At 39.7% G+C, this 72,089-nt stretch overlaps 1 protein-coding gene and 1 non-coding gene across 2 annotated transcripts; both read right to left on the bottom strand.

The window, feature by feature from the left end:
• Window positions 1–12,363: 12,363 nt before the first annotated feature.
• Window positions 12,364–49,986, bottom strand: SMC3 (structural maintenance of chromosomes 3). Its single transcript, XM_050804267.1, has 29 exons — window positions 49,837–49,986; window positions 48,644–48,719; window positions 43,966–44,004; window positions 42,294–42,361; window positions 39,905–39,976; window positions 39,489–39,568; window positions 38,707–38,785; window positions 36,413–36,530; window positions 35,344–35,519; window positions 34,804–34,884; window positions 33,893–34,057; window positions 33,485–33,606; window positions 33,052–33,265; window positions 27,969–28,072; window positions 27,684–27,783; window positions 27,101–27,261; window positions 26,487–26,628; window positions 24,297–24,447; window positions 20,995–21,147; window positions 19,290–19,441; window positions 17,470–17,628; window positions 16,406–16,513; window positions 15,826–15,934; window positions 15,059–15,306; window positions 14,762–14,974; window positions 14,278–14,469; window positions 13,944–14,121; window positions 13,655–13,761; window positions 12,364–12,767 (listed from the first exon to the last, which is right to left on the bottom strand). The coding sequence occupies exons 1-29, from the start codon at window positions 49,849–49,851 to the stop codon at window positions 12,696–12,698; spliced, it is 3,654 nt and encodes a 1,217-aa protein (XP_050660224.1). The 5' UTR covers window positions 49,852–49,986; the 3' UTR covers window positions 12,364–12,695.
• Window positions 40,932–41,033, bottom strand: LOC126963507 (small nucleolar RNA U13). Its single transcript, XR_007729136.1, has one exon. It is a non-coding gene; the product is annotated as a small nucleolar RNA U13 (small nucleolar RNA).
• Window positions 49,987–72,089: the final 22,103 nt, after the last annotated feature.

Here is a 72,089-nt window from a genome sequence, read left to right as displayed (position 1 = left end):
ACTTAGTTGGTGACTCTTTCCTAATCTATTTTTATTTTCAGAGATGGGGTCTCAGGGCCTCACTCTGTTGCCCAGACTGGAGTGCAGTGTTGCAATCACGGCTCGCTGCAGCCTCCAACTCCTGAGCTCAAGGGATCCTCCTGCCTTAGACTCCCAAGTAGCTGGGACTAAAGGTGTGTACCAGCATTGCTGGATAAATTTTTTTTTTTTAACTTTTTGTCAAGACTTTTTTCACTTTGGCCAGGCTGGTCTTGAACTCCTGGACTCCCATGACCTTCCTGCCTCAGCCTTCTGAGTAGCTGAGATTACAAGCATAAGCCACCATGCTTGACCCTGTTACTAATATAAGTTTCAGTTTTCTCATCAGAAAAATTGGTTAATCAAAGCATCAAACTTACAGCTTTTTCTATTTTAGGTCCTCACCAAATGATTGAATAAAACCAAAGAGTCACTCCCCGAATCTATCATTCAACCCTATGGTGCAGGTCCCTAACCCCACTCCCTGTACACTTTCCCTTCCTTCCCACCATCCCACACACACGGACCTTGACCTGAGCTGCTCCTTATCAGGCCTGCCTTCCTCATGGCCACCCTCTGAGGCCTGAAGTGGGTGGTCAGAGGAGCTTCCTATGTTTTGGAAATGTATCTAATACTTGGAAAGACGTGACAAGCTCACTGGATGTTCTTTCAAAGCCACACTACAGCATGGTCCAACAGACCCTCTAAGGGTCATCTGACTCTCCAGGGGAAAGTAGCTTTAATTGACCCGCTATTTTCTACTGATTAGACCCAGGCTCTGTAAATGAGATGTTAACTTGCAGGGAAATAGGGGGCTGGTAAACTGGAAGTGACTCTTGTCTGCTAGAAAAGATAAGCCTAGGGCCGGGCGCAGTGGTTCATGCCTATAATCCCAGCATTTGGGAGGCTGAGGTGGGTGGATCACGAGGTCAAGAGTTCGAAATCAGCCTGACCAATATGGTGAAACCCCCTCTCTACTAAAAATACAAAAATTAGCCGGGTATGGTGGCGGGCACCTGTAGTCCCAGCTACTCGGAAGGCTGAGGTAGGAGAAATGCTTGAACCTGGGAGGCGGAGGTTGCAGTGAGCCAAGATCGCACCACTGACTCCAGCCTGGGCGACACAATGAGACTCCATCTCAAAATAATAAAATAAAATAAAGATAAGCCCAAAGGTTAATGTCCTAGAGAACTTTTGTCATCCTGCTCGTTCCCTCATTAATAAGTCCCTGACAAATTCTCACTATAGCCTGTAAGAGAATCATGATTTCAACTTTGCAAAAATTATGCTTCAACACTGATCTCAGGTTTCCAGAGGAGGTCAGAACTGGGGTGAGAGAACCTCTGAGGGTGAAAATTTGGAGGAAGAAGGTTGAAGTATCTGTGAAGGATGACAAGCCATAGGGTAGAGAAGGCTGAGCTTCAGGCAGGAAGTGCCCCTATGTCCTGAGTAAATGGTGCTGAGGATGCTGTGGGAATATGTGGGGTGGGAGTGTTTGGGGGAGGCAGGAGAAGAGGAGCAGGCAGAACTGGAAGAGGTGATTGCTAAAAAACAGTGGTCAAGCAAAGTGGCCACCAAACCAGGAACTCATTGGTCTCTCTTCCTAAACCTGGGAGAGAAGGTGGATGAGGAAATCTGGTCTCTATGGGAGAGTGTTTCAAAGAAAAGAAACCTCAAAAAACATTCTCATGGAGTAAAAGGAAGGTTCCAGAAGGCTTGGTGATACGAGTTTTTTGGAGGAGGTGGGGGTGAATATGGAAGATGGCAGGATGCAAGGAGCGGCTCCTGAGGTCCAGGAATGAAGGCAGCAGGGTGGGAAGCCTTCTGGAAGGAAGCTGAATCATAATGAGGCCTGTGACAGACTGACCAGGTCTGGGGCTTCCTACTGGAACAGGGCCTGGTGTGGACTCAGAGATCAGGGATGCTTCAGGTCTGAGTTCTGAATGCTGGGCAGGGACCATTGGGGTTTTTCTTGGTGGGCTAGGCTAGAGGAGACAACTATGGAGTTGGTCACACTTCATGCATGACCACAGCAGCTTTTAACAGAAGTTCCCCAGAAACCACTGGTACAAGGACAGTATCAGGTGGCAAGGAGCAGCCATAAGGCCCCCAGCAGCATATCTGCACCACCAGGGCTGTGATTACCCCCAAGTCCCACCCTCAGAGCTGCTGCCAGCATAGACTTATCAGCTGTGAACTTCAGGTTTCTCCTAATGAGGAGGCCGATGAATCAAAATGGCTAGTTTACAATTACTCTCCGCTCAAGAAAGGAATGAGCTTAATAGCCCCGAGTAAAATGGGGCAGTAGCACATTACCGTGGCTGGTCAGGATGGAGACATTGGCTCGCTCATCTCTGTAACCCCAGCTCTCCAGCTTGGGGGCCTCTCTCTCTAAAATTCTGCCAGTTTCAGGGACTCCCCTCTATATCCAGTTGCTGTGCCACTGTTTATTTACCATAGTAAAGATAAATTTCACTTTCCTCATTGGATAAAAACAAACAAAACAAAAAATCTCTGCTGCTTTCTTTGGTTTAGATGCCTCAAAAAGGACGTCTCCCAGGTTCACAAACCATCCTTTCCAAAGGTCAAAGTTTTAGCCGACCTAACTCCACCCTTTGAGGTCAATATATTTCCCTGGTTAGCAGGTCTCACCTGTGGCCCTCCTGGGCCCTGCCCGAGACCCAGTGTAGAATCTCCAGGGGGAGAGACTAGAAAAATCACTTTCAAGTGAATTTGATAATGAGGCAAAGACTGGGTAGGTTTAGATTAGAACCTCTCCAGTTTGCTAACAAGATAGTACGCTGGGTTCCACACACATTTCTAGACAAAGTTCTGGCAAAGCTATTCCAGAATCTTACTTCACCGCTAGGTTCCCCTCGGGGTGGGGGCATGGGGGGCAGATGAACTAGGCCTCACAGCATGCAGCTTCTAACACCCATTCCTCATTTCTCTATGGGTAGAATCTAGTTAAAGAGAACCATGGCAAAGACAGAAGTAGTCTGTGGGGCAGTCTCTGAGGGGCGAAGTAGCCAGGGTATTGAAGGAGCTAGCCTACCACACATGGAACACTCACTCATTGCCAGAGAGGCTAGACGTCACTGTGGACCTCCGAGGTGGACGAGGCCTGCGGTGAAGCTGACTTCCACCACTTACAGCTGCATGGCCATGAAGGATAATAACCTCTTTAAGGCATAGTCCACTCCTTCAGAACATGAACAGAACAGTAATTCTTTCAGGGTTGCTGTGAGCTTTGTCTACCACGAAGAACAGAAATTACTCAGCATAGAACCTGACGCATAGTCAGTGCTCAGTGAGTGCCAGCTACTATGTATTCAACAAACACTGGGTAAAAATAACAAAAACAAAACAAAAACAGATAGGCCTGGCCCCAGCACAGAACTTACAGGGTACAGGATCTTAAAGGGACATTTACCTCTAAAATAATAGAAGACAATGGGTATTTGTTTTTAAAGTGACAGGAAAATAACTGTGGGTCAGAAATGAATTTTTTTCTGACCCCTAGAAGCAGGGAAAAAAAAAAGAGCATGAGAGTCCTGACCTTGCCCCTTCTTTAGACTTAAGTTTGTTGGAGCTAAAACAGAGTATAGCGGCACAGAAAAGGGGTGTGTCTTACACATTGCAGAGCATTTAGCCTTGGGACAAATTGTTACCCCCGCACCTGCCGTAATGTGTCTGACAGCTTGGCTACCTGGAACTGTTTCGAGTTGTCAGCTTCCATATCCCTCCTGATATGGTTGGCTCTGTGTTTCCATCAAAATCTCATCTTGTAGTTCCCATAATCTCCACAGCTTGTGGGAGGCACCAGGTGGAGATAATTGATTCATGGGGGAGGTTTTTCCCCATCCTGCTCTCGTGATAGTGAGTTAGTGCTCGCGAGATCTGATGGTTTTATAAGGGGTTCCCCCCCGCTTCGCTGGGTGCTCAGGCTCTCTTCTGCTACCCTGTGAGGACGTGTTTTCCCACCGTGATTGTGAGTTTCCTGAGGGCTTCCCCAGCCATGTGGAACTGTGAGTCAATTAAACCTCTTTTCTTTATAAATTTCCGAGTCTCAGATATTCCCTTCATGGCAGTGTGAGAACAGACTAATACACCTCCCTATATCAAGTGTCCCAAATTTCTCCTTAAAAATCCTCTTATGGCCGGGTGCAGTGGCTCACACCTGTAATCCCAGCATTTTGGGAGGCTGAGGGGGGCAGATCATTTGAGGTTAGGAGTTCGAGACCAGTTTGACCTACATAGTGAAATTATATCTCTACTAAAATACAAAAATTAGCCGGGCATGGTGGTGGGCGCCTGTAATCCCAGCCACTCGGGAGGCTGAGGCAGGAGAATTCCTTGAACCCAGGAGGTAGAGGTTGCAGTGAGCTGAGATCGTGCCATTGCACTCCAACCTGGGCTACAGAGCAAGACTCCCTCTCAAACAAAAAAACCCTCTTATACCTGCAAACTACGAAGTGAAACATAATTAATTGGATGTGAGAACCAAAAGAGAAATGAAATGCTTGGGGGCAGAACCACAATCCTGCTTTTCAGAGCCGGGAGGTGAAGCAGGGCTGGGCCAGGTTCCTGCGAGAAAGCAGAGTGCTAAGCGGCAGGGTCACGAACAGGCACAGGGTAGTGCTAGTGCTCGGCGTGCAACCTTGCCCAGTCCTCCCACTACCAATCCTCCACTAGCCTTTTCCTTTTCAAAACTGGGAGTAGAGACTAGGGTTGGGCCAGGTGAGAGGAGTTGCAAGTTAACTACTAGAGAATAGCAGAATCAAAGGCACTCAGCCGGCAACCTACTCTGCTGAGATGCACGTGGGGCATACAGCGCGAGAAAAGGGGCTCCTGGTTCTGAATTTGCGGCTCCTCCTCAGGTACCATCTGAAAGAGCCTCCGTCACCCAGGATCTTGTTAAAACAAAGCCTTCTGCTTTTGTGGCATGGCGTCCCAAGGGTGTGAGGATGGAGACAGCAGGAAACAATACACCACAGATTTATAGACAGCTTTGAAACCAACAAAGGTGCTTTTTGCCCTTCCTTGTGGCTGGTCTATCTACATGTGTTGACACTGGTTTCATTTTAAATTTAAAATGGCAGCTAGAGAGGTTGGTGGAATAGGATAAGCCAGGACTCTACTCTCAGTTTCACTGCTTTCCGACAGAAATTGTTAGACAAGTTACTTTGCCCTCGTGAAACTTAGTTCCTCTTCTGCAAACTGGGGTTAACAGCACCCACTTCAAAGTCGCTGCCCTTAAGAGAGATGATAAAAGGGCCCATCTGGTACCTAGTAGGTAATTATTATGCACAAAGTGCATACATTGATATACAAAAAGAAACTCTCTGAAAGACTGTAATCCTTCTGCCCCAAGGAATCAAGAAATTACTTGAAATCAACGAACCCCTCTTCATCTACTCAGCCAAGGGCAGAAGTTAGATGGACAGACCCCCTGCCTAGAAGCATGTCCATAAGAAAAAGAAAAACCAAAAGGCAAGGGTCACTGGGAAGACCTCTTTGGCACCAGCTTCAGTGGTTTCTCTTTTTTGAAGTTTCTCAGAATCTCACAAATGAGATGAGCTCTGTCCATCACAAGGCCATGCTCAACGGTCTTGCCAGCATTCCCATCAGTGTCAAGGCAGAATGTTGCATCTCAGAAGATGAGATTTAGCCTGCTGTGTGACCCCTGTGCTGAGGTAGAGGGGCAGGGCTGTGTGTGGGCTCCCACACGCCTGCTCACCATGGGGATGAACTCTTTAAACAGTAGAGAAACGGGACTTCTGGAACAATCCTAAGGCACATAACAGCCACATAATCCCAAGACTACAGGGATTCTAATAAGATTTCTAATAAGAAAAGTCAGCAAGTATTCCCTTCACTCTGTGAAAGAACATAAGAGCCCCCAATTTAGACTGTCTTGTTGGGGAGATGACTTAAAAATGGTAAACCGAAAAGCAACATAATAGGTGAAGCCATTTCAATTAAGGGATGCCAGGTTAGAGACAGCGAATGAGGAAAATTACAATAGAACAACCTCTTCTGGGTTTATATGAGGATTCAGAAAGTATAGAGGAAGAAAACTGCTTTGAGGAGAAACAAGTAGGGCTACTGCAAGAAAGGGCTACTGTGTGATGGTTGATACTAAGTGTCAACTCGATTGAATTGAATAATGCAAAGAATTGTTGCTGGGTGTGTTTGTGAGGGTGCTGCCAAAGGAGATGAACATTTGAGTCAGTGGGCTGGGAGAGGCAGACCCACCTTCAATCTGGGTGGGCACCATCTAATCAGCTGCCAGTGCAGCTAGACTAAAACAGGCAGATGGAAAGAGCAGACTTGCTGAGTCTTCCAGCCTTCATCTTTCCCGTGCTGGATGCTTCCTGTCCTCTAACATCGGACTCCAAGCTCTTCAGGTTTTGGACTCTTGGACTTAGACCAGCGGTTTGCCAGGGGCTCTCAGGCCTTCAGCCACAGACTGAAGGCTGCACTGTTGGCTTCCCTGCTTTTGAGGTTTTGAGACTCTGACTGGTTTCCTTGCTCCTCAGCTTGCAGACAGCCTATTGTGAGACTTCACCTTGTAATCATGTGAGTCAATACTCCTTAGTAAACTACCCTTCATATATACATCTATCCTATTCCGTCCCTCTAGAGAACCCTAATACAGACTGCCATTTTGTTAACAAGATCCCATTAAATAGCTGCTGCATACCTTTCTAAGCAACAATCCAACCTGTTGCAAGCACTAGGTACCTTGGCTAAAAGCATCCAGTTACTGAGCTGCAGTTAACACATAGTTCAAAAACTCTTGCAACAGAGAAATCTGAAGAATATCACACCTTGACCATCTCATTGCTCCTGGAACTCTACTGTAAGAAACTAGTTTGTAAAACTAGACTGAAAAAATGGAGGGGTTGGCATGTGTCAAGGGCCCCCTCTAGTGACTCTGGAAAAAAAAAAGTGAAGTAATTTGGGATTGAGGATACTGGGAGAAAAAATAGCAGCCCAGACAGTGCTGAAGAAAGCCTCAGCCTTATCTGCCTTTGCAGCCCTCATTTCTAATTCTGAGGTGGTACGATAGATTCCTGAGTTTGAAGACCTCTCCTAGCAAAGACCTCTGCCTCAGAAGTGTTAGGGACTTCCAGTACATTACACCTTAACTGCCTCTGTTAGTCCCAAATGATTTGGCCTTAAACCCATGTCCTTTGATTTTCTGTGGTGGTGGGTTTTTTTCACCCATATGTACTTCCATGTTTCCAGCCTTTATCGCCGTCATTGTTAATTGCTGAATAATTTTAGGTGTATATTTATAAAGCCAAAGCAGGACTTGTGATCACTGCACACTTTGATGTTTGATAATCAACTTTCCAGGCACTGATCTGAACACACAGTATCCATGAGATAACATTCAAATCTTAATGTCTCTTTCCAATAATAGACTTATACCAACCAATGTGAGGACTTCAGAGAGGAAATATATCCATGTGCTTCTTGCAAACCTAATCGCTAGGCTGCCTCATGTCCCTGTGCAATTACTGGCTGCCACAAGGGCTCTTACACCCAGGAGACTCTCTGTCTCTAGGAAGGGGAGAGTGAGTGCCACATGGTGGCAGATTTATGGAGCAACGCTGGCATCTTTCATGCAGAAGACTGGTAGCCAGGAGTAATCCAGTCCCCCTAGGATACTGACACAAGTGATTGGAGTATACCTAAATAGGTGCGGTCTAAAGAAAACAGGAGTGGGGAGGCAAAGGGCAAAGAAAACCAGAGATGGTGAATTGTGCCCTTAAAATCTATTTCTCTGTGTCATGTGGAGGATCAGTCAACACTGTGCTCTCTCTCTCCCATTTACATAGTTAACTTGGGAGAAAGAAAGAGCTAATGTATTAAAGAGTCTGTCCTACTTCTGAAGCAGGAAAGCCAGGACTTGGTTCTGGCTCTGTGGGTTATTAAGCTGTGTGTGCTCACTTATTCATTTGGGTCACTTACCTAATCTGGACTTCAAATTTCCTCATCTATAAAATTAAAGTATTAAACTAAAAAATGTTGTATCTCTGGATCTAAATATATCCTGTGAAGTACTAACTTAGACAAAGTGTAGGTATGAAAGCCATTTTTTTATTTTTTTGAGACGGAGTCTCGCTCAGTCGCCCAGGCTGAAGTGCAGTGACACAATCTCAGCTCACTGCAAGCTCCGCCTCCTGGGTTCATGCCATTCTCCTGCCTCAGCCTCCTGAGTAGCTGGGACTACAGGTGCATGCCACCAGGTCTGGCTAATTTTTTGTATTTTTAGTAGAGATGGGTTTCACCGTGTTAGCCAGAATGCTCTCGATCTCCTGACCTCATGATCCACCCACCTCGGCCTCTTGAAGTGTTGGGATTACAGGCATGAGCCACCATGCCTGGCCGAAAGCCATTTCTAAGAAGACATGTTTTGTGAAATCTGATCTCTTGCCAAAATAATATTCCTTCTAGAAATGTTAACCCACTTCATCAAGAATTACTTACTGTGACCAAAATAAAAGCTGTTAATACTTCTAGGCAATTGAAATATTCTGTTCTTTTCTCGGATGAAAAGAATAATTGTTTCTTCCAAAAGATAAAACTAAGGAAACAAGGATATCACTGTTGCTCAATAGTCACAAAAAAGGAGAAGATAATTTCCACCTAATTACATATAACTTCAAAACAAGGGCCAGGTGCAGTGGCTCACACCTGTAATTCTAACACTTTGGGAAGCCAATGATCACTTGAGGCCAGGAGTTCAACACCAGCCTGGGTAAAGTGAGACCCCTATCTACTTAAAAGCACATACCTGTAATTCTAGCTACCTACTTGGGAGGGTGTGGTGGGAGGAACCCTTGAGCCCAGGAGTTGGAGATGACATCGAGCTATGATTGAGCCATTGCACTCCAGCCTGAACAAGAGTGAGGCCCTGTCTTCTCTTTAAAAAAAGAAAAAAAAAAAAAAAAAAAAGGAAAATACCAAGTAGGGAAGGAAAGATCCTCCTAAGTAGCAGGCTAACACTTTGCTGTTACCATTTAAACTGCGTTAATGTGCAACTGGTTCCATTTACACTTCCCTCCATTTAAGATAGCGGACTAAGCATAAATACACAAACCTGGATTATTAGCATTCCAGGATAAGGAGATATGCCTGAGTAAAAAGATACAGAATGAATAGTATTTCGTAAATGTAACACTTTTTCCTCCTCCCAGGCTCAAGTGACCCCTTCCACCTCAGCCTCCCAAGTAGCTGGGACTACAGGTGTGGCCACCACACCCAGGTAATTTTTAAATTTTTTGTAGAAATGGGATCCCACTATGTTGCCCAGGCTGGTCTCAAACTCCTGACTCAAATGATCCTCCTGCTCCAGCTTCTAAAAATGTTGGTATTACAGGTATGAGCCACTATACCTAGCAGAATTTTTATGAAAAGTTCTTAAATCTTTAAGACAGAACATAATCTCTGTACCTCTGTAGCAAGCACCCAACAACTGGAAGTTGTATCCTGTGTAAGACCATTTACTGGGTGATAGTGAAATCTGAATACTGTTCACTTTACTTAAACACTAGTATTCTCCCTTTGTGGGAAGCTGAATCAAAGTGCTAGTCCTTTTATTTAGAGTTTGTTTTGTTTTTGGATGGAGTCTCGCTGTCTCCTAGGCTGGAGTGCTGTAGCGCAATCTTAGCTCACTGCAACCTCCACTGCCCAGGTTCAAGCAATTCTCCTGCCTCAGTCTCCCGAGTAGCTGGGACTATAGGCCCGTGTCACTTCGCCCAGCTGATTTTTGTATTTTTAGTAGAAATGGGGTTTCACCATGTTGGTCAGGCTGGTCTTGAGCTCTTGACCTCAAGTGATCTGCTCGCCTCGGCCTCCCAAAGTGCTGGGATTACAGGCGTGAGCCACCGCACCTGGCCTCGAGAGTTATTAAAAGAGAAATACTTTTTAAGAATTAACTAAATATTTCCAAAGACAAGTTTGCTATTGCTTACTTTTAAAAAAGGAATCCTCCCTTTCTATTTCTCCATTTTCTACTGACTATATTATTCACAGTAAAATTATTTCTATAAATTGCATCATTTTATAAAATTACTTTTTCACTAATTTTGAGTAGACAAATCCTTAACCTACATATTAACCATTTCATGTTTTACATCTTTTTCAAAAACAGCATAAAAAGTAAATAAAAATCCTTACAAATATTCACACTGACTTCTAGGACTCTACACTGGGAAAATAATCCTAAATTTTGGGAGTTTTATGTATAAAAGTTTTGATTTTTTAAATTCATTTTTGGTACTTTAGCCAAAAGAAAACAATCCAGTGGGATAGTTAAGTAAATTATGCTACTTCTACTTGACAGAATAGCATATGGCTATTAAAATTTTGTTTCCAAAGCATTAAAACAGCAATATTTTATACTGTATTACTAAATTAAAAATCTAAGATATAAAATTATGCACCTAGAATAAACATAAAAATAAACCACAAAACTTTTTATGAAGATTTGAAGGAAATGCCCCAAAATATTAATATTGGCAGGCCAAAGTGGAAGATCACCTGAGCCCAGGAGTTCAAGATTGCAGTGAGCTGTGATCCTGCCACTGCACTCCAGCCTGGGTGATGGGATGAGACCCCTCATCTCTTAAAATATATGTTCTTCAATTCCACTATGGTGAATGTAATGCATTTGTAACAGTATTAACAAAATCTGCAAGTGGAAGAATCAGTACTACTCTGAGGAAAGGACTCTCCAGCCAAAGAGAAGCACTTAGATTTTATGCATCATTGGCTAACTCCTTGGGTAAATGTCTGTCCTTCTAAGTTTCTGGGTTAAGTATGCTCAGGATTGTCACATTTTTCTATTCAGTTTCATTAGAATTAACAACTCATGACTAAGATATCGCAAAGAATATAGGCTTTTACAAAAATTTTTTGTTTCATTATTAGGTGCTTTATTATTATAAATTTACTGGCATTTCATCATACTAATATCTTTTGGGAAACAAGAATAATATTAAGTTTTAGAATGATGCTATGTCTGTAACATCCTTTGAATTGAATCTTGGAACTTACCTTACACCAAATTCTGTATTATAAGGGGTTGGTCATATCAGAGGAAATCTACAAATTATAAACTATACACCAAGCATTCATGATGAATATTCTTAGGTAGATGTTTAAGAAAAATTCTTGGGGAAATGTGTAAGAAAAATGGTAGAAATACTAGAAAGATATTCTAGTTACATAACCCTTTGAATGGAGTCGTAGATAGAACATATACCAAATTATCTATTATAGATCAGTTATATTACAGCAAAGCTATAAAGTATAAATAATACACCGAACATTTAAACTCTAAAGATTCAGTCAAAATGAAAACCCAAAGTAAACACACATTTTAAAATTCGATTTAAAGTCCCATTACTGTTTCTTTATTTTAAAAGTATCTCTCTAGGTATTTCTGGTTTCCAATGATGGAAGAGTAGCTCCTAACAAATTCTCCTACAGATAAAAAGTATAAACTGAGGCCAGGGGAAATCAACAAGAAAAAGAAATTAAAGGTAAATATTTCAAAAGGAAGAAATAAAACTGCCTCTTTCTTGCAAATGACATGACTGTCTATGTGGAAAATGTCAATCTACAAAAAGCTACAAGGACTATTAAGGTAGTCTTCCAGGGTCACAGGAGACCCACAGTGAGGGCTGCACTTCAAGACCTACTTTCAAAGAAAAGAGTACGGAAAGGGGAAAAAATGTAACCTCACAATGAAGAAAACTGGCAAATACAAGGTTGGGTAGGTGATCGAGGTAAATATCATCAGTGATAAAGCATGTTAATATGTACTATTATATGAGGTAATGAGAATACTTCACTTCTGTGGTATTAGCCCCAATCTAACCATGAGAAAAATATCAAACCCAATTTGAGGGACATTCTACAAAACATCTGAATATTCCTCAAAATTGTCAAGATATAATAAACAATGACAGAAACTCTCACAGACTAGAAGAGATGTAAGTAAATGTAATGTAGTATCCTCTGTGGGATCCTACAAAAGGAAAAGGGCCTTAGTAGAAAAACTAGTCAAATCTGAATGAAATCTTGAGTTTAGTTGATAGCAATATATCAATGATAAATATACTATGGTTGGTAGGGGCTGATTTTGTGCTTCCCTTCCCAAATTCACATGTTGAAGTCCTAACCCTCAATACCTCAAATGTAACTGTATTTGGAGACAGGCCTTTTAAAGAGGTGATTAAGTTAAAATGAGGCCTTACATCCAATCTGATTAGTGTTCTCACTGGAAAAGACTATGACAAATGAAAAGCCACATAAAACACTAAATTAGTCATAAACCAATTATTTAATTGAAGCTATAAAAAAGGCAGTATAAGTGATAAAACAATTAGGAAAGAATATTTAGCATGTTTCAAAAGATTTAAAATAGCAGGACATTTTACAAAAAGTTGTACAGGAAATAAAATTCTTAAACTATAAGTACAAACATGACATTACAGAGTATCTTATAAAATACAAAGACAAATATAAAAGGACTATGATGCTTTAAGTCTGAAAACTATTAATAATGGCCAAATATTTAGGTTTAAATTCACAGTTCCTGGGTATGAGAATCATTACTATACACATCTCCCAAACCAGTAGGTAGTATTTTCCAATTAACCATGTGTGGTATCATCTTCTACGAAGTCTTTGGCCATCTCTGCTGTGATCACATCAATATGACTAACCTGAAGAATAAATGTTAAAAACAAAATCTGTTAAATACATCTGTTTGCATTGTATAGGGTAATATATACAGCCCATCACCTACATTTTTAAATTTTTCTTTTTTTTTTTTTTTTTTGAGATGGAGTCTTGCTCTTGTCGCCTAGGCTGGAGTGCAGTGGCACGATCTTGGCTCACTGCAACCTCCGCCTCCCAAATTCAAGCAATTCTTCTGCCTCAGCCTCCCAAGTAGCTGGGACTACAGGCTCACACCACCATGCCCAGCTAATTTCGTATTTTTAGTAGAGACAGGGTTTCTCCATACTGGCCAGGCTGGTCTCAAACTCCTGACCTGGTGATCCATCTGCCTTGGCCTCCCAAAGTGCTGGGATTACAGGCGTCAGCCACTGCGCACAGCCTATCACCTATATTTTACATATGAAGTAAAATAATTCTGAAGCACTGACTTATAAAACCTTTATTTACAGTGGTGTTTGTTCAATGCATGGATTTAAAAAATATGTATTTTAATGCTCTGAAGAAATACCATGCCTAAACATCTAAACTACCTTTTGTTCACTTTCTATTACTTTGCTATTTCATCAATAATGTTAAGGTTGGGAAGACACCCAGGAAGAGCTATGCAGTCCATACAAATGAACATATGTAATTGTTAAAGATTGTGCATTACAGAAGCACTGAATAGACTGGATAGAAAGATATGGTTTGCTAATGCCAATGAAAATAAAACGAATGCAATGCCATAAACTATTGCTAAACTTCATAGTTATTTGAAGGAAAAGTTTTTTCTTTAAAAAGACATCAGATAAGCAAAGACTTTCTAAGTTTTCTTTCACTATTTAACATAAAATCAGAATTCAACAAATTAATTACAAACTTAAAAAATTACCTTATTTCTGAACTTTACACCATAGAATTTGTCAGCTGACTCAAGCAGTTCAGGCCTAAAAGTAGTTGTAATAAACTGAGCATGTACAGCAAGTTCCATAATCATATCTGTAAAAAGGAAATAGTGCTTTAACAAATTTCTCTTTTCAGCAGAGCTGAAAATTTAAAAAGCAACTATCTTTACTCTTACTAAAATTCAAAACTGCCTGAGTTTGATTTTTTCATACATGTATCAGCAAATATTACCAGCTTATTGTTAAATACAAAACCAAAACTGTACTGAACTGTACCTGACACAGCCTTTCTGTGCTGAGCATCTAGAGCCTGGTCAATCTCATCAAACAAGTAAAATGGAGCTGGGTCACATTTCTGAATGGCAAAAATCAGAGCAAGAGCTACCAAGGATTTCTGTCCACCTGAAAGCTGTTGCATTTCTCTCATTTCACCTTGTTTTCCTGTAAATGACACCTAAGAATAAACACATGAGTTAATATCCTAAAGGGTAGAACCACCACCATCTTCCAAAAGTAACTTGCATATAATGCACCAATCAGATATGCAAAAGATACTATAAATTCTATTATGGTAATGCTCTGAGGAAAATGGAATATAAAGGTATTTTACCCTAATTCCAACTCCAGTAAACTGGTCAACTGATGGGACACTGCTTTGTGAGCCAGAACCCCTCTCACTCTCACCGCTCCCTTCTCCTTCATCTTGAGACTGACTGCCCTCCACATCTCCTTTCTTCATCACCAAAGTAGCTTTGCCACCAGGTACTAACTTCTGGAATACTTCACTGAAGTTCTTGGATACCTTAAAAAAAAAAAAAAAGACTGAAATATAAATTTTGCTTAGGTAGAATTATATATTAACAAGTAAAATATTTAAAAGCTACCAATTATTTTTTAATCTTAACAAGGATAACAGACTGGATCCTTCTAAAGGCTGTGTAAAACATTCAAGTTACTGTAAACCTATATGCTAGATTTGTTCACATGTATTAGATTCACCTGTTAATGAGGAAAAAAGCTTTAAAATCTTTACAAACTGAGTAAGAGCTGAAGCTTTTGTCCTGTGTATATTTTTACTACAAAGCAAAACATACCTGTTTGAAAGTTAACTGAATAGCTTCGTATTTCCGAAGTTCAAGTACATTCATCAGCTCCATGATTGATTTGTAACCCCTATCTAACTCTTCTTGTCGCTTTATTAACTTTTCTTTCTGCTCTGAGAAATTTACAAACTGATCCAAAGCCTTTTTGTTAACATGGCTGTACTTCTTTAATTCTGTGTTGCACTGCTCAAGTTTTCGAAACAACTAAAAAGAGAAAATATGTATTCATATAAATAAATTTACATACCAAGCAATTTGTTAACAAGACTTCAAATTTTTAAAACCAACCTGTTTGAGGCTCAGTGTCTGGTACTTTTCAAATGCTTCCTGGGGAAGTGATCCAAGTTCTCGAATTTTCTTCATACACTCCTCTTTCTTCTTCAATAGCATGCCTTGCCGATTTGTCATCTTTTCCAGTTCTTTAGTATCATGATTTATAGCATCCATATGTTCTTTTTCCATATTTTTCCAGCGCTCCATACTCTTCTGAAGCTCCTTAATTCCAGCTTCTGTTTTATCAATGGAATTGTCCAAATCTAAGATGGGGGGAAAAACAAAATTAGGCTATAATATCTAGTTTAAAGCTAGTGTTACAGCGTTATTTGAGTAAAGATTTTTATGATCAAACCTACCAAAATAGGTTTTAGGTTTTTGTCAGTGTTTAAAATTTTCTGTGAACATTTATGAACCACTTAAATCAGTACAAAATTAGAAGTATATATATAAGTCACTCAAATATATAATTTTCATTATTCAATGTTAATGCTTATAAACTAAAGTTATTTTCTTAGCAACTAAGTGATAAGAGAAACTTGAGTCAAGTATTTCATATTTTATCAACAAAATGAATCATTTATGGTCTCAATTGTCACAAACATTTCAGTAAAAACTTCCTATTTATAGTCAACTTACTAAATTCCATTCACTATACATTGTTTATAATGGAAAACAAAAAATCATTAGTATATGCTTCTGCCTATTTGGACATTTTATTCTGCAGTAAACAATTTTATAAAACATGTATGTAAACAAAATTTTACTACATAAAAATTCACCTTCTGATCGTGCCATAGTGTCTTTTACTCTTTTATTGATGGCTTCAAGTTCTGATGTTGTGGCAGTGAGAACAGTACCCCCTTCTGTCTCTCTCAGCTCATTAAGTTCCTATAATAAAAAAATGTAAATTCCATTAGTTTCAAATGTTATGACTGCCAACATTTTCTACAGCTATTGTCTGAACATTCAAGAAAACCAAAAAATATAAATACTTCATATAATTAGAAATATACTTAAAGTATCCATTAAAGGGAAGAAAAAGACATAATTACTAGAAAATTTCTAAGCATCTAAACACCACTGAAAAACTGTAACATTTACTAAGTACTTAGAATGTGCCACGATGGCAATTATATAAAACAACTATGATAATATTTAATTTACACAAGAAACTGAGGCTTAGAAATAGTGACTTGTCCAAAATCACACACTAGGTGGCAGAATTCCAACCCAAGGCCCACAGACACTAAGCTTTCTGTCCCCAAAGCCCTTGCTTTCAATCAGAGCCTCTGATATAACCACTTGCAGTAGGTCATGGCCACCAAGGAGCCCTTAAAAAAAAAAAAAACACATACACACCTGTTCTACTTGGTCCAAGCGTTTTCTCAGATTCTCATTGAGATAAGTCTCTACTCGAGTAATAATACCTTCTAATTTAATTCTTTCATTTAGCAACTGTCTGTTTTCCTAGAATTAAGAAAAAGTCTACATAAGCATGTACATTTCACACACAGGAAGAGTGCTCATCTGCTGTCCTCTCTAGTACTTGTGCTCACATTGAGCTGAAATGAAGTTTAATACATTATATTCTTCAAAAAAGCCCTATACTTTCTTCATTTTTCTCTTATCAATTCATAATGTTAAATGTTTGTGGCTGGCTCTTTTTGTAATGCTTGCTGTCAAAAACGGTTTCTTTAACTGCTTTTCATTTTTTAGAATCAGTGTTGGTGGTTTACATCTATGCAGTTTTAAAAATCTACTAAAGGCTGGGCACGGTGGCTCAAGCCTGTAATCCCAGCACTTTGGGAGGCCGAGGCGGGCGGATCACAAGGTCAGGAGATCAAGATCATCCTGGCTAACACGGTGAAACTCCGTCTCTACTAAAAAAAAAAAAAAAAAAAAAAAAAAAAAAAAAAAAATTAGGCGTGGTGGCTGGCGCCTGTAGTCCCAGCTACTTGGAGGCTGAGGCAGGAGAATGGTGTGAACTCGGGAGGTGGAGCTTGCAGTGAGCTGAGATCATGCCACTGCACTCCAGCCTGGGCGACAGAGCAAGAATCGTCTCAAAAAAAAAAAAAAAAAAAATCAATTCAAATGTTTAATTAAAATATTAAATATGTAAAGGTAGTAAGATAAATATGGTAAGTCTTAACAAGCTCAAACTTACTAATAGCAATACTTACAACTAATAAGTAATGCTAATTAACTAAACTGTAAGGAAATGAAAATTTCTTGTATAATCCTAACCTAGCTAGAATGGTTTAGAAAAACAAAATCTTATTTACTCCTATGGGTATTAAAAGTCCAAGCCTCATTTTAATATTTTCTCAGTTCTTTTCTTTCATATTCCCCTAGTTAGCAAGAAAGGCACTTTTCACAATAGCCAATTACTAATGAATTTTTTTTCCAGTCAGCCATGTACTTACCTGCTGAAGTTGACGAATCTCATCATTCAGTGCATCTACTCTCTTCTGATCTTCCAAACTCAGTTGAGAAAGCAAATCAGTTCCCAGTTCTGCTTTCAATGATTCTCTGGTAGACTCCATAGCATGCAAGCTTGCCTCCAAACTCTGTAAGCTACGTTGCTATATGATGTTATCCGTTTATTAGTAAGGTATTAGCCTCTGGATTACTTATAGTGAAAATTTTAAAACAATCTATATTTGATCTGAGCTAAATACAAAGACATAACTCAAATATTAGGTGCTTATTAATGTGGTAATTAGGACTCTAGCAACAAAAAACATACGATGTGGCCGGGCGCGGTGGCTCACGCCTGTAATCCCAGCACTTTGGGAGGCCGAGGCGGGCGGATCACAAGGTCAGGAGATCGAGACCATGGTGAAACTCCGTCTCTACTAAAAATAGAAAAAATTAGCCGGGCGCAATGGCGGGCGCCTGTAGTCCCAGCTAGTCGGGAGGCTGAGGCAGGAGAATGGCGTGAACCCGGGAGGCGGAGCTTGCAGTGAGCCGAGATTGCGCCACTGCACTCCAGCCTGGGCGACAGAGCGAGACTCCGTCTCAAAAAAAAAAAAAAAAAAAAAAAAAAAAAAAAAACATACGATGTAATAGTATAGGTGGGGCAGGATGGGCCAGATCATATTCCATGATTAAACTATACAAAAATCTTCAGGCATACTATAACAAAAAGTTGCCAGGCACGGTGGCTCACACCTGTAATCCCAGCACTTTGGGAGGCCAAGGCGGGTGGATCACGAGGTCCAGAGTTCAAGATGAGCCTGGCCAACATGGTGAAACCCGTCTCTACTAAAAATACAAAAATTAGCTGGGTATGGAGGCGTGTGCCTGTAATCCCAGCTACTCGGGAGACCGAGGCAGGAGAATCACTTGAATCCGGAAGGCAGAGGTTGCAGTGAGCCGAGATCATGCCATTGCACTCCAGCCTAGGTGACAGGGCGAGACTCCATCCCAAAAAAACCCAAAAGTTGTCAGAATGTGTTGGGATGGTACAATTGCAGGCACATCTTGTTTTTTTTTTTTTTTTTAAGCTCTTTGTAGTTTCAGTATTATACTACGTAAAAGATTGGTCAAAACTGTCAAGTTTATGAGACCAATAACATACTATCACATAAGTTTGCTTTCTAATTTTAATACAGTCTGGACAAAATGGAATCAAATATTCAGCTAATTCCACTGTGCTTCAGATAAAAATGGTTACTGACAAAAACTGACCATCAGACAGTTATGTCATAGCTTCAAATGCCTATTTGTTCAATGCAGGTGGAAAGTTTGAACGTGCCAACAACAGGAGACTCTGGGTATTCATGGGTTTAAGAATGGTAAAACAGATGCAGACATCCAAAAGTATGGGTCCAGCCTGGGCACAGTGGTTCACACCTGTAATTCCAGTACTTTGAGAGGGCAAGGCAGGCGGATCACCTGAGGTCAGGAGTTTGAGACCAGCCTGGCCAACACGGTGAAACCTCATCTCTACTAAAAACACAAAATTAGCCGGATGTGGTGGTGCACGTCTGTAGTCCCAGCTCCTCAGGAGGCTGAGGCAGGAAAATCGCTTGAACCCAGGAGGTGGAGGCTGCAGTGAGCTGAGAACACACACTGCACTGCAGCCTGGGCGAGGGCGAGACAGAGTGAGACTCTGTCTTCAAAAAAAAAAAAGTATGGGTCCAAACAAAAATGAAGCATAAAATTCAAGGATAACCCATATAATGTATGATCCACATTAATCTGTAACAGTTGGTCTATAACCAAAGATATACTTACGAACCTTAGGCATGAAGGTTTTCTCTGACTGCTGCCTCTTCTCTTTTAGCATCTTCATTTCTGATAATATGCTATCTCTAGATGCTTTAAATTTCCTTTGCTGGGTCTCAATCTGTTGCATTTGGTTCATCAACTGATCAATTTCATTATTAATCCATATACAAGGCTAAGGAAAATTATCTCCAGGTGGTAAATGTATCATGTTCTGAATTCTTTTTAGACACAACACTATATATCCCTTCCTTTTCTTTACCCCCAAATAACATTCATGTCCTCAAATTTATGGACCAAAACAATGCTGAACTGTATTACCCAAAATGCGTTCAATCATAAAGAAGCTTGAAACATTTCACACCCCACCATTTCACTCTCAGAATAACATGTATACTGTTTTACTAAAAGCTATACAAAACAAATTCTTGGAAAACCATAAAGGAGGCTAGGTAAATCTAACAATATTACATACTTTTAAGTATCTTTTCATTCAACAAATGTTTACTGTTACTATGCTTAAGGCACTATGTTAAGGGTTTATGTATGAAGAGTAGTTCTTGCCATATGTGGAAGAAATAATTCAATCTAGCTGGATTATCAAACACAGGAAGACAGCTGGTACACACTGTCAACATCCTCCTTTTCCTCAGTATTTCCCCATACTCTGTGTCAACATCTTGCCAAATTCAGGCAGTTCTTTAAAGTGTGAATATGCAGACCCCTACAAGGTCAAAGCTCAGGTGCTTATTTTTATTTTTCTGTGCTTGCACTGATGGCACAGAAGGTATGTATCTGCAGTTTTTAAAAAATGTCAGTTTCACTTGAAGCAGTAAAAACCACTAACTTTATATCTATTCTTGATGCTCAAGTACCTATATTTTTCAACTTGTTTGGCGAAACGGAAAGCACACATAAAGTACTTTTGTCTTATACCAAAGCACCATGGTGATTTTAAGAAAATCCACATACACAATTGTTTCATTTGTGAACTGAACTAACGACTATGGTTACTCAGACTTGGTTATCTGACAGCCATTTCCTCCACTGACATTAAATTTGCACCAAATAACTTCAAGACAGTAAAATCTAACATTTTTCACCCTCCCCTGCCACCCCCCCCTTTTTTTTTTTTTGAGACAGGGTCTCACTTTGTCACCCAGACTGGAGTGCAGTGGTGCGATCTCAGCTCACTGCAACCTCCACCTCCCAGGCTCAAGTGATCTTCCTGCCTCAGCCTCCCAGGTAGCTGGGACTACAGGCCTGTGCCACCACACAAGTACAATGAACTGCCGGTCCTTACATATTTGACTTCTAAGCAGTATGTAACATTACTGATGCCTCTCACTCTCTTCCTTAAAACATTATCTCTTGCTTACATAAATTTAACAAGAAAAAAATCAAAAAACACTACCAAGGTTTTCCTTATACAATTCACTAACTGATCCTTCTCAGTTTCCTCTTTCTTTGCCTGATACAACCTGTATTTTGGTGTTCTATGGGTTCTTTTCTTCCAAGTGACTTGATGGTATTAGCTACTTAACACTTAAACAAACAATCATTAAAATAGCTTTTAGTCTTCAAAAGCTAAACAAACATAAGCCCTGAACTTAAAACACAAAGTTTTAATATATATGTGAAAAAACAAAAGATTATATATGGCAACCAAAACACAGTTCTTTCCCCACAATATCATTATGCACAAAACAAAAAGATATTTTCAATATTTCTGCGCAGGTTTTCATTGAGCTTTGCTTCAAGTTCGCCTAGTTCTTCTTCTGCTTTTCTAACATCTTTCTGCAATTCAAGTCGAGACTTCCTTGTGTCATAATAACCCCCAGTTAGAGCACCTCGATGACTGACCTGGTCACCTATAAACAAAACATGTGATAGGTCTGTATAACTTTTATTCAATGATAAATTGACTTATAATGAAAAAAATTAACCTGCAGGCTTTAAGTACATAATGAGAATTGAAAAGAATTTAAACCTCCCTGAAAAAATTGCATTTCAATGCTAAAATTTCCTTTTTTTTGAGACAGAGTCTTACTCTCTTGCTCAGGCTGGAGTGCAGTGCTGTGGCCACAGCTCACTGCAGCCTCAAACTCCTGGATTCAAGTGATCCTCCTGCTTCAGCCTCCTGAGTGGCTACGACAGGTGTGTACCACCACACCTTTTTTGTAGAGGCCAGGTCTTGCTATGTGCCCAGGTGGTTCTCAAACTTCCGGCCTCAAGTGACCCTCCTGCTTCAGCCTCTCAAGCATCTGGGATTACAGGGTCAAGCCACTGTGCCCAGACAAAACTCGCAGTTTTTGGTTTTTTTTTTCTAACAAAAACTCGCAGTTGAACCTGAACATCTACCAGAGAGCAAGGAAGTATTGAAGATTATTAAGGACATATTAGTAGGACACAGGACCTAGCCTGAAATTTCCACTGGCCCTATTTAGGAAAATTTGAGCATCAAAATAATAATACCAGTATAATAACACATTTTATTTTTTAAAAAATAATCCATGAATCAGTGATACTTTTAAAAAAATGAAAAGTGGAGACTCTTCTCTACAGAAGAGTGACAGCTAATAAATGCAGTAGCAATAACAGAATTCAAGAATCACCATTTTTAAACTCCCAGTGTAATAACTGATTCAGGCAAGAATCAACAAAGGTGCTAAAGCAACTGGTAAAGTTGTTGGGAGAACCTGACATTCATGTAGTCTTGAAGAATAATCTCACATATTATTAAACTACAAAGGGGCAAAAGGGGTACCTTTACAATGGAGAGATCTACAGGTGATCAAACCTAGTATCGCTAACAATGAGACACATTATATGACACCATAAGTATATACATTCATGTCAACAATAAACGATGAGGAAGCAAGAAGACAAATCCAGAAAATGGAACTTTTCTGGATTTTTCTAGGTGGGGAGAAGGGAGGAGTAACTGTCTTATATTTAAAGAATCTAAAGAGAAGACACTACATGCATACTTGATTGAATCCTAGATAGAAAAATATTTTAGGAAAACAAAGCTTGAATATGGATACTTTTAGAAGATATTAGGTTAATGTTAAATTTCTTAGGTGTAACAATGATACTGTGGAATACAAAAGAATGTTCTTATTGTTAGGAGATGCATGCTTAAATTTTAGAGATGAAGTGTCATGTTTTACTTATTCTCAGATGGTTCAAAACCACAACAAAATGTACATATACAGAAACAAAGCTTGGAGGGAGACGGGTTTACCTGCTTTCTTTAACAAATAAAGAGAAAAAAAAAAAAATTGAGGGCAGGTAAACTTATATACTGGAGGATTCTTAACCTGAATTCCAAAGATAAAATTCAGAAGATCTCTGATTCGAATAGGAAAAAAATTTACATCTTTATTTTTATTAACCTCAAAATGAGATTTAACATTTCCTTCTATAATGAACAGGACAAGAACCACAGTAGTAATATTAGTACCTGTGACTTTACCAAAAGAAGAGCTATTTTCATATTAGATTACACTTATCAGATCTCAAAATAGTTTACATGTATCAGTACTTCAAACTTATGGTAGTTATTAGACCCACTACTAAATCTTGTTTTTTGAATATATTAAAGAATTATTATTATTTTTTTGAGACAGAGTCTCACTGTGTCTCCCAGACTGGAGTGCAGTGGCACAATCTCGGCTCACTGCAAGCTCCACCTCCCAGGTTCACACCATTCTCCTGCCTCAGCCTCCCGAGTAGCTGGGACTACAGGCGCCCGCCACTACGCCCGGCTAATATTTTGTATTTTTAGTAGAGACGGAGTTTCACCGTGTTAGCCAGGATGGTCTCGATCTCCTGACCTCGTGATCCACCCACCTCGGCCTCCCAAAGTGCTGGGATTACAGGCATGAGCCACCACGCCCAGCCAAAGAATTATATTTTTTAAAATAATCTTGCCAATACATCTTTGTGATCCAAAGTATTTTATTCTAAGCATTAAAAATTGTGTTGAATGTGGCTTTTGCTGTAGAAAAGAAAAAAAGTAAAAAAAAAAAAAAAAAAAAAAAAAATTGTGAGGAAGTATCCATAGGCTTCAAATAGCCAAAGCAGTCCACACTGCAAAAAAGGTTAAGAACCCCTGCTACATACCAAATGATTACATTTCAGAGACATCAACTAAGTATCAAGTACAAACCCTGTCTGGACTCTTAATTGAACAAACCAATTATTTAAAAAACGATAAAATAATTGAAAATAAATGTTTCTTTTCTTTTCTTTTTTTTGAGACAGGGTCTTGCTCTATCACCCAGGCTGGAGTGCAAGGGTGTGATCTTGGCTCACTGCACCCTCTGCCTCCCGCGTTTAAGCCACTCTCATGCCTCAGCCTCCTGAGTAGTTGGGATTACAGGCGCACACCACCACACCCAGCTAATTTTTTGTATTTTTAGTAGAGATGGGGTTTCGCCATGCTGGCTAGGCTAGTCTTGAATTCCCGGCATCAAGTGATCCACTTGCCTCAGCTTCCCAAAGTGCTGGGGTTACAGATGTGAGCCATCACACCCGGCCAAAGGCAAAGGATGAATTTTTCGAATACTCTCAAAACCAGAATCCCTCCAAAATACTGTTAAGATATATTCATCAGACATGCATATAGCTCAAGTGACATATTACACAGATTATATGTCTCTCTGTTTTTTGAGACAGTCTCACTCTGTCACCCAGGCTGGAGTGCAGTGGCGTGATCTCGGCTCACTGCAACCACTGCCTCCCGCGTTCAAGCGATTCTCCTGCCCCAGCCTCCTGAGTAGCTGGGACTACAGGTGCACACCACCACACCCAGCAAATCTTCGTATTTTTAGTGGAGACAGGGTTTCGCCTCGTTAGCCAGGCTGGTCTTGAACTCCTGACTTCAGGTGATCCACCCGTCTCAGCCTCCCCAAGTGCTGGGGTTACAGGCGTGAGCCACTGTGCCCAGCCAGATTATGTTTTAAATGATTTGTTAGAATTTATCTGTTTAAAGCTAAGAATTAGTATTACAAACCTTCCAAAGTAATACAGTCCATAGTGAAAGCACGGGCCAGCTGGGTTGAAACTTCCATGCTACGACAAATAAGAGTCTTTCCAAAAACATGTTTGAAAGCTTTGTCGAATCTGGAATTGTACCTCAGTTTGCTGATCATAGGAATAGCATCCTAAAAATGAAATTTTGTGAACAGAGAGATCACAGTTAACTAAAAACTTAGAATTACAAAAGTACATCTTTATGAAATACAAATAAACCAAACACCATTATATTTCAAAACTATTGGGGTTTTTCCTGAAGTAGTTAGAAGACTCATTCCACTAGAATATCCTGGTAATTTTGCTCATGTAATCAAGGTTTTCAACAGTAGAGCCTAATAGCATAAAGAGTTTAGTGGTTCTGTAGCTAGACTGCCCAAATTCAAACACTGGTTTCACCATTTATCAGATGTGTGCTGTGGACAAGTTGCTTAACTTCCTCAAATAATAGTTACTTCATCTACAAAATTGTAGACAATACATACCTTCCTTATAAAGTTGTGAAGCCTAAATGAGTTAATATATGCAAAACTTAGGATAGTATCTCTCACATAAAAGGGCTAAATATAAACAGCATTTCCTCAATGTTTTAATTTTACATATTTTATATATCTAAATTAGATATTCAGGAAAATATTTTGTCAGATAGAATTTCATTTTCTCTCTCCTAAACTGTTAGAACAGGATTTTTGGAATTTTTTAAATTATGAAAATATATCTCATATACAGAAAAATGTAGTTAAGTGTTCAGTGTAAATTAATAAAGAGAACACCAACATAACCACCACACAGCACAAGAAACAGAGCACTGCTGACACCCCAGAAGCCATGGGTGTGCTCCTTTCCTAATCACACAGCATTTAACTACGGTGGTTACCTGCCAGAAATGACCACTGCCATGACTGTGCTAATCACTTCCTTGCACTTCCTAGTTCAATTTTTTTTTTTTGAGACAGAGTCTTGCTCTGTTGCCAGGATGAAGTACAGTGGCATGATCTTGGCTCACTGCAACCTCTGCCTCCCCAGTTCAAGCGATTTTCCCGCTTCAGCCTCCCAAGTACCTGGGATTACAGCTGCCCACTACCATGTCCAGCTAATTTTTTGTATTTTTAGTAGAGACAGGGTTTTGCCATGTTGGCCAGGCTGGTCTTGAACTCCTGACCTCAGGTGATCCGCTCACCTCCCCCTCCCAAAGTGAGGGGATTACAGGCATGAGCCACCAAGCCCTGTCCTCATCTAAGTTTGGTTTTGTTTATGTAGCGTAAACAGAACCACACCCCATGTATTCCTTTGTGTCTCGTTCCATTCATACATCATGTTTTTGAGACCCAATTTTTCTTACCCAAACTTCAAAAACAATTTATAGATGTGATAGCAGAAAAAGCCAGACCCTTTGATAGCTTACAGGATTCTTAATGTTCCACTTAAATTACTGATCATTTCAGCTTTAACTTCAGGGGATGGTAAAACAGTTGATACTACCATCAACATTCTGAAGTCAAGTACCTCAAAGCAATTACACTGTTCTAAGAATGGTGTCTGAAGAATATTTTTAATCCACCTAAAGTTCACTAGCTAGTAACAGCAATATTATGTTTCTGAAGTCTATCACCTTACTAGCCATTTTTTTCATTTAATTTGTTTTTAAAATATATCAAGACACTTTAAATCTTTACATGACAGTTCCTTGGGAATTTTTCTCCAACTCCCTAACCTTAATTATGTCACTCCCAGATATACTCTCAAAGTATCCTGTACTTAGCTTTTAACACTGTACATTTGCAATGATTTGTTTCGTATCTTGGCTTTTTTCTCTTTTTTAAATGATCCTCCCACCTCAGCCTCCCAAGTAGCTGGGATTACAGGTGCACATCACTACACCACGGATCATGGCTGTGACTTCTGTCTCCCTCCCCAAAACCCACTCAGCACTAAGGTCCATGGGAAGACAGGTATTTTTACCTCATAGACCACTGAATCCCAGTGTGTAGTGACTGGGCACTAGCATGTGTTAGACTATGTGACAAAAAAAAAGAGAAATAGACCTTATCACACATAGACTCACATTGGTTTCAGGATAGGCAGTATCCCTGACATCTAACTTGTTATTTTATGTGACAAAAAAATAACATTATAAAAGAGAAATAGACCTTATCACACATTGACTCACATTGGTTTCAGGATAGGCAGTATCCCTGACATCTAACTTGTTAAGAGGCAGAAAAGTAACCTCTCCAGGAAGATTCATTTTATTAAACTCCATTAAAATCTTCGTGCTGACTTCATCTGAATCAACAATGTGATAAAATAACCTGAATATAAAGAGAGTAAGACAAATCTTTATTGGTACTTTTTTTTTTTTTTTTTTTGAGACAGGGTCTTCCCATGTTGCCCAAACTGATCTTGAACTCCTAGACTCAAGCAATCCTCCCACCTCAGCCTCCTGCATAGCTGGGACTGAAGGTGTGCACTTTTAAAGTGTTATAAACACTTAAGCATCAAACAATTAACTTTTTTGCTACATAATCCAAATAATTTTGGAAAAAAATAAGACTACTTTAAAAATTCCAATGGCAGAGGAGAAACTCCCAAAAGGGGAAAGTTATAGCTTCTATAATTAGGAACAAATACTTAGCATCTACTTCTTTAATTAGAAAGTCAAATAAGGAACCGAGGTATAAAAAGATAATGGAAGGTATGATGCACAAAAACTACAAAAGTTGTTTCTTAGACTATTCTTATTCCCTCTTCTAAAAATGCTAAATATCAAGCAAAAGCTTTAACCTGTTTCCAGCAGTGACTTCCACGCATGTGTAGAAAGCTGGTTCACATTCAAAGTTATTCATCACAATGCCATGATAGCCATTTTGAACATGCTGGTTTATTCCTTTTCGACGAAAGTGGTCTAGCACTTTGTTTATGCTGTCTATTCCATTTAAAATGGCCTGTAAATTGTCAGAAATGAAAAATATTAAAATTTTATCATCAGTGAGACTCCTGGTAAGGAATGAGACCACAACAACATACATTTTAAAAAATACCAGTGATTAAACTAAACATCCTCTCCAACAAACACATTACCTCCTCACTATATGCCAACTACATGTAACACCTTATATGATAGGTTCTGTTCTATAACAGTAGTGTTAAAAATGGGCTCTTTATCTGAAAATCAAAAGTGCTACTATTTATAGTATGTGTAGTAATAAAACTATTTAAATCTCTATCATTTAAGATTTAGAAGATAATTTGGACTCCTATTTATCACTTGCAACCCACGACCTACACTTGAAAGGTAATAAATTCTTACATAACGATGAACTCAATGACTCAGTGTAAACAGAAGTGATGAAAAGAACCTGCCTACCTTTCCCGTTGCCGCTCTAAGAAGTTGTTGCTTCTTTTCAAGATCTTCTCTTTTAGCAGCAAGTGCTTGCTGTTCTGCATTCTCTTCTCTCCACAAGTAGCTAATAAATAAAAATTAGACTGTCTTTAATTTTAAACACATATGAGGATGCATTAATAGTATACAGTTTAGAATCAAAATATAGAAAACAAGCCTGACTGGTTAATTTGTAACTTAAAGACCACATAACACCTAGTAACAAATATTATTCAAAAAATTAATGCATATTTTAGTCTAAATACTAACTTTCTTTCACTTTGTAATTCATCTTTCTTATTTTTTACTTCATAATATTTTCTGTCCAGTTCTTCTACTCGAGCTTTGACTTCATTAAGATCCTGGTCCAGTTTCTACGGAAATAAAAATAAATTTAAAATTCAGTTTCATCAAACAAATCTACCCTGATAGAAAGCAGATCAGTGGTTGCAGACGGATGGGGGAGGGAGACAAAAGGTGAGGGAGGAATTACAAAGGGGTATGGAAAACACTTGGGTAATAAACATGTTTACTGTCTTAACTGTGGTGATGGTTTTACAGATGTATATGTGTCAAAACTCATCAAATTATATTTTTGCCACTTTCCTGACTAGGAAAAATTATGTACACTAAATATGTACAATTTACTGTATGTGAATTATACCTCAATGATGCTGTTGAAAAATCCAATTTCAGTTTTTTTTTTTTTTTTTTTTGAGACGGAGTCTCACTCTGTCGCCCAGGCTGGAGTGCAGTGGCCGGATCTCAGCTCACCGCAAGCTCCGCCTCCCGGGTTTACGCCATTCTCCTGCCTCACCCTCCCGAGTAGCTGGGACTACAGGCGCCCACCACCTCGCCCAGCTAGTTTTTTGTATTTTTTCAGTAGAGACGGGGTTTCACCGTGTTAGCCAGGATGGTCTCGATCTCCTGACCTCGTGATTCACCCGTCTCGACCTCCCAAAGTGCTGGGATTACAGGCTTGAGCCACTGCGCCCGGCCTTCAGTTTTTAAAAGTTGTCTTTAGGCAAATGAGAATACCACCAGAAAACAAAAACCATTAAATACTCTAAAACATGTTGCTAAAATAAAAGTTAATTTGTTCATTAGTGATCTAAATCTTCCTATTTCTATAATATACACTCCAGAATTGTAGAAAAAAAATTCTAAGTTCTCATAATAGTGCATTATACACTTTCATACTGCCCCTTCTACACACACACACAACAGAACACAAAAACTATTTTCAACTATTTTACATTCAAGAAAAATGAGTTTAAAATCTTGGCAGAACCTATAACAAATCTAGAAGAATCTAACGTAAGATGCTGTTTCCTTAAGGAGAGTTAATGAACTATTAATTTAGTAAATTATACTGAGCTGAAAAAAAAAAATCCAATATCCTAATTGGCTAGAGTTTAAGGAAGCTGACACTTCATCCACTTAGTGAAGTTACCAAAAGCCTAGTATGTACCAGGCATTCTTATAAGAGCTGGGGAATCATCAAAGACCAAAGCAAACAAAAATCCTTGCCTTTTTGGGAAGCAATAAAACAAGCAAAATAAATCTGAAGATCACCCTTTAGGGGAAGGGCTTCAAACTGCTTCATGAGTTGATTATATTCATCTGTCTGTATTATAACTAACTATTGTCAGATATCAAAGTAATTGTAAATAGTCCCACAGAGTACTAACAATTATTAGTCCTCAGTAGTAACACTGACTTTTTGTCCAAAATTTTAATGGACAAAAAGTCAATGTTACTACTAATTCCACTGACAAAAAGTCAATGTTACTACTGAGTCATAAAATCTTAGATAATCGGCCAGGTGCGGTGGCTCACACCTGTAATCCCAGCACTTTGGGAGGGTGAGGTGGGCAGATCATGAGGTCAAGAGATCAAGACCATCCTGGACAACATCGTGAAACCCCATCTCTACTAAAAATACAAACATCAGCCAGGCGTGGTGGCGCGTGCCTGTAGTCCCAGCTACTCGGTAAGGCTAAGGTAGGAGAATCACCTGAACCCGGGAGGTAGAGGTTGCAGTGAGCCAAGATTGTGCCACTGTACTCTACCCTGGTGACAGAGCAAGACTCTGTCTCAAAAAAAAATCTTGGAAGGCCGGGCGCGGTGGCTCAAGCCTGTAATCCCAGCACTTTGGGAGGCCGAGACGGGCGGATCACAAGGTCAGGAGATCGAGACCAGCCTGGCTAAATACGGTGAAACCCCGTCTCTACTAAAAAATACAAAAAACTAGCCGGGTGAGGTGGCGGGCGCCTGTAGTCCCAGCTACTCGGGAGGCTGAGGCAGGAGAATGGCATAGACCCGGGAGGCGGAGCTTGCAGTGAGCTGAGATGTGGCCACTGCACTCCAGCCTGGGCGACAGAGCGAGACTCCGTCTCAAAAAAAAAAAAAAAAAAAAAAAAAAAAAAAAATCTTGGATAATCAGAATGACTTTCAACATCTTGGATAATTAAACCCTTTAATTCTACACATGAGGAACTTGGGACTCAGTGGTATCTGAAACCATAAGAGTAAACAAATTCCCTATGTAAAATTTAACTTTTCTACAGCAATTACTTAATTCATCCCCAGGTTATCTGAACACATGCTAAAAGAAGAATGTAAATCTTGAAGATTTCCTAAATTAATGTTTCAGCTTTCACAGTCCTAAACAATTCAAAGACTGTTGTGTTACTAACCAGCATTACAGCTTACAGTATTTCTAAAGTCCTACGTACTCTGTTTTTTTTCCAGGTGTATCTGAACACTAATGGTTCCCTTTCTGAAACCATGATGCTACTCAGAACCAGTAATAAAGTAAGCTACCTATATTAAATTCAAAATACATTTTGTAGACTTGAAATGCATTACACCACCTGGAAAAGAAAAAACATTTAGTATTTAGTTTGCACTGAAACTATCCAAAAGCTTCCCCTTCTCCACAGCAGTTGCTAGGGCCAAGATACCACTGACATAAGTTAAAAAAGTCTAAAAACTTAGTTTGGTAAGTATGTATGATATATATCACATAAATGAACCATAATAAAGCATAATAAAACCACCAAAACTACATTTTATTTTTCATACTGCAGGTTTTAAAAATACACTGTGGAAAAATTAATTTAGAATTATACCAAGAGGCAAAAGGCTATTTACATAATACAATCAGCACTATAAAATCATCTCTGTCCAAAGGAAAGGCTTCATCTTCACAAGTGGTCATTTTGATAACCAAAAGTGTGACTGGAATATTGGAAAATAAATGAACTTCAAGCATGACAAAAAATGAATACTCTCACTGGAGGCTCCTTCAAAAAGGGCATCTGCTGAGGTTAGTTTCATAAACTCAAGAGAAAATACATTTTATTTCAAGAAAGGAGGTGTAACTATTACAGTTCAGACTACACTAACCATATAAAGAACTACCTAGATTAACCCAAGTTTTCCACTCCCTCCACAAAGTACCATAACTAAAGCCCACAGCACGACTGGACTTCCAAAAACAGCAGGCTACACTCCTGGCAATTTTACCTACCTGTTTTTTATTCTTACAGAGGCTGTTGCGTTTGCTCCCCACTATATTTTTTTTTTTGTTTATGTAAAGTGAGAATATGAGTACAAAGAAAACAGCTCTTTAAAACTTCACTGAGGTTTTGGATATATTTAAAGGTAAGTCACCAAAAACTTAAAGTGGACAAATCACTACAAAAGATTAGGGGCTGGGCATGGTGGCTCACACCTATAATCCCAGCACTTTGGAAGGCCGAGGCGGGCGGGTCACAAGGTCAGGAGATCGAGACCACCCTGGCTAACACAGTGAAACCCCATTCTACTAAAAATACAAAAAATTAGCCAGGCGTGGTGGTACGTGCCTGTGGTCCCAGCTACTTGGGAGGTTGCAGCAGCAGAACTGCTTGAACCCGGGAGGTGGAGGTTGCAGTGAGCCGAGATCACGTCACTGCACTCCAGCCTGGGCAACAGAGCAAGACTCCGTCTCCAAAAGAAGAGATTAGGGACAAATAATTACATATAATATACAATTAATGAGTACATAAATATTAATATATGTACTTTATAACAAATAATTTAAAATGTCAAGTCCCAAAGTCAAGAAAAAACTAAAGAACTGGTCCAGATTAAAGGAGATAAAAGAAACCTAACAACTAAATGTAACATATGATGCTGGAATACCAAAAAATGAAGTTTAAAAAAAAAAAAGTTACACCAGGCATGGTGGCTCACGCCTGCAATCCCAGCACTTTGGGAGGCCAAGGCGGGTGGATCACGAGATCAGGAGTTCAAGACCAGCCTGACCAAGATGGTGAAACCCCGCCTCTGCCAAAAATACAAAAAATTAGCCAGGCGTGGTGGCGGCCACCTGTAATCCCAGCCACTTGGGAGGCTGAGGCAGAGAACTGCCTGAACCTGGGAGGTGGAGGTTGCAATGAGCCTTGTCTCCAAAAAAAAAAAAAGTTACTAGCAGCCAGGCGCAGTGGCTCATGCCTGTAACCCCAGCACTTTGGGAAGCCAAGGCGGGTGGATCACCTGATGTTGGGAGTTTGAGACCAGCATGACCAACATGTAGAAACCCCATCTCTACTAAAAATACAAACTTAGTGGGCTTGGTGGTGCATGCCTGTAATCCCAGCTACTCTGGAGGCAGAGGTTACAGTGAGCCGAGATCGCGCCATTGCACTCCAGCCTGGTCAACAACAGCGGAACTCCATCTCAAAAAAAAAAAAAAAGTTACTAACAAGTTGTTTTAGACATATGTGACATCTTGTCAAAATTAAGGGTATGTAAGACACATGCTACCAATTCATAAAAACATATTTTAAGCTGGGCATGGTGGCTCACGCCTGTAATCCCAGCAGTTTGGGAGGCCAAGGTGGGAGGATTGCTTAAGCCCAAGATTTCGAGACCAGCGTAGGCTACATGGCAACACCTCATCTCTACAAAAAAAAAATTTTGCTGGGCATGGTGATACATGCTTGTGGTCCCAGTTAGGAGGCTAAGGATAGAGGATCGCTAAGCCTGGAAGGTGGAGGCTGCAGTGAGTTGTGTTTGTACCACTGCACTCCAGATTGGGTGACGGAGCAAGACCCTATCTCAAAAAAATTAAAAATACATACATACATTTTAATATACTTAATCTACATAAAGGCTCAATGACATGAACATTCTTAAAAAAGAGAACTATATGTATACTGTGCAGGCCTTTTCTAAATAAGTATCTGTCATATATTTTAAGGTCACATGTAGACTTATTTATAAACAAAACTTCAAGTAGATAAAACTAAACATGTTTATCTCTTCTAAAAGATTTTTACAAAGTGGCTATAAATGTTCTTACATTATACTGCTCCAGATTTTTCTCTTTATTTGCTTCAGTGTCTTCCAAATCCTTATGTATAGCAGCAATCTGTCTTTTCTTGTCATTAATAGCCTGATCTAAAGACTTGAGTTCCTTTTTAATCCACTTATCCCTTTCTTCTTTTGATGTAAACTGGCTTCCTCGACCCTGCTTTGCATAAAGATCCGTTCTTTCCTGGGTAGCTTGAGCCAATCTACACAAAATAGAAGAGAATGAGATGAAAGGAGAATAACAACCAAGTTTAATTGTAACCAATAATGTCAACTGTACACAGAAACATAAAGCCATTTTTCGAAACGATACAAAAAGAATTAAGTGTAAAAAGCAGCTACTATATAATTGAGCTCCTTGGACTATCTAGTTTTATATAATATGATGAAGAAAGTTAAAGTGTTGGTGAAAGTTCTCAGACCTAGCAATTCCTCGTTCTTCTTTCTCTTTTACACTGTTGAATTTAGGTTCTGTTTCTGCCAGTTCTTTCTGCTTTTCTTCTATTTTTTCAAGCAGCTTCTGCCTCTCTTTTAATAAACGTTTCTGTAAATAAAGATAAGTAAAAATGCAAACTGCTTTAAAATTTTTGCATAATTTAGGTCTAGCACGTTTTCTCATGAAAAAAACTTCATAAGAAAACCCACCTGTAACATGAAACTTTTAAAATGTAACAAAGGGACAGTACTAAGTTGTTACTTGAGTACAAATTATGTTAACATAGCAAAGCTTAAAAAAAATTCCAGGACATACCAGTCACAGAAAGGACTGTCTTCTGCAGTTCCTACTCACCTGAACATTCATGTCTTTCATTTTTAGCATTTTAACTTACCCTTTGTTCACTGTTGCCTGCTAGTTCATCTTGTAAATCCTTGGCTTTAAGCTCCAACTTAGTCCTCTGCTTAATTTGTTCTTGTCTTTCAGCACTAAGCTGTTCTTTTTCTTCTTTCATAGCTGAAATTTTTGTTTTCAATTCTCTAACTTGGCGTTCAATATCCTATTCAAAAGTATTAAACAGAAAATAAGTCAGGCAATTAGAAGTACAACAGCAAAATTGTGACACCATTAATTCTCTTTCACTTAACATTTAGTACTACTCTTCAATATTCAATTCCTCTAACTCCCCCTTGTGGTAATCATTCCATAATTCTGGTACAAAAGGGTTTACTATGGTCAAAAGCTATATGATGGCTGGACATGGTTGCTCATGCCCGTAATCTCAGCACTTTGGGAGGCCCAGATGGGAGGAATCCGTGAGCCCAGGAGTTCAAAACCAGTCTGGGCAACATAGTGAGATTCCATCTCTTCAAAAAATAAAAAAATTAAGAGGCTGAGGTGGGAGGATCACTTGAGCTTGAGAGATCCAGGCTGCAGTGAGCTGTGATCTCGCCACTGCACTCCCGCCTGTGCAATGGAGTGAGACCCTGTCTTTAAAAAAAAAAAAAAACAAAAAACTTCAGGAGGCTGAGGCAGAAGGATCACTTGAGCCCAGGAGTTCGTGACCAGCCTGGGCAACATGGCAAGACCTTGTCTCTACAATACATTTAAAAACTAGACAGGTGTGGTGGTACACACCTGTGCTTCCAGCTATTTGAGAAGCTGAGGCAAGAGGATCGCCTAAGTCTGGTAAGTCAAGGCTACAATGAGCCATAATGGCACCATGCACTCCAGCTTGGATGACAGAACAAGACCCTGTCTCAAAAGAAAAAAGTAAGTTTACATGAACCTTGTTTAGAATCTTACCTCCATTTTATCTCTTGCATCCTGTTGAGCATCTCTTAACTGTCTGGATTTTTCTCCACTAGTCTCTCGCTTAGCAGAAAGCTAAGAAGAAAAAAAAAGTTATATCTAACTCATTTTGTATTTACTAAATATTTCATAACATCTAATAACAATTTTTATATGAAAATAAACCAGAAGTAACCAAATTTTTTACAAAAATTTTAAGTGATTTTTAACTAGAAAACTGAAGCACTACCTAAAATTTTTGTACAAAATGTCAGCAATACTAATTACAAAATACATTCTAAAACCACAAGAAACCTTCAAAATGATTTTCCTCTCATCTGCCTAATAACACCATCTGATTATATTTCAGATAATACTATACAGCAACAACCACGTGGCTATTTTCTTTAAAAGAAAAAACTTGCTGACTAATAAATTCATTGAGAGGTTAAGTTTCTATTTAAAATCACTGAAAAGTGTAATTACGGCCTGAGTTTAACAAATTCACAAAAACAAAATTAATCTGATTTTAAGTGTCAAAGGTAAATATTTTACCTCATCAAGTTTAGCACGAGTCTCGTTAAGTTCCTGATTGTAAATGGTATATTCCAGGGCTCGTCTCATTTTATCCCACTTCTGATACTGAGCTAGTTCTTCCTTTTCTTCCTCTAAAGTATGTAATCTCTCTTCAATGTATTTTAACAACTCATTGATTTTTTCCCGTTTGCCCTCTTAAATGAAATAAGGAGAGAGATGGAAGAATTGAATAAAATTTTTATGTAGTATCACTTCTTCAACATACCTTGAATTAAATTCTTAAGAACTGTAGCATTATTTCTCTGATGTAATGTGGTAACCAAATTTAAAATACTAAAATAGCAATTAACCCGTTTATGCTGGAGGTTGTAAATTTTTTTCTGTGAAAAATCAGACCTTGGCGATGACCTCAGGCAGTAGATATAGGTAATACCCACAAGCTTAGGATTCCAATAACGGAATGCTAGGCATAAATAGGTTAAGATCCTTTATTATGAAAAGCAACACAGAACAAATTTACACATGGTGACACTGGTTCTTTTATAACATGTAGTAAGGGCCTCAGTTTAAGCTTCCTTTTAAAAAGTCAGTGTGCTGGCTGGGCATGGAGGCTCATACGAGTAATCCCAGCACTTTGAGAGGCCAAGGCAGGCGATCACCTGAAGTCAAGAGTTCGAGATCAGCCTGGACAACACAGTGAAACCCTGTCTCTACTAAAAATACAAATATTAACTGGGTGTGGTGGTGGGCACCTGTAATCCCAGCTACTTGGGGAGGCTAAGGCAGAAGAATCACTTGAACCTGGGAGACAGGTTGCAATAAGCAGAGATCATACCACTGCACTCCAGGCTGGGTGACAGAGCAAGGCTCCATCTCAAAAAAAAAAAAAAACTCAGTGTGCCTTTCAACAATATTTTAAAAAGCTACTAACATCATTGGTGTTATAGATTCTCAATTTTTATTAATAACAGCATTATCTACTGCTGCCGTATACTAAACACCTACTATATTCCTATTATGGAGCTACTCTGTCACAAAAACAGTAATTTGTAACAAAAAAAATAAGGCAGAAACACATTTATTTTACCTGTTTCTTTCATTAAGGAGATGCTTTCTTCCTTTCGTTCATCATACACTCTAGTACCAGCTACTTCTCTTAATAGCTTTAATCTCTGAGAATCTGGTGCTGTTGCCATCTGGTTGATCTAAAATTTTTAGAAAAATAATCATTATATAGCTGTAGCCTCCGTTTAAGAACAAGAACTCCACGTTGAAAGGTTTTTAATACACATGAAGTTTGGGTATCCCTTATGCAAAAGCGTTAGAAACCACAAGTGTTACAGATTTTAAATTTTTTCAGGTTTTGGAATATTTGCATTTATACTTACCAGCTGAGCAACCCAAATCCAAAAATTTGAAATCCAAAATGTTCCAACAAGCATTTCCTTTGAATGTCACATCCACACTCAAAAGGTTTCAGACTGTGGAGCATTTTGTATTTCAGACTTTTGAATTTATGACATGCCAAGTTTTAAATAGATTATGATTTGCCTAATGTCATTTGTATAGCACATATGCCTACATATCTATGTCTCCTTTACTTAAATTTACCAAATAAAATCCAAATACAACTGTTACGTTCATAATTCTCCTTTATGAAATAGGGCTAACAAGTGAAGGAGTTATCTCACACCACCATCTTTTTCTTAGTCAATATGATAAGGTACAAAAGATGAGCTCCATTCTCAAAAAACAAAGTATTTTTATAAGGGGAAACCATCACTGACTACACTTTTTTTTAAAGCTATAATAATATACTAACAGTACAATTCTCCCCCACTTTCCATGGGGAATTGGTTCTAGGACCCCCTGCAGATACCAAAATCCAAGAATGCTCAAGTCCCTTATATAAAATGGCACAGTATTTGCATAAAACCTATGCACATCCTTCCGTACACTTTAATCTCTAGATTAATTGTAACACAATATAAATGCTATGTAAACAGTTATACTGTAGTTTTAAATTTGTATTATTTCTTGAACTGTTTTAAAATTTTGTTTATTTTAAATATTTTTGATCCATGGTTGGTTGAATTTGCAGATATAGAACCCACAGATACAGAAGGCTAATGATATGACAAAATGGTATGCTTTAAATATAGAGAGAATGGTACAACTTAAGTGCCATGCAACTTAATATATAACAAGTATCCCTAAACATCAAAAATGATACCACTGCATTAAAAAGTTGAAATTATCTCTAAGAAAATATGGTCTATCAAAAGTATCTACATCAAAGAATCATCCTTCAGATCCTCATTATTGCGCGCTCCGATTATACATATTTGTTCAAGCAATTTACTCACTTAAAAATTATTTATCAAATGACTACAACATATGTGCCACTGCTGGGGCACTGGAAAAGAGCAAAGCAGAAAAGGTCCCGCCCTCATGGAGCTTACATTCTAGTGGAAAAAGACAGAAAATAAGTATTAACAGTATAAGTGTTACGAAGAAAAATAAAACAGATTAAGGAAATAAAGCACATAGGGTTGAGGGGAAGGCAATGCTTTTAGATGAGGCAATCAAGGATGGCACAGGGGCAGAAACTGAGATGAAGTAAAAGGGCCTACACTGAGAGCAGAGGGATCTCAGAAAAGTGCTCTTTCAAATCAGCCTCCCTTTAAAAGAATGCCTCTCCCACAAATAGTAAAATCGGGAAAAAAACTTGTTCTTCCACTACCACATTTTCTAAAACTGAAACTCCATATTCTTCCTAATCACTTCTTCCGAATGCTAACTTTCCAATACATACCAAAAAAAAAAAAAACCTACAGTATAAAATAAGTGAATATTCTGAGAATTTTCCCTAGTCCAAAAAAACTGAAAGTACATGAGAAGAGAGCAGAACAATCAGCTAAAAAAGTATGTAGTTTGGCAGCTGAAAAAATGTAAAAAAACACAATCCCTATTAGGGAAAATAACGTAGCAAAATAGCAGATTTCTGGTAATGTTAGCTTTTCAGTATTTTAATTGTGATAAATAACTGGGTAACACAAAATATTAATTTTAGGAAGTTTTTCAAATGTGATTTTTATAGAATTCCTACAATATTCTTAATTATTGCAACTTTCATAAGCCAATAATGTCTTCCCATACTTTCACCTCAGTAATACCAGTCGCTAGGAAAACAAGATCCACTTAATATGCTGAAATACTTCCATCTCAACATGCAATGGACAGACCTATTTGGTACTTTATGGCCATGTAAAAGATATGGCCATTTTTGCTTCAGCTTAACCACTCGAATCAACCAAATTCATCACTCAAGAATTACTCAGAAAACAAATTCTATTAAAAAAGGACATACAATTGTTTTACCTTTCCTTGTTTAACAATATAATAAGGATTGCTTCGAGAAAAACCAGCGCTTTCAAGGAGGTTCATCACATCATTTTTCCTGTTGACAAACAATGAAATTATATTCAGGTAATTTTAAAGCACCATTAAGCAATGAGTAGACTAGCCCCTCGGTTGATAGCATTAGGGAGGGCAGATCAGTAATTATAAACCATCTGTATCATCCTCAAAACTTTCTGATTCTTACATTTATCCTCTATATTGATTTGTCGAAGATGAAGCAAATACTCCTCATATATGAAGCAGGTAAAATAATACTTTTTTGTAAGGAAATCATAAAGAAAAATGCGACTGGGCGGTGGCTCATGCCTATAATTCCAGCACTTTGGGAGGCCAAGGCAGGCAGATCACAAGGTCAAGAGTTCAAGACCAGCCTGCCAACATGGTGAAACCCCATCTCTACTAAGAATACAAAAATTAGCCAGGTGTGGTGGCGCGTGCCTGCAATCCTAGCTACTCAGGAGGCTGAGGCAGGAGAATAGCTTGAACCGGGGAGGGGGAGGTTGCTGTGAGCTGAGACTGCACCATTGCACTCCAGCCTGGGCAACAGAGTGAGACTCCATATTAGGAAAAAGAAAGAAAAATGCTGGCTGGGCGTGATGGCTCATGTCTGTAATCCCAGCACTTTAGGAGGCCAAGGTGGATCACTTGAGGCCAAGAGTTCAATACCAACCTGGCCAACATAGCAACACCCCATCTCTATTTAAGTACACATTCATTTCTTTAAAAAGAAAAATGCTTACGTGACCATCTTCTTGTCTAAGAAATACTGATCCTTTTTGGCACCAATAACTCTTCGAAGTGAAACTTCCTCTTTATCGATCTAAGAGAAAATGTAAAAGCCCAAAGTTTAATAGTGAAGGAGAAAACTTTTTAAATAAGGTCATTTTAAAGTCCTTGACCATAACTATTGATTTTAAAATTTCAATTATCTCACTAAAGATAATACTACGAATACTTAATACTCTTAACCAAGACACTTTTCACAACAACTTGTACATTCCCATTTGTTAACAGAGTATTCACTGTAATTTTAAGATAAAATCTATAAAAACTGTAATTATAACAAATTATAAAAGCTTAAAAAGTTTCAAAGTATGAAGATTAGCTACTCCAATTAAATTCTCAGCATTATTTAAAAAAAAAAAAGGTTACTTACTGGTAACCGGTTGTCTGAATTATCAAAAATAATCTCCACAAAAGCAGAAATAACACGAGGACCAGTACCTTCCTAAAAATGAAAAAAGTGAGAAATTTTTCACTTAATAGTATATTCATATCCTTTAAAAGGATTCTTAAAGTCTAGGGCATAATAACAAGTCTGATTCAATGGAGAAAAATTTCTACTAGACACATATATATACACACACACTAATGTCTCTGCTGTTTTGGCAAGAGGGATACAAACTTTGGGGATATCCCCAGAGAGATAGTATATATTCCTCTTGCCAGAACAGCAGAGATGTTAGATTAGGATAACAAAAATTCTCAACCAAATAGTTTCTGATTCTAAATAAAAAATAAGAACTATGCAAGACATGTCAAAGTTAGATATCCTTAAATTTGATTCTACAGACCACTTTATTAGACTGGAAGACTGGGGCCATTTAATTCTACCTATTTGCTAATACCTAACATACCATAAGACTTCTCTTACAGTCTCATTTTAATGCTGCAAAGAAATCCTAATAAATCATGGGATAATTACCAAAATTCTGTTTTTTAAAAAAATTTGAGACATTCTACAGTTTTAAATCTATTATAGAAATACACACATTTAACATGTGTCACATTTAAACCAATCTGTGACACAAAAACTATGGTACCAAGTCCAGATACCTTCCAGATTATAGAAACTGTTACTATGTAGTAAATACAATGAAGAACTGTACCAAAGAGGTTATTATTTTAATGCCAATCTGAAAAACCTAAAAAGTTTTCTATGGGAAATCAATTCTGATTACTGGGCTACAAATTCAAACTAAACAAGGGGAAAAGACAGACAAGAGATAAACGAAACAACTTCCTATGTGTGAGAAACACTGTTAAGATATATTGAGGAATTTCATTTTCTAGTCTTTAATAAGCAATATTCAAACCAGAAGGATTAATTACATCATTTTTTGTAGTCTTTCACGATTTTCTATCCTAAAATTACTTTAGTCTATTACTCATATTTTTTTCCACATAACATTGGTAATGTGCCAACATCCTAACAAGGTTTGAGGGAGGCATGACTCACATGAACACGAAAACCCAATCATCGTGCTTATGAATTACAAAAGGACCCATTTAATAAAATATTCTAACTCACATTACTGTAAATAAACAGGTGGTCCCCGACTTATGATGGTTCAACTTAACAAGGGTGTGAAAGCAATTTACCATCAGTAGAAACCATAATTTGAGTACCCATAAAATCACTTTTTTTTTTTTTTTTTTACTTTCAGCACAGTATTCAATAAATTATATGAGAGATTCAACACTTTATTATAAAACAGACTTTGTGTTAGATCATTTTGCTCAACCATAGGTTAATGTCCATTTCTGACTTACGGTATTTTCAGTTTATGATGGGTTTATCAGGACATAACCCCACTGTAAGTTGCAGAACATCTCTACTGTTTTTCATACTGGAAAATGATGTTTACTATCTAAGTACAAATATGGCTAAAACAACAAACAACTTGTATGTTGTTTAGTTTGCAATGGTTGTTTCTCTATGCTCCCAATTTTTGGTTCTGCATCTTAAAGTTCCTAATCTCCAATCTCAAACTCCTCTTCTTTCTCCTCAGCAAACGTGCTTTTAAGCCTTTGCAGATCACATCCTTAAAGAAATTTATATGGAAGACATACCCACCTATAGGTAAATCCTATAATTTTCTCCTAAACATTGTATAAAAATTAGGCCTTTATCTGGCATTAACATGTTAGGCTAAATTTCATAGCAGAATAAAACACTTATGAAATATATCACGTCTCCTTTAAGAAATTTATATGGAGGACATATCTATAGGCAAATCCTGTTAATTTTCTCCTAACCACTGCATAAAAATTGGGCTTTTGGCCGGCACGGTGGCTCAAGCCTGTAATCCCAGCACTTTGGGAGGCCGAGACGGACGGATCACGAGGTCAGGAGATCGAGACTATCCTGGCTAATACGGTGAAACCCCATCTCTACTAAAAAATACAAAAAAACTAGCCAGGCGAGGTGGCGGGCGCCTGTAGTCCCAGCTACTCAGGAGGCTGAGGCAGGAGAATGGCGTAAACCCGGGAGGCGGAGCTTGCAGTGAGCTGAGATCCGGCCACTGCACTCCAGCCTGGGCGACAGAGCGAGACTCCGTCTCAAAAAAAAAAAAAAAATTGGGCTTTTATCTGGCATTAACATGTTAAGATAAATTTCACAGCAGAGTAACACACTTATGAGATAGACTGTGTCTGGTTCACAAAGAATCTGAAATTTGAACAAATGCTTTTTTAACCAGCATGGAAAATTTATTTTTAAAATACATTTAATATCAATAATGTCTTAAAGCAGTCTCACTCACATGCAATAAAGCCAACCGCTGTTCTGGACGAAGATGACTAAACTCATCACTGAGAACAAACTGAATTGCTGGAAATACAAAAAGAACTATTAGTATACCCTAAAAAAGTGTTTATAACTTATTTATAACTTCCCACACCTCAATAGAACATAGTGTGTCTGGTAACAGACAATGCAAATAAATTATCTGTTTCATATAGACAAAAGGAAATGCAGAAAACGTGCCTGCACATAAGACTAATCAGGTAGGAAGTGATATAAGAAAAATACTGAGTTTTCATTGAAACATTTAAAGTAAGAAAATAAAGAGAAAGCACCGAGATACACGAAAACAGACAAGCAAAACTAAGGTATATTTCCGGCTCAAAGTGTACACTGACCAGATTAGGTTAACACTGTATTTGCTTTATTCCCCACTAGACATAAATGATATGAGTTAAAATCTTTTTTAACAAAATAGGATGTATGAGAATATGCTTAAGTGGATACTTTACCAAAAGAAATAAAACTAAGGAAATACAAGGAAATGTTTGAGATGCCCAACTTCTACTACACTTCTTATATTACACTGAGCTCTGTAAGAAGGGGCCATTCCTACTTCCATATAGAGTACCTAACTGGACCACCCTGCCTAGGAAGTGGAACTCTTTACTCAGCTGTTCTTGTCCCAGTCCACCCAAGAGACCTCGGCATTGTGTGTATGTGCGGGGCGGGGGGGAGGGGGTTGCTCGCATCAGCAAGTACGTGCATAAGCATTAATGTGTGTGCTGTGGACACAGGTCGGGGTGAGGAGACTTCACACTGCCCTCAACCCTGGAGATTCTGAAATACTTCCACTTCAGTCCACTCTCTCATCATTGCCAAATTACAACCACAACAGGATATACAGGCTAGAGAGTGCCTTTCAGATTTGTGTGCACAGAAGGGACAGAACCTTTACTCTTACTAAGCCAGTCCACTAAATGCTCCTTTCCCTCAAGCATTACCCCAACTAAAAAGTTCATATTTTTCAACCTACTCCTTAACAGTCTAATTTTGTTAAAATGTTTTTCTCCTCAAAGGATTTGTTAACAGAAGCATTGCTATTTATACTTAAATGCAATTTATCTTCAGAGAGAATTTTCGAAGCTCTATTTACTATCTTCAAACTGACAACAGTCTGTTCAGTTTCAAGTTTTTTATATCTCTTCATCCTTTACAAAGATGACTAGTTTAGAAAACGTTTTTAAAAAGGTGAAATAAGAAAGATGAACCATTTTCCAAAACAATACTATGAACTATTCTACTGCATTTACATACATTTAAAATATGCATTTATAACACTTATATATTACATTCAAGTTTAAAAAGCAATTTCTTACATACTATTGCATTCCATTCTTACAAACCATCTAAGGTAGACAGGGCAAACATCCAAACATCTCCATTTTTAAAGTGAAAAGAACAATTTGAGAGGCTACGTGCTTTGCCCAGTCTCACATAGCTAATCAGCCACTGGGTATAAAGCAGAATTCAGATCTGTACACTCTAAACCCTCTACACTAAGCTGCAATCCCATATAAAGTATTTCTTGGGTTTCATGCATACATAACCTCAGAAAATTAATGATTTCAATAAACTACCCTAAGATACCCAGGTCTTAATATATTTACAATTCAAAAAACAATACCTACCATAAAAAAAGTTACTTTTTCCAGATCCATTTCTGCCCACTGGAAAATTTCAAAAAGTACAAGTTATTTTACATAAAAACCAATAAATGTAAAACTGTTTACCTTTTTAAAAATACTCAAAATTTTTAAAATCCCATTTTCTAATACATCTTAACATCTGAAATTAAACAACGGTGAACAAAAGAAACCAATAAAACAACTATAATCACCAAATGAATTCAATTTTGTACAGACTTCTAATAGTTTTTTTCTTTAAAGATATTTCACAGTTGATCCTTTTCCTCTTACCCAATAGTTTACAATGAATAGGAGTAGCTAAATATACTACCTGGCTCTTATAATTTATCATATTACAACGGATATATAATTCTATTTAACTATATATATGTTTAACAATTGAAAGATTCATATATTGCTAACATTCTAAAACAATCATTTTAAATCCTTACAGTGTTCTCATGTTTACAATCAACCCTATATTATCATGTGTAGTCTCACAGAACCACAAAAGTATAAATAATTTTAAGGTACTTTTTGACTAACAAAATTCAAATATAAGCAATTCAATACTTAAAAGGATATCAAATCCTTTTGATTTTAAGTAAGTGTATTTGTTTAGTGAACTTTTCAGTGTTAAGACTCATAAATAACTATGTCAGTCTTCTCAATCTTGAGCCAGAAATATTCTGAGCAAATTAACCACACAGTTACCACCTTTAATGCAAAGTAAATCCCAAAAAGATCATGTCATGCCAGAAAGGACACACTTTTTAAAAAAACGCATATGACAGACGTAGGAGCCAGCTTGAAAGGGGCTTTCAGTAGCTAAATCTAGGGGTAATCTGAGCACCAAAATGACTAAATAAATTATAAATTATTGGTGGGGGGAATAATCCATGCATCCATACCAATAATAAAAAGATAAATAAGTAGGTAAGGAAGGAGGAGAATTACCAAATGCCAAGTTGTAAATGTGAAAGGAGATCTGGAAATGAAAAATCATTTTGTGACCATCAGAATAAAGGCAAGGGTCATCAACAGATGCTAAATGTAGGCACAAAGTTTGAAAAGGAGCACAAGATTTACATGGTCCAAAAGCATCTGCCTATATTACTTATTAGTTGCAAGGGAAAAAATAATACCTACACAGTGGAAACATTAGACCTTGACTGGGTGATCAAAAGTAATATCAGTAAGAGTCAGACCTCATGTGCCTCCAGATGTGATATCCTGAAAGGGATACAACATCACTTATGTCTTAATTCTCAAAAACAACGTTATAAAAGACAAAAGCTGTGGAAATGATCCAGATTAAAGGAGACTAAAGAAGCATGACAACTATGCAACGCCTGCTCCTAAATTAGATCCTGCACTGGAGGGGGGAAAATGCTATCAAGAACATTTCTGGGTCAGTCAACATAACTGTAAAATGGACAGATTTTTACTATGTATTAAATTTACTTAAGTTGTAAATTATACTTTGATTATGAAAGAGACTATCCCTCCTCTTAGAAAGTACACATTAAAGTCAGAGATAAAGGACTGTGGCATAAATAACTTACTCTAAGGAAAAAAGTGTGTAGAGAGTGGAAATGATATAGCAAGTGGGGAAAATGTTAACAATAGGTGAATCTAGGTAAAGGGTTTATGAGTAGTCTCTGTACAGTTCTTATTGGGGCAATTTTTCTGTAAATTTGAAACTATTTCTAAATAAAAGTTTAAGATGACAATTTATCATTAAATGAATAAATATTTCAAACCATAATCCATCTATAAATAACTGAAATTTTAAGAATTTCTTTGTAAGAATTACTCTTACCTATAGAGTGGAACACTACATAGCAATTTTAAAGGATGCTGAATATTTAATAAAGAAAGATATTTCAAGATTTATCCTGAAGGAGAATAACAATTATCAATAAATTACATGATGAACCCATTTTTATTTAAAAAGGCTTAATTACAGATGTATACAAAGACTAAAAACAAATTGAGGCAAATACAGTTTATATATGGCCCCAGATTCATCTTTCTCAACCCAGGCCTTGGCTGCCAATCAATGGAGAGGCTCAGTCTACTAACACCTCTGGTAGATTCAAGCTACCTTGGGAGTACATTCAGGTACTCCTGAATTGTGAAGATGGAAAGGAGGCTATAACTCCCTGACTACTTCCGGGTGTTAGTTCCCAGGGAACCACAATCCAAAAGTTTGGAGGCATTAATGCCGGATGTAGAAAACTTTGACCAATGAAAGACAGGTGCCAGCAAACAAATCCTTGTCCGAATCCAAATCCATTCCTCTATCATCTGACCTTTCTAAGGCATGGTGGGTCCACAAAGTCTGTAAGTTATTCAACATGACTGCAAACCACCTGTGTCTTCTTTAGAACTCTGTGACCAGCTTTTCTCTTCATTCTTGCCCTCAAACTGCACCTCCCATTAAAGCCTTAGCAGCTAAGCCTGTCTGTGCTGTTTTCTAGGAAACCAGGACTAACCACAAGTATAGACTGTTATTATTAAGAATGGTTATCTCTGAAGAATCATGGTGTGCAGTAAAAAACAAAGAATGGTTACCTCTGGGTAAAAGGAGTATAGTTTATCTTAATTTTCTTCCTTTTAGCTTTTCCATAATGTTCTATAACTAACATGTATTTCTTTTGTTAAAAGGTTAGGGGGAAAAAATCCCTAAAAAGATACATGTTTGATGCATATACCCAAGAGATATTTTTTAATAGTCAACATCATTCATCAATCAAAGTGGTATGCTTTCACCAGATATTTTTAAGGCAAATCTCAGTACATAACTACTTTTGGTCTTTCTTACATTACTAATGTGCCTGGTTTTAAAACATGTTTAATCAGGAGTTATCTTGGGTTCATTTGTTTTAAAAACCATTTTCCTTTGTAATAGTGACTGTTAACAAATCCAATGCTGCAATCACAGTAGTAAAACAGCTAACTGATAATAGCTAAAACAATGGTATTTGATGGACCTTATAGATAAAATGTAATCATTCTAGCTAATAAGTTATTTTACAGATGATTTATAAAATCACACAAATGAAATATTAAGATACTTATTTTAAGGTGCAAGTTAAAGAAAATATAAATCTAGTAATTCTTATTTTTCTACATTTCTAAAGATTTTCCGATTGATGAAAAAAATCAGAAAGTACTTGTATGCAAGCAAAACTCCAGTACAATTAAGCCACCCTATGGCATGTCAATTCAATTAAATGACTTCAGTAGACAGAGCACAAGCGGGAAAAAAAGTATGTCTTCTTTATTCCCAACTACAAGGCTGCTATTGATAAATCAAGGGCAAAAAAAACCTGCCTTCAATTTTATAATTTTATACAAAATAAAGTATGATTCTCTGAGGGTCTTCTGGAAACAGTAATATGAATCTCACCTGCGTGTCACAGACTGAATTGTGCTCCCCTGAAACAACTGACACCTTAAACCTGAATGTGACAGTATTTGGACATGGGGGCCCCTGGAAGATGATTATGGTTAAATGAGGACATTAGGATGGGGCCATGTGAGCACACAGCAAGAGAGCAGCTGTCTGTAAGCCAGGAAGAGCACCTCACCAGAACCTAACCATGCAGGTATCCTGATGATGGATGTCTGACCTCCAGACTGTGAGAAAAAAAAATATCTTGTTTAAGCCACCAGTCTACGGTATTTTGTTATGGCTGCCTTAGCAAACTAATATACCGCTTAGTCTGGACTCTGTACAGCAAAACTGCGTCAATAGCAGTCTGTTTTTCTGGTGTCCAGAAGCACTCCTTTCATCTATCCTGTAAAATACTCAGCAGAATGTCAGAAAACATCTTTGTTAGCTGTATCAGCAAAATGCACACTACAACCTGAGCCATCTATAATGACTACATATTGTTAATGGCAATCACCATTAGCCCTTTATTCTCACACTTACATAAGGGTTCTCATTTAATCTTCCCAACAGCCCTATGAGACAGGTTTACAAATGAGAAAACTGAAGCTTCTCAAAGTCTCAAAAAGAACGCGTGACTGGGATTTTTTTTTTTTAATTATTATACTAGGGTACATGTGCACAACATGCAGGTTACATAGGTGTACACATGTGCCATGTTGGTGTGCTGCACCCATCAACTCGACATTTACATTAGGTATTTCTCCTAATGCCATCCCTCCCCCAGCCCCCCAACCCCCTACAAATGGGATTGGAACCCCATTCTGTTATGCTCTAAAATTTATGCTCTTCCAATCTAGCTACATGGTCTGTCCTTAGAGACACTGAACTAGAGGGTTGGGGGGAGGGCAGGAATTCTGGGATCTACTTTGTGAATAAAAACTGTCTTGTCTCTGAAATAAGGCAACAGTCAGCATTTTAAGATATATAACAAGAACAGAAGGGCGCAAATGCTTTAAAACTCTCTTACACATACATACAAGGCTACCCAGATAAAAAATGGGTAACTTATGAGTGTCTTATCCAAACATTTTAAGTTCATAGAAATAAGCAATTCATCAGCGCAATAAGACAGAAAAGTTATTTCAAGCAGAAAAATATACATAACTTTACTTAACATTCAAAGACAATTCCTGTCTCCTTAAGCCAATATACAAATCGACAGAATTTACGTTATCTGTATAGACTATAAATATGACCGAGTAAACCAAGAACACTTACCAATCACATTATGTTTTGAACTGAAGGGATCTACAATTGTTTGATCTCTGTAACTTCGAAAACCCTGGATAATCACCTAGTAAATAAAAAACACTTTTGAGAACTCACCCCCCCAAAAACAATACATTAACATTTTTCTCTTGAATTTCTTTCTTGTTTCTCATTTAATGCAATATAGAAAACCTGCAATTTCATATAAGAAAAATTCATTTTGGAAAGTGGTGATTAAAAATCTGCTTTAAGAGAAAAAAAAAAAAAAAGTCCATTCATCGGTAATCTTTGCCAGTGCAATGCTGCTGGGTTTTATTTTTTTTAGGCGTTATAGTTGTCAACCTGTTAAGGATCTTTCAAAATCAAGAACACTGTGTGAGCCTAACTGGAACACTAGACACTGCAGTACAATAGCAAGTCTATCCAGCAGGCCGACCGGCCCCAGCTCTCCTGACTCCAAGACCACCGAGTGCTGCTTTCAGTCACTCACACCGGCCAGCGCCAGCCAGAAAGAGCCCACGTTCCAAAGGAGTGCTCAGAGCCCGACAGATCCAACAGAAAACCGTCTCCAAGGCCGTGTGCCTGGGCTCATCTTTGTGGTGGACTCCCGCGCGGGAAGACCCTTTTGACAGAAGTAAACAACCGGGGGAGGCGGCGCTCCGCATCCTGCAAGCAGGAGGGTCCCGCTCACTTCGCGGGTTAATCCGGGAGAGGAACGGCCCCCCGCAGTGACACCTGACACCCCCAGCCTGTGCCCCCAAGGCCGCCCCCGAGCCGGGGAGGCCACGTTTCCACACATCCCACGCACATGACCCGTGCGAGGCCACCCGTGCAGGACCACACAGCCCTTACGCCCGCGGCCGCCCCGGCGCGGTGCCCCCGCCAGCTCTCGGGCCGCCCGGGAAGGCCCAGTCCCACCCAGCGGCCCGCCCGCCCGCCCTTCCACACCTCTCGGAGATCCTGCCTCTCCCAGACCAGCGCCAGCGGGGAGGCCCAGGCTGCAGGGGAGCACCCCAATTCTCCGCGACCCCGCAGCCGGGACACTCGCGGGGCCTGGGGTCCCCTCCTCCCCCACAGTCCCCGCCCAGCCCTGGTCCAGCCTGTGGAGAGAGGGAAAGGCTGCGGGTGGCGCCGCAACACTCCCGCCTCAAGGAGCAGTCCCTACCGGCCTATGACGGGGTGGAAGGACGCGAAGGCCTTACCTGCTTTATGTACATGATTCCGGGCCCCTGGCCTGGAAGGAGACTTGCCCGGGAGCAGCGACCGCCCGGCTGCACGGTCAGGTGAGGCGCCTACGCGACCCCTCCCCCAAAGCGCCGCTCGCTCCCCTCCAGCCAAACAAAATGGCGGCGCTCGTGGAGGCGGAGTCCGCGCCTTGGAAGGAACCACCTTGCAGCCCTCACAGGGCGTAGGAGGAGTCAAGTTCAGGTCTGCTCTTTCTTTTAGGCAAAACCAGTCTTCCACAGCGTTGTTTGATGGATTTCATTTGAATATAGAATTCTGTAGCTAACGGTTTCCTGAGACTTAGTCAAAAGCTTCACTCGGAGAAGCCATGACCGTAAGGTTGGTCCGTACCCCCTCCGAGCGCAGGGCCAATGGTCGCGTCCACGAGGGGGTAAGGTTCCGCGCCAAAGCCGGGTGGGAGACTCCGAGGGCCAGTAGCGCTGCGGGCCGTCGGCCACGTGATTCCGCACTGTTTAAAAAAGGGGACCGCGCGCGCTGTGCCAGTTCTGGAACACATGGAATGCTGGTGACTGTTGGAATTCTGTGCACAGAGTCCCTGCTGCCCCTTTGTTATAGCTCTCCCTAGGAACGTTTACAATCTTAGCACGCCCCAAGCTGGTTCCGAACTGCCCACTCGCAGGACAACCCCGAAGGGATTTGTCAATGCTCGAAAATTTGTTTTAATATGTGTTAATTAATTCCCTCCGTAACTGTTTCTACTCTGCCATCTGCTATAAATCTAGGCAGATCTGTATAATTGCAACAAAGATTTAGGTAAGGCTGAAAGGTTTTAATCTACTTTAAAAACAAAAAAAAACCAGCCTGGATTAGGTGCTAGTGGCAACCCTAGGTCTCTCTGATCCCTATCAGTCTTGGGAGAAAAACATCATTTGTTTAAAAAATGGATCTCTGAGCTCTGAAATTACTTGCTGGGAAGAGAACAAAATACCCAGATCATCCCCAGCCCTCCGGCCCGCTGCTGGAGGCAATTCTGGCCTTGATTATTTCTAGATTGAACTATTTTTAATAGCCTCCTAACTGCCTCTGTTAACCAGGGTATCTCCCTAGGAGTCCTTTATGTGGAGCCCGGATAAAATCCTATCCAGCCCTTGCTTTAAAATAAATAAATAAATAGGCCAGGTTGAGTGGCTCACTGGTGTAATCCCAGCACTTTGGGAGGCCGAGGGGGGAGGATCACCTGAGGTCAGGAGTTCAAGACCAGCCTGGCCAACACGGCGAAACCCCCGTCTCTACTCAAAATATAAAAATTAGCCAGGCGTCGTGGCGGGAGCCTGTAATCTCAGCTACTCAGGAGGCTGGGGCAGGAGAATTGCTTGAATCCAGGAGGCAGAGGTTGCGGTGAACCAAGATTGCACCACTGCACTCCTGCCTGGGCAACAGAGGGAGACTCTGTCTCAAAATAAATAAATAAATATTTAACCATTTTCTTTTCTTTCTTCTATTTTTTTTTTTCTGACAGGATCTCGCTCTGTCACCCAGGGTGGAGCGTAGTGGCTCGGTCATGGTTCACCGCAGCCTGGAACTCCTGTGTTCAAGCCATCCTCTCACCTCAGCCTAGGGCTGTGGCCACCAAGCCCAGCTAACTTTTTTTTTTTTTTAGAGACCGGGTCTCCTTATATTGCCCAGGGTGGTCTCTAACTTCTGGCCTCAAGGGATCCTCCCACCTCTGCCTCCCTAAATGCTGGAATTACAGGCATGAACTACTGCACCCAATCTAAACATTTTACTTCTAGATTTTAGTTGTATTATTTAAAGCTTAGGCCAGATGTGGTGGCTCACGCCTGTAATCCCAGCACTTTGGGAGGCCCAGGTGGGTGGATAACTTGATGTCAGAAGTTTGAGAACAGTCTGGCCAACATGGCAGAGCTCCATCTCTACTAAAAATACAGAAATTAGCTGGACACGGTGGCGGGTGCCTGTGATCCCAGTTACCTGGGAGGCTGAGGCAGGAGAATCACTTGAACCCAGGAGGCAGAGGTTGCAGCGAGCTGAGATTGTGACACTGCATTCCAGCCTGGGTGATGGAGAGAGACTCTATCTCAAAAAAAAAAAAAAAAAAAAGTTTTAAGCCTCTAATTCCTAGTCTACAAAATGAAGATGATAAAACTTCATCATATTCAGAATTACAAACAGGGTGTATAAGATAATCCTATTTACCTAAAATTGTTTTTACCTATGTAGGTAAAATATGAAAAGATGGTGACTAAAACATTTAAATGGCTTTCACAGTGATGGGAGTTTTACTTTCTTCCTTAGGCTTTTCCATATTAAATGAATCTTATACAATTAGCTTATATTATTTATATAGGCAGAAAAAAAGATCAGTGAAAAACCTAAAATAATCAAAAGGTGAGCCGGGCGTGGAGGCTCAAGCCTGTAATCCCAGCACCTTGCGAGGCCGAGACGGTCGGATCACGAGATCAGGAGATCGAGACCATCCTGGCTAACATGGTGAAACCCCGTCTCTACTAAAAAATACAAAAAACTAGCCGGGCGAGGTGGCGGGCGCGTGTAGTCCCAGCTACTCGGGAGGCTGAGGCAAGAGAATGGCATAAACCCGGGAGGCAGAGCTTGCAGTGAGCTGAGATCCGGCCACTGCACTCCAGCCTGGGCAATAGACCGAGACTCTGTCTCAAAAAAAAAAAAAAATCAAAAGGTGATTTTGAGAATGTAATGCTTTTGTTTATATTTACGTATTTTTTTGTCTGTCTCTGCAAGAATATAAATCCAAGAGAGAAGGGACTTCATTTTGTTCCTGCTGTTATTTAGTAACTAATTCACAGAAAGTACTCAGTAAATACTTATGAGTGAAAAATGCACAGAAGCAAAGTACTTACCACTGTGCAGGGCTCACATATGCCAGCTGTTGGTGTTTAAAAGCTCCCTATGTCCCCATTTCACCCACCTTTCATCCCCCTAAGGAGCATCATTATCTTCTGGTAAGTACGTAGGCGTAGAACATATTGATCTCCTTTAGCCAGGATGAATAGTTCTTCAAACCTATGAACTATCTGGAAGCAAAGGGACATTCCTGAAAGAAATTGCCACCATAAAGCAGAATGCCAGCTGCACAGTGCCTACTAGCTCATAGCTAAACAACGGAAAACTGCAGCCTTTGAAACAGTGCCCCAAAGAATTAAAGAAGCCTGTGACTAACAAATTCTTGAGTTTGCAGGATAGCAGATGAGAAAAGAAACAACTTGCTGAAACTCCCTCCACTTGTAATATTAAAAAACTGGCTGAAATTGCTTGGAACCAATATGACCAAGTGGAGTTTGCGCAAATGATTTGCTGACATCACAGCCTGAATTTCCAGTGCATGGTTCATACGAACTCCCCTTGAAGTCGACATATGATCCATGTGGTGGCATGAAGAGGTAACTGTGCATGCCTCAGCACTTTCTAGACCTCCCCTTTCCTTCTGCCAATCACCTACTAATCCCAGAATCCACCGATGAATATTTTTCTAATAAAATTGCTACCTTAAACCTAGTACAGAGAGACACATTCGAGCTGGATTCCTGTCTTTTTAGTCAACTTGCAATAAAAAGCTTTTCTCAAAAACCTAGTATCATACTATTGGCTTCTAGCACATCAAGCACTGAGCCCTTTTTGCTTGGTAACATCATTTTACATCTAAACATCTCATTAACAACACATGGCATCACCTCAGTGCTTTTCTTTCTCTGTCCCAACCCCGCCTCGGATTGATTCGGCATGATCACTTAGACACACTAGAGTGGGAGGGAGGAAAAAGAGATATTAATCATAAGTCTTTAAGAATGGAGTCTTTAATGCTCAAAGCACAGACACATAGCAATCATAATCCCGTATATTTGTGTAGCTCCTCACCCACTTCAAAGTGCTATCATGTGTATGGTCTGTGTTAGGTTTTTTCACTGATGCTGTGAGGAGCAAGAGTACTTATTTTGCATTGGGTTGGAAACCCAAGGGTCTTATGCTGACTCCATTTGACAAATTCCATGGCTTGGGACATGTCATTTTACCATGTGACTTTAGTTTTCCTGTAAATAAAATGGGAATATTCTCTGCCTTTCCAGGCAGCAAAGATGCAGATAGAGATTTGCCCCAACAGACAGTGATCAGACTTTGGGAGTGCTGGCCCACATCCCGGCTCTACCACTTGCTGACGTATGACCTGGGGAAGATTAACCTCCTGAAGCCTGTTTCCTCATCTATAAGTAAAGATTTTAATGACATCTATGGAAATTTCCTTGCAGATCAATTAGGATGATTTATTTAAAATAACTGGCACAAGACATAATGTTAGCTATTTTTGTTATTAGTTCATAGCCAAACTTGTATTCAGCAAATCCCTGGGAAAAGACAGCAAAGAGCTTTCAGTTTAGAAAGGTCAAAATGCCAGGAGAAAACTGACCAAAGACTCTGGGACCACCCAACCCCTCATTATTCATGTATTCATTCATTGAACAGATAGTTACTGATTACCTCTAGCGTGAATGTGTCTTTTTTTTTAAGACGAATCTCGCTCTGTCGCCCAGGCTGGAGTGCAGTGGCTCAATCTCGGTTCACTGCAAGCTTCGCCTCGCCAGTTCACGCCATTCTCCTGCCTCAGCCTTCCCAGTAGCTGGGATTACAGGCGCCCGCCACCACGCCCAGCTAATTTTTTTGTATTTTTAGTAGAGACAGGGTTTCAACGTGTTAGCCAGGATGGTCTGGATCTCCTGACCTTGTGATCCGCCCGCCTCAGCCTCCCAAAGTGCTGGGATTACAGGCGTGAGCCACCGCGCCCGGCATGAATGTCTCTTAATAGTGTTGAGGAGGAAGAAACTTTTCCTCTGCCCTTTTCATGTTTATGGATGAGGTGTGGAGTAGGGGGCTATCCATGAACATAAGAGGGCAGGAGCTGAAGGCTTGGTGGTGAGTCCTAGCTACTCCGGAGACTGAGGCGGGAGGACGACTTGAACCCAGGAGTTCAAGGCTGCAGTGAATCATTAATGTGCCACTGCCCTCCAGCCTGGATGACACATTAGCAAAAGAAAGAAACAGATTTTAATCACTTACGTTTTTAAATGTGACTCAAAAAAGCAGTTACAATTTGGGGCTTATATACCCCAAATGGAGTTTGAGACCAGCCTAGCCAACATGGAGAAACCCCATCTCTGCTAAAAATACAAAAATTACCTGGGCATGGTGGCCTGCACTGTAATCCTAGCTACTAGGGAGGCTGAGGCAGGAGAATTGCTTGAACCCAGGAGACGGAGGTTGCAGTGAGCTAAGATCACGCCACTGCACTTCAGCCTGGACTCCATCTCAAAAAAGAGAGAAAAAAAAAATCCATTTTGACTGTGTGCTCATTGGTCAGGGAAATAGCCACAGGATGGGTTTACGGACCCAGTGCAACCAATGTGAAACAGACTTGACCCAGGACTTCATTTATCACCTGGCCTTTGTAAGCCTCCACTGGATCAGGGGAGCCATAAACATGTTTGAGCTCACTGTCAGCTCAGATCCTATGTCCAACAGCATTCAAAAGATCCGGGTGTTCCCCTTTTCCTAGGGTTCAGTACTCTGTTAAGTTTTAGGGTCAGATTGAAGGAAATGATACTGAATATACCCAAGGAGAAAATACACCTTCCTTAGGACTCAGCTTCCCCTTCAGCTGATAGGCTGTGTTGTGAGATCTGCCTCCCGTACATAAACTGGATAAGGGGTTGACACTTCCCGTTGCAGTGACTGATATCGGCCTGTGCTCGCTCAAGCCTAATCTAATTTGGTATGTAAGTGAAGCTGTACACACTGTCACTGGCTGCCGACTTATCTCACTCCTAGGACAACGTGGTCTATGAGCCATAGCCACAAACCCCTATGGATCGTAGACTTAAACGCGTCCTAAGACAAAATTATAACGAATTTAGTTTAAAGATCTTAATTGGCTTTACTTGTGATTCTAGAATCAGCAACACATCCTTCTATGAAAAAGAATGCATATTCTGGTGAGTTGAGCAGAGGATCATGGCATCATGGCTTTCTAGGTAGAAAAGGGCTGAGGAAAGCAGACAGAAAACAAAATACAGTTGTTTCAAAGTTGCTCTCCTTGTAAAGGTTGAAGCAGAGGAAGCTTCCTCATCATGCTGGCTAAAACAGGCCTATTTAGGAATTTGGCTATTTTCTCTCTCTCTTGATTTCTTGAAAGGTCAGATAAACAACTTAGTTTTGGCGTGGTGATGTGGAACTTCAATATGAGTAAATCAGTTTTGGTTTGGTCTGTTGGGTCTAGTGCAGGAGCTCCATGAAAACCAATGACCTTCTATAAATTTTATTTAACCTAAGAGCTAAAACTGCAAAACTCCTAGATGAAAACATAAGAGTAAATTGTTGTGACTTTGTGTTGGCAGTGGTTTCTGTAACATTTTGCCAAAGCACAAGTAACACACACAAAGAAGATTAATTGTACTTCCTCAAAACTGTTGTTCACTAAGAGAAGTGAAAAGACAAGCTATAGACTGGGAGAAAATATTTGCAAATTATATACCTGACAATTTATGTGTGTGTGTATGTGTGTGTGTGTATCCAAACTATATAAAAAACTCTTACAACTCAACAATAAAAGACAAACAACCCATTTTAAAAATGGGCAAAATATTTGAATACACATTTCTCCAAAGAAAATAAACAAATGGCCAATAAAGGTGTGAAAAGATGCTCCACATCATTAGTCATCAAAGGAATGTCAATCAAAACCACAATCAGATACCACTTCATACCCACTAGGATGGCTAAAATAAAAAGACAGACAATAACAGGTGTTCGCTGGGATATGGAGAAATTAAAAGCCTCATATGTTGCTGGTGGGATTGTAAGATGACGCAGCCACTTTGGAAAACATTTAGGTACTTTCCAGAATAGGAAAATCCACAGAGACAGAAACAGGTCAGTGGCTGCCTGGGGCTGGGGATTGGAAGGGAAGGTTTGAAAATGGAGTATAGATTTGTTTTTTAGGGGAGGAAGGAAAGTGTTGAAAATATCCTAAAATTATATTGTAATGATGGTTGCACGACTTCTTGAATATAGTGAAGACAACTCAACTGCATACTTTAAATGGGTAAATTTTATTGTATGTGAAATACATCTTAATAAAGCTGGAAAAACCTAGGAAAAGATTTCAACAGTGAATATTTTAACCATACCAATATTTAGACCCTGTACAGATGACAATGTATAGATTATCTAAGTCATTCTTGAACCATTTCATAAAATATAACAGTGCTGTATCTAATTGAAATACATTATAATTTCAAATGTGCTATTGAAATCTCAGGTTTAGATCATCTTTATACAAAGCTTGAGCTATTTAGATTAATGCAGAAATCCAAATTCTGGCATAGAATCAAATATGCCATGTTCCAGATTCCCAATTTTTTATTCAGTAGTAACTGTATCACTAGAAAGTTCAACACAAAACTACATTATTTAACATAGTGTAAGCTGATACATTTTCTGGTTTAAATTATCTTGTATAATTTAAAAGGCATTTAATACAAAATCCCTAAATCTGGTATTTTTGGAAGAAAGCAATGAAATGCAAAAAACAAGTTACGAAGAAGAGGGAGGTGTGGCCAGGCATAGTGGCTCATGCCTGTAATCCCAGCACTTTGGGAGGCCGAGGTGGGCGGATCACGAGGTCAAGAGATCGAGACCATCTTGGTCAACATGGTGAAAATCCATCTCTACTAAAAATATAAAAATTAACTGGGCATGGTGGTGTGCACCTTTAGTCCCAGCTACTCAGGAGGCTAAGGCAGGAGAATCGCTTGAGCCCAGGAGGCAGAGGTTGCAGTGAGCCGAGATCGTGCCACTGCACTCCAGCCTGGGCAACAGAGCAAGACTCCGTCTCAAAACAGGAAAAAAAAAAAAAGAGAGAGCGAGAGAGAAGTGAACTACAGACCCATGATACAGGGACATAGCTGAATCTCCAAAATATTATATTGAGTGTGGCCGGGGGCAGTAACTCATGCCTGTAATCCCAACACTTAGGGATGCAGAGGCAGGAGGAAGGCTTGAGCCCAAAAGTTTGACACCAGCCCGGGCAGCATAGCAAGACCCCATTCTCCACAAAAAGGAAAAAATGTATGTATTATACTGAGTGAAAATAGCTTTCCCCTGATGCATACATACTGTATAATTCTATGTATATGAAGTTCTTGAACAGATGAAACACATCTATGGTGGAAAAAAATCAACTCTGACAAATGAGGGCATATAGGTTCAGAAAAAAATCAGAAAAGTGATTGCTTCAGGGAGAGTTGGAAAGAACCAGGAAGGAACATAGGGAATTTTCTGGGAGATGATGATAATGTTCTGTATCTTTATAGAGATTTGGATTCCACGGTTTATGCATTTGTCAAAACTCAGTTAAGAATTTTGGAGGAGCTTCTGAAGACTTTTAGGGAATAGGCAGTTACCCTGTGATTCTCCCTGAGCGTGTACATGTTAAATAAATTTGTATGCCTTTTCTCTTATTAATCTGCCTCATGTCAGTGATTTTCGAACCTCCAGGGGAGCCAGGGCCTTGACCCCTATACCTCTCATTTCTGGACATCCAGTAACTTGGATGCTTGCAATGAAATATGTTTTTGGCAACCTTTATTTTAATATCCAGCAAAACTGAAGTGGAAATTATTCAATTTTCAACCTCCCACAGACTATTACATGAGACTCACCTAACCCTGGAACTAAAATTCTTGCAGTTCTTCTGAATGGTACACAGAAATACTAGAATGTTCATAAAGGAAAGGACATTGACGAGGGAAAAAACACCTTGAGTCCTGTGGGGGAAAGAAAAGAGCACAAGGCCTGGAGAGTCAAGAAGCTGGAGTTCTCAACTTTCCTGAGCCTGGGTTGTATCAGCTCTAAAATAGGAATAAAAATATCTGCCTCACATGTTTTCTGTGAGTTGAAATGAGATGAGGAAGGTGCAAGACCCTAGAAAGAATGGCCCCATCGTAGACTCTTGGTCAGCATGGTTGAGTCACAGTCCTGGTGGTGTGAAGTGGGGTCAGGCAGGAAAGTGACATGGAAAATGTCTGCAGACTGGGGTGGATTTGGGTTCACGAAGAGGAAGGATGAAGGCATTTCAGCAGAGGAGAACCACTCACCTGAAGGCACTGAAGTGAGTAGGAGCCTGTGGTGTGTGTTAAAAATCCTATCTAAGGCCAGGTGCTGTGGCTCACGCCTGTAATCCCAGCACTTTGGGAGGCTAAGGCAGGTGGATCAGGAAGTCAGGAGTTCGAGACCAGCCTGACCAACATGAAGAAACCCCGTCTCTACTAAAAATACAACAAGTAGGTGGGAGTGGTGGTGCTCACCTGTAATCCCGGCTACTCAGGAGGCTGAGTCAGGAAAATCACTTTGAACCGGGGAGGCAGAGGTTGCAATGAGCTAAAATCACACCTCTGCACTCCAGCCTGAGTGACAGAGAGACTCCGTTTAAAAAAAAAAAAAAAATTCCTATCTAAGGAAATCCCTGACAGCTAATTCAGCGGAATTGCTGATGGAAAGAAGAGTGCAGGGTGACTAGCTGCAGAATTCTCCCTTCCTTCTTTTTTCTTCCATAGGAGATGAAAGCAGGAGTCTTGCTTTTTGGTGAAGGAGGAATGGCAGGAAAAGCAAACCAGATAAGCCACTCACCTAGTGAAAAAGCCCCAGCCTGGAAATCAGCAACTGGTCCCAGATCTGTCACCAACTGTGCTGCAGACCCATGGGTGTAATGGCTCTGTCTGTGCTTCAGTTTCCCTGTTGGCCACATGGAAATCATATCCCTTTATTTCCTTAATTCATTCATCAGCAAATTAAAAAGTAGGAAAACTCGGCCGGGCGCGGTGGCTCAAGCCTGTAATCCCAGCACTTTGGGAGGCCGAGACGGGCGGATCACAAGGTCAGGAGATCGAGACCATCCTGGCTAACACGGCGAAACCCCGTCTCTACTAAAAACACAAAAAATTAGCCGGGCGAGGTGGCGGCGCCTGTGGTCCCAGCTACTCGGGAGGCTGAGGCAGGAGAATGGCGGGAACCCGGGAGGCGGAGCTTGCAGTGAGCTGAGATCTGGCCACTGCACTCCAGCCTGGGCGACAGAGCGAGACTCCGTCTCAAAAAAAAAAAAAAAAAAGAAAAAGTAGGAAAACTCCCTAAACTCCATGGTTATACAAATTTAAGATGTTACTAGTGCACAGCCCAGTCTGAGTGAGAAAATGTGGTGGTGATGCAGAGAAGCTTGGAAACTGAAAAGTTTGAAGGAACTAGCAATATAGGTTGTTGCTGAAGAATGAAAAGGAAGGCGGGCACGGTGGCTCACGGCTGTAATCCCAGCACTTTGGGAGGCCGAGGCGGGCGGATCACGAGGTCAGGAGATCGATACCATCCTGGCTAACACGATGAAACCCTGTCTCCACTGAAAATACAAAAAATTCTCCAGGCGTGGTGGCAGGCCCCTGTAATCCCAGCTACTCGGGAGGCTGAGGCAGGAGAATGGCGTGAGCCCGGGAGGTGGAGCTTGCAGTGAGCTGAGATCGCACCACTGCACTCCAGCCTGGGCACAGAGCAAGACCTTGTGTCTACAAATAGTAATAAAATACTTTTTTAAAGTAAAAAAAAAAAAAATTTTGGCCAGGTGCAGTGGCCAGGTAGCTTCAAGGTAAGATTTAGAAAAGAGAGACAAATTCTTTCATTGCTTCTCTCACAGATACCTGGGAGACATTGCAAGACCTCTTTGGGGACCTTAGCATCGCAGAAGTTCTACAGTTCTACAGCTGCAAGTAATGGATTCTGCCAAATCCAGGGAGCTTGGAAAAGGTTCTAAGGCTCAGATGAAACTGCAGCCTGGCTAACACCTTGATTTCAGTCTGATGCTACCTGAGCAGAGGGATGTTACCTGTGCCCAGACTTCTGGCCATATTTCAAAAAATTTCTGAGGCTGTAGACTCTTTCACACAACAACAATGTAGTTGGTGCAGTAAAATATCTGGTGCAATAAAGACTCCAAAGACAGCAAAGGTGAGGTACAGGGCAAGGGCAAAGTGCACATATGATGTACCTTGATGTCATAGTTTCTCATTGCCCTCCTTATCTCCCCTATACTGCTAAGAGATTCCAGTCTCATGAATAAGAAAGAGATACCTCACTATTGCCCAGTTCCTATTCAGTTCTCATGGTACCCAAGAAATAGAGCTGGCACCCCAGAGATGTTCCCAAATTATAGTTCTGTCTTGGTGATGCCTGGGACTGTCAAATCACCCAAGAGAAAACCTAGGACACTCCCATCTTGGAAGATGGAAGAAGAACATTTGTGAGAAGGTGGGATTTAGAAAAGAGAGACACACTTTTTCATTGCTTCTGCCACAGAAGAGAGATAACTAGGAGATGTTGCAAGACCTCTTTTGGGACGTTAGAGAAAAACCTTACAGAGGAGCCTTTTCAGATACTTGTAACAAGCCCCCAGAACTAAAGACTGGACTCTTATACCTCACAGGAAATACAGGTCCTCAGCCCTCCACTGAATGATGCCAGGAAAATTGTCATTATTGGAAAAACCTGGTGATTTTAAAAAGAAGTGCCCAAGAAACTCTCAATAACCTTCATTTTGCTTCTCTACTTAAAATTAACTTTGTGCCACCATAATCTTCAAATTTTTATTTTTAAAAACTCAATTCTCATATGAGCATGTGTCATAGTTTGATTTAACTTATTAATGAGGGAATCACTAAAATGACAAAGCTGGTTTAGAAGAGAATGTAAGAAACTCAAATTTACACAGGTGTTAGAAAAAAAGAGTGCTGAAATATTATTCCTAGGTTAGACACAAAACTAGTAAATATTCTACAGGGTGATAAACTATAACCTTTAAGGTTATCTTTTTCTAAAGGTCAAAAGAAATTCATCATATCGTATCAGTTTTCTTCCATTTTCTACAGCATTGTAAACCATCTGGGCCTTAAACAATTGTGAATACTAAGTCATTAATTATATTGAAAGGACTTGCAAATTTTTGTTGTTGTAGTTCCAGGTTTTGCATTACTTTTCTGAATAAGGACCTTGAGAATAAAAGAAAAGTTAGAGAGAAAATTCTTGGTGACCTTAAACATTCTCTAAAAGCTAAAGACCAAACCCTTTTACCCTTAGAGAGGGTTACAAGCATTCTCTCTCCACTGAGCTAATCACAGTAGGAAAATCACAACTATTACAAAAAACTGATCATTGGAAAAATAATTGACTGAATAAATGGGTAATCCTCCATATATTGCTCTTATACTTGTACCAAATCCTCACAGCCTTCATATTCCATATAAATGCAATCACAAAATACGTGGCCTTTTGTGTCTGACTTCTTTCACGTAGCATAATGTTTTCAGGACTCATACATGTTGTAGCATGTATCAGTTACTTCTCCTCTCTCTTTTTCTTTTTCTTTTTTTCTTTTGATAGGGTCTTGCTCTGTTACCCAGGCTGGAGTGCAGTGGTATGGTCACAGCTCACAGCAGCCTCAGCCGCCTGGGCTCATGCAATTCTTCCACTTCAGCTTCTGAGTAGCGGGGATTACAGGCACATGCCACCATGCCCAGATAATTTCGAATTTTTTGTAGAGACGGGGTTTCACCACATTGCCCAGCCTGATTTCGAACTCCTGAGCTCAAATGATCCAACTGTCTCAGCCTCCCAAGTGCTGGGATTACACATGTGAGCCACCGTGCCCAGACTTTGCCTGTTTTTTATTTAGGTTCTTTCTTTTTATTGTTAAGTTGTAAGAATTCTTTGTATGTTCTGATCCTAGACCCTTATCAGGTACATGATTTGCAAATATATTCTCCCATTTCTGTGGATTATCTTTTTACTTTGTTAATAATGTCCTTTGAAACACATACATTTTTTCTTTTAATATAGTCTAATTTATCTGGGTTTTTTTCCTTTGGTTGCTTGTGGTTTTCCTATCTAAGAAGCCATTGCTTAACATTTGGTCCAGTTTTTATTACTGGTATCTGTGAAAGTCTTCATCTGACTATTTCACACTGCCTGGAAAATACTTCTAGGAGAAATATCCACAAGATTTCATTCAGGCCTTTGCTCAATTGTCACCATATAAGGAAGGTCTCCTCTGACCACCCTATCTAAAGTGACACCACCTCCTGGTCACTCAGCATATTTTATATGACTTTGTCTTTCTTCAGAGCACTCACGAAGTGACACAGGGAGTCATTTTCACTGACTGCATTACCAGCTCCCCATTGGAATGTGTGCTCCTGGAGAGAAGGAATTTTGGTTTACTTTGTTAACTGCCGGTTACTCAGTGCCCAGCACAGACTCGTGATAGGTGATCAATAATCATTTATTAAGTTAATGATTCCCCACATCCTAACCAACACAATGTTATCAAACTTTTTGGTCTTTGCCAATCTGAAACATGGAAAATGGCATTTTAATGTCTTTTAATTTGCATTCTTATTCCTGTGAGCGAGGTTTAGCACCTTTTCATACATTTGAAAATCATTTTTACTTCTATCTCTAGAAACACCATTGTTTTCAATAGATGCTGTCATAAGAAATATATATACACCTTTTCACAAGAATAATAGATGTCACAGTAGTGTTTGGTCGTTCTGTACTTTATCAGAGTTTTAAAAAGTGCCTGTTGAATTAATGAAGCCTGAATACCAAAAGCACAACAACTAGTTGCTGAAGGCAGGCTCCATGAAAGTTCTTGATGTTTAGAAGGAGTCTTCATAATTGAAGGGGATCCACCGGGCATGGTGGCTCACACCCATGTATCCCAGCACTTTGGGAGGCCAAGGTGGGCATATCACCTGAGGTTAGGAGTTTGAGATCAGCCTGGTCGACATGGTGAAACCCCGTCTCTACTAAAAATAGAAAAAATTAGCCAGGTGTGGTGGTGGGTGCCTGTAATCCCAGCTACTCAGAAGGCTGAGGCAGGAGAATCACTGAACCCAGGAGGCAGAGGTTGCAGTGAGCCAAGATCGCGCTGTTGCACTCCAGCCTGAGCAACAAGAATGAATCTCTGTCTCATAATAATAATAATAATTGAAGGGGATCTGAAACATGCAGGTTACTCGGCATCTGCCCATGGACTTATTTTAGTTTCCTCCGCAAGTGAAGCCTGAAGTCAGGATTTGGGTGCAGGTGGTTTAAATGGGAGGCAATCCCAGGGAGCAGAAGTGATGGAGTAGGAAGAGTGAGACAGGGAAGACAGAAAAGCCAATAACTTATGCTCTGTTGAACCGGTTACTTGCATGAACACTGGAAATCAAGCCCACTGGGAAACTTCTGAGGAAATGTATATAGCATACCTGTATTCATCCGTTTTCATGCTGCTGATAAAGATATACCTGAGACTGGGTAATTTATAAAGAAAAAGACGTTTAATAGACTCACAGTTCCACGTGGTTGCGAAGTCCTCACAATCATGGCGGAAGGCAAAAGGCATGTCTTTTTTTTTTTTTTTTTTTTTTTTAGAGGGAGTCTCACTCTGTTGCCCAGGCTGGAGTGCAGTGGTGCAATCTCGGCTCACTGCAACCTCCGCCTCCCAGGTTCAAGCAATTCTCTGCCTCAGCCTCCTGAGTAGCTGGGATTACAGATGCCTGCTACCATGCCTGGCTAATTTTTGTATTTTTAGTAGAGACAGGGTTTCACCATCTTGACCAGGCTGGTCTTAAATTCCTGACCTCATGATCCACCCACCTCGGCCTCCCAAGGTGCTGGGATTACAGGTGTGAGCCATTGCGCCCGGTCCAAAAGGCATGTCTTATATGGCGGCAGATAAGAGAGAATGAGAGCCAAGCAAAAGGGGAAATCCCTTGAAAAATCATCAGATCTCGTGAGACTTACTCACTACCACGTGAACAGTATGGGGAAGCCACTCCCATGATTCAATTATCTCCCACCAGGTCCCTCCCATAACACATGGGAATTATGGGAGCTACAATTCAAGATGAGATTTCAGTGGGGACACAGCCAAACCATATCAATACCTCAGAATTGTCCCACCAAAGTGCAGGGACATGGAGACTCTCGTCCACCAATTCTCATCTCTCACTGACTGAAGGTTGCCCTCAGAGGTCATTGCACCTCTGCTTGGCTGTGCAGACTTCCTTGGCCTCAGAGAAGGAATGGAGGCAGAAAACCAGGTAGCTGGCATAGCACTTGGGCAGGGAGTCTGTTAACATGCATGAAAGTATCCACAGCCTGTTGTGCTGAGGGCTCATGTGTAGCCGTTCCTTTGTTATTCTTTAGTCTACCAGTGCCTTTGAATGCTTCCTCATACTTTTGTCTTGTCTCCTCACCTGGATTTCACACAACTTGAAGGACAGACTGTTGGCTAGTCTAAGGTGTATCATACAGTCCCTTGGAATTACATAGTGACTTATACATTTGTTGGTTATTTTTCATTCTTGACAACATGTGGTAATTATGGTTCTACAGAAAAGGAAGAAAGACATGCTTAAGTGCTTTGAAATTTGTACCTAGCTGACCTTGCCTTTTGTTGCCCAGGGCACTGAATTTGCCTTCATCCTTTCATTTGTACGTCCCTGAAAAGGAAGCTACAAAGAACTTATCAGCCCTGAGCCAGATATCCAGGTGAACATTAGCTATAGAAATGCATTGAGCTGAAGAGTTGGAAGTCATGAAATAAAATCTCTGCTATCTGCAGATAATGTCTAAGGTCACAGTTACCTTCTGAACTGCTTCGTTAAGGGGATAAAGGATAGTCAGTGAGGGTCCTGATTATATCATCTAAGCTAGCTTTGTGGTCACCATAATAACTTCCTTGGGAAGAAAGCTAGTGGTTCTACTATTTGGAAGGAAAGACCGTGTTTCAGTGCCAAGGCTTGACTCTAGCTAATCAAGACAGTGCTGCTGTGTATGACTGTGTAGACTGCACTGCATAGCTCCCAGGTGCACAATTCTCAGAGTGGTGTGATATGGGGACCCATAGATAAGGATCTCAGATGCAAGCTCCTCCAAGGGGAAAGGATTGAGAAAGGCGAGCACTAGGGGGTGTCTGTGCTCATTGAATGTGGATGAGGAACTGGTCCCTCTCCCCGTGGCTTGGTCCTGAGGAAGACAGTGAAGGCTGGGAATCCGTGGCCGGGAAGACATCGGCCTCCCTTACACCAGTGAGTTAGTGATGATAGTCATAGCATCTACTCTGTACCAGGCGCTCTGCTGAACACTTCACATGAGTAATCTCACTTAATCTTTTCAAAAACCCACTTGATAGATGAAAAAAACTGAATTAAAGTAGGAAATGAAGGGGGCATTAGACTAAGAGAAAGGTGGTCCAGCACTTACACACCAGTGGGCCTCAGCAAGCCACTTAGTTCTTCTTGTCAGCACTATTCGAAGCATGCTCCGTAGACCCCTGCAGTCCACAAACGGTTACCGGTTCACGAGGACAGCAGTACCTAATTGCAAGCAGGCATTTAGAAACTTTTATAGCAGTTTTACATTCAAGTGCTTTAGGGAACCTGTCTCACTGAGCAAAGGGATAGACCAGTTCAGGTGCTGACCATGAGCTGTGTGGCAGTAGGACCGTGCTACAGTGTGTGGTATTTTAAAGTTAGTCAGTCAACTGACAGCCAAAGGCATGTAAAAATCTGAGAAAACAAGAACATTTATTTCTTTTGATATTTTCTTGTTTTTACTTATAATCTATAATGTTTTTGTAAAGACTAATTTTTTTTTCATTTATATATATATATATATATATTTTTTTTTTTTTTTTTTTTGAGATGGAGTCTCTCTCTGTTGCCTAGGCTAGAATGCAGTGGCGCCATCTTGGCTCACTGCAAACTCCACCTCCTGGGTTCACACCATTCTCCTGCCTCAGCTTCCCGAGTGGCTGGGACTACAGGTGCCCGCCACCATGCACAGCTAATTTTTTTGTATTTTTTTTAGTACAGACGGGGTTTCACACTGTGTTAGCCAGGATGGTCTTGAGCTGTGACCTCATAATCCACCCGCCTCGGCCTCCCAAAGTGCTGGGATTACAGGTGTAAGCCACCATGCCTGGCCTAGTTTATAATTTTAAAATCTTCAGTTTCCTGGGTGGAACCAGAGAAAGTGTTGAAGAAAAGAAAAAGAAGGTTCCTGCTGTGCCAGAAACCTTTAAGAAAAAGTGAAGGCATTTTGCAGAGCTGAAGATAAGGATGCTTCGCAAGGAAGGAAGGAAGCTTATCTATGAAGAAGCCAAACACTATCACTAGGAATATAGACAGATGTATAGAACTGAGATATGAATAGCTAGAATGGCAAGAAAAGCTGGCAACTTCTGTGTTCCTGCAGAACCCAAATTGGCACTGATCATCAGGATCAGAGGTCTCAGTGGTGGCAGCCCAAGGGTCCAAAAGCTGTTGCAGCTTCTTTGCCTTGTCAGATCTTCACAAGAACCTTTGTTAAGTTCAACAATGCTTCAATTAACATGCTGAGGATCGTAGAACCATATATTGCATGACAGTCTCCGAACTTGAATTCAGTAAATGAACTAGTCTCCAAGTGTGGTTACAGCAAAATCAATACGAAGCAAATTATCTTGACAGATAACACTTTGATGGCTTGATGTCTTGGTAAATATGACATCATCTGCACAGTGGATCTGATTCATGAGGTCTATGCTGTTGGAAAATGCTTCAAAGAAGCAAATAACTTCCTCAGGCCTTTCAAATTATCCTCTCCATGAGGAGGAATGAAGGAAAAGACGACGCATTTTGTAGAAAGTGGAGATGCTGGCAACAGGGACAACCAGATCAAAAGGCTCCTTAGAAGGATGAACTAAGGTGTCTGCCATGATTATTTTTGTAATCTGGTCAGTTAATAAACAGTACTGTTTTCAAATTGAAAAATATAAATAAAATAAAAATATTAGCTATATTAGGAAGCAGATTTTCATAATAATTTTTTACTGTAATTTACAAATGTCAAAACAAACTTCACCAGACTTATTTTAATCAAGAAAAGACACACCTTTGCAAATGCGCAGCAGCAGCAGTAGTAAAACAGATGCTGACCATGGAAGTGATTTCAAAGAAATTAAACTACTACAAAGAGTTTGTACTAGTTTTACTCAGAAGTATAATTCCTCACATATTGAGTTCAGTTTTGTAGCCATAATTGATACTAATATTCTAAAACTATCGTGTATTATTTACAGAGATATACTAGCTAATAAAGCTCATAAGACCATCAACCTTATGTAGCATTTACATAGAAAATAAAAGAAGTAAATTCAAAACCTAAGTAATACCTTGAAAGAATGTTGAATTTAAAAAACTCATAAGAACAGATGCTCAATATTTCACAAATAAACATTAGTAATGTATGAGCATCTTATAAAGTAGCACTTTAGGATGCTAAAATTTTAAAAGGAAGACTTTAGCACAAGGCTGTATCAAAGATCTTTGAAATTATGAGTGAATACGTGGCCAAGAAAGTAACTCAAATATCATTTTTCATGGCTGGATGAATTCAATAACTAGCTAATGACATGACAGATTAACTCACAGAATAACACGGCTAGCAAAGTAGTTTTCACTGCGAGTTACTGAATGCCCACATACTGCTAACATGACAATTAACATAGTATATATGTAATTTGAACATAGTGGAAGAATTTTTTTCAGTTTCATTGATGACAAGCACAACAAGTCCTAAATGTATAAAACTATAAAGGATTACACTGACAAGGAATGTGGTTTAAGACTGCTGTAGGAAATGATCTAATGTGCAGCCTCATTGACAGAAAAACATACTAAGTTTGAAGAAGAATGTAAATCAACGCGCTGCTTTTTTTTTTAATCAAGGAAGTTTTATAATGAAAAAATGTTATCTGAACTAAACAGTGTCTAGTTACATAGCACAAAATAGTTATGCAAAGGATAATGCATGAAATTTGAGATGATTCTCTTATAATATGTGTTGATATGGAAGCTGATCATAAACAACTGTTATAGGTGAGATACAATGCTTACTGAAGAGAAAAGTACTATTAGGAATGTTTGACTGTGAAACAAACTCTTAGTGTTTCTAGAAAGTAAAACAAACAAACAAACATTTTTATAGGGTCCCAACCTTTTAAAAATGTGGTTTGGACAATAGGCATGTTTCTTTGTGTGATATTTTTGGCATTTTAAATGCTTTTACTACTTCTAAGCAGGGAAAAAAAATGCAGTATGATTTTCAATGGCAAGGAAGATTGAAGGGCAAAACTGACAGAAGCTTGGAAGAACAGAATATCCAGAGATCGTTACAACATGCCCCATAGTTTAGCAACAATTATCAGTGATGTTGGTGACAATCTTGGTATTGCATATCTGTAAAATGTTATGGTCAAACAAGTTATGGAGTTATGGAACATTTACATTTTATTTCCATCAAAAGAAGATTCACGGATGGGAAATTCATAGATCCATAATCTGTTGCTTTCATTGAAAGACAATTTAACTGTACAGGATAAACTGGCAATTGAATAACTGATGAATTTTGAAAACACAGAATCATTTGCTTCATTTTGAAGAAAAGCAAAAGATGGAAATCCTGAGCTTCCTAAAACTGTCTTAAAATCTCTTTTTCCATTCCCATTAACAAAGCTCGGTGAGACTGGTTCTCCACTAAGCTCTTAATAAAACAAAACATGGAAGCCAGGTGTTGTGGTAGGTGCCTGGAGTCCTTCCTAGCTACTGGCGGGGGATGGGGGATGGCGGTAGGGGGCGGCCCTGAGGCTGGAGGATCGCTTGAGCCCAGGAGGCTTCAGGGAGCTATGATCTTGCCACTGCACTCCAGCCTCAGTGGCACAGTGAGACCCCATTTCTAAAATAAATAAATAAATAAAATAATTTTCCTTTATTAAATTACAACAACAACAACAAAAAATGGAAGCAATCTCATCACACATTCTACTTTGCAAGTAGCACTGTAGTCCATTCTGGGTGGGTTAGATAGGTTGGCAAGCAATAACTTATGTATTTGTCCATTAAGAATGCTCAATATTGATATGCATGGTGTTCATTCAAAGTAGAGAAACACTGTTTTACTCATAATTTTTCATTTAGTTATAATTGCAGAACAACAAAAATTATGAATGCAATAGCAATTTATATATTAATCATATAATACATTCAATAAACATGTACAGATTTTGCAATTATTTTTCCCTATGTTATGTTTATTCTGATTCTATTTATTGAAATGCAATCTTGTCTGCTGGATATGATAATGAAATTTGGTTTTAATTTTGTATATCTTTGTTTTTAATGTAATATGTCCGGTATTAATAATTCATTTTTATTGTACAATTGATTGACTTGCAGATTAATTTTTTTTTAAAAACTGGTCCTTCGCCAATTTGAAAAGCACTGTTCTATACGTCAACTTTATCTGTAAAGTGAGGATGAACTGCCAACTTTGGAGCAATCACAATTTTGGATTATATAAAGTCCAGTGAGTTATCAGAAAAAAAGTTGCCACTTTCAACATCAGCATCAGGCGAATGGTTATTCTGAGTGTCATATCTTCATCTTTACCACTAGAGGGCGGTCAAGAAGTTCTTGTAATTGTGGGATGCATCACAAAGCCAAAATTGCTCTTAGATCCTAAGAGATTGAAGCACGCAGGAAAACACACACACACACATACACACACACAGAGTAAGATCAATTACCCAGTGAACATTTGTTGGTCACCAATACCGTCCTGTAACACACTAAGACTCAATGCAGAAGTCAAAACCCAGGGTCTATTTGTAGCTAAAATTGAAAATAGTAGGTAAAATTGGGATGGACACAAGATTAAAGACATAGCTTCACATGATGAAGAGTCCTGAAGACTGGTTGCATACTAACATCAACATACATTTAAAAATGCTAAAGATGGTAAATTTTGTGTCATGTGTATTTTATCACAATTTACAGGGGTGGGAGGAAGAGAAAGAGAGATTGCTTCTTGAGGCCAGAAGCCTGGAGTGGGCACGAACTGTTTCTACCCAACCAACAGCTCTAGCTCACAAGACGTGGAGGGGAGAGGTGGAGGTACACAGGCCAACGCATCACAGGGGTTGTGGAGCCTTTGCCAAGGGACACACACTCACATACAAATGCACTTTTATTCTTAGTTCTGCCACATATCTTAGCCCATCACTCTGCCCCAGTTTTTCAACCCCTGAAAAGCTAGGGAGCCTTTTGCATAATCAGTTCATTCACTCATTCATTCATTCACTCATTAATTTATCTGCTCAACGTTAACTGAGCACCCATTCTGTTCCAGGCATCCTGTGAGGCGCTGGGGTACAGCTATGATAAGACAATGTCTGCCCTTAAGGTGTTTACAGAGCATTGCTCTTTCTAGTTGAGGCCTTGAAGGGTCCTAGGAACTGTTTTTGTTTCAAGTCAGCATCTCCTTCAGTCAGTGACAGGTAGGCCATTTGGAGCTGCTGTCTCTAAAGTATTCTCTTGAAACCGTAGGAAGACAAGGACACAAGAGGGAGAATAACCACAGAACCACAAAGGGATCCAAGTTGCCTTGACAACAGGATCAGAGGAAATAGCCAAGCCCTTGAGGTGCCAGGACTGGACTCTGAGCCTGGGCTGACTGTCCATTCAATGTCACCTTTTGACTTTGACAGGACTTCACTGAAGTGAGTCTTTGAAATCCAAAGGAAGAGGGGCCCACGCACTGAGGAACTCATCCCACGTCCATCCCAGCCTTGTTCTGATTCTGGAGGAACACAGGATGTCCTCACTCCAAAGGCTGCCAGAGACTGCTGGAGGCTGCACAGGAAAATAGGCAAGAGTCTGGCTTATGATTCTAACAAGCTTCAGTTAAACTCGGGCTGGGCCTCAGAGTAGCTGTGTAACAACAGATGTCTGTCTAAGCCTCAGTTTCTCTATTTGTAAAGTAGAAATAATAATAATAGTATATAGCACCTCAGGGGGTGTTATGAGGATGAAATTACAAAATAAATGTGAAGTTCTTAGCACAGTGCTTGGCATGCAATAAGCACACACTTAATGTTGTTTTAAAAAGAAAAAAAAAAAAAAAGCTGAGCTGGACTCCATCTTTTCAAATGAGAGAACTAAGGCCCAGTAGCTTAATAATAGTGGAAAGTTGATGAATTGTGGAATTATACCTAGTTTTGTCTCTCCCAGTAGACTTTGGGAAACTCACTTAGTCT

Source organism: Macaca thibetana, chromosome 9 (assembly GCF_024542745.1).
Source record: "Macaca thibetana thibetana isolate TM-01 chromosome 9, ASM2454274v1, whole genome shotgun sequence".
Classification (NCBI taxonomy): Eukaryota; Metazoa; Chordata; class Mammalia; order Primates; family Cercopithecidae; genus Macaca; species Macaca thibetana.
Note: the sequence above shows the minus strand (reverse complement) of the source record. Positions and strands in the feature narration are given on the sequence as shown.

What these genes read in the sequence shown, in the direction of transcription:
- SMC3 (XM_050804267.1), bottom strand. An exon ending in AGCGGTTGGCTTTATTGCAT is followed by an intron (nt 39,977 to 42,293) that starts GTGAGTGAGACT and finishes TTTCATTTTTAG; the next exon opens with GAAGGTACTGGTCCTCGTGT. An exon ending in TTCAGTTAACTTTCAAACAG is followed by an intron (nt 14,470 to 14,761) that starts GTATGTTTTGCT and finishes TTTTTTTTTAAG; the next exon opens with GTATCCAAGAACTTCAGTGA.